At 25.8% G+C, this 72089-nt stretch overlaps 1 protein-coding gene across 1 annotated transcript; it reads left to right on the forward strand.

Moving 5' to 3' along the window:
- Window positions 1–27512: 27512 nt before the first annotated feature.
- On the forward strand, window positions 27513–46589 carry LOC145836935 (protein unc-93 homolog A-like). The gene is made up of 12 exons (XM_082944705.1): window positions 27513–27636; window positions 28873–29019; window positions 29567–29748; window positions 32203–32382; window positions 35447–35489; window positions 35741–35938; window positions 38529–38773; window positions 42997–43173; window positions 43783–43885; window positions 44488–44628; window positions 45383–45550; window positions 46381–46589. The coding sequence occupies exons 1-12, from the start codon at window positions 27513–27515 to the stop codon at window positions 46587–46589; spliced, it is 1917 nt and encodes a 638-aa protein (XP_082800831.1).
- Window positions 46590–72089: the final 25500 nt, after the last annotated feature.

A 72089-nucleotide genomic window follows, 5' to 3' on the forward strand; every position in this document is an offset into this window, starting at 1 on the left:
AATGCACGGAAAACATTTAGTTGGCGTCTTTACACGGGTTTAAACTTTTGTTTATACTTTTTGTACTATGCTTTTCACTATTGCCCCTTACCCTTTATGTTATTTTTTATTATTGTTACCTCTTACCCTTGAATGGTAAATATTTTTATTCGTTTTTACTTTTAACTGTTACCCTTCATGTAGAACTGTCGACTGTACAAAATTGACGACTCAAGTAAAAGTGATCAGTCTTATATACTCATATTTTTTGTAATTCATTTTTTTTAAAATCCTTTAAATCTACCAAATATAAGAATTGTGTTGCGTCCTTACTTTTTGTTGGCAATAAATAAAAGTTTTTTTTATTTTTTAGGATAAATTATATACTTGAGCTTGTCATTAGATCTGTCAACATTTTTGCCTAAGCGTTTTAACTTTGTATTAGTATCAGGGTTGCCACACTTTGAGGAAACTCAGGAAATATTCAAGTAATAGAAAATCTCCGGGAAACTCAGGGAATTTTAATTTTTTTTTTAACTCAGGGTAGTTTTGGTTTTTTCAAAAAATTTCATGGAAATTTTAAGACTTAAAAAAAAATCTCTGGGAAATTTTTTTTCTAGATCCAGAATGAAACTTAGTCAATCTAGTTTCAATATTTTGTTCAAAAAAGTTAATTAAATTTATTTTTTGTGGTTAATTAAGAAATTGTTTAGCCTTGCGGCTAGTTCTTTAATATTCTTAGAGTTAAAATTGTAATTTTCTAATAAAAAATGAAATTTTTAAGGATTTGAAAAACTCAGGGAAGTTTCTGGTCACTTAGGGAAGATTTTTGACTTAAAGAGTGGCTACCCTGTAGTATTACTGATATCAACTTGCATTATAAAATTTAAAATATTCTTCATTTCATTGAAATTTTTAAACGTTTAGTTTAAAAGATTTAGGTATGACTATGAAGTAATACTGCAACCTTACACGTTAAATTATGACGTCACTGACCGAAAAGCAAGTTCCCACCCTTCAATCTTTGGACGCCAAAACAAGGCAACCTAAAGTATCCACTTCTGACGACAGTGTGCGCGGACAAATGAGCGAACTATAATGAAATCGGAGATGTGAGATTGAATCCGTACGACCTTATGGAGAGTTTTAATTTACAAAGAATAAACTGTGTTTAGTTGTTTACTTTTGTACATTAGTTAACGATTTTTAGTGTGGTGTTTTAGATTCCAAAAATAGTTTCTGAAAATTAGTTTTTTGTATTGAAGATTTGAATTAATGCAAATATTTTTGAAGTTTATAACAACTCCAATTCTTTTTAACATAAAATATAACAATGAAAGATTACCTAAAAAAATTGATCTATCTCAAGTAATTCAAGTTTTAAAACTAAGTTATGTATTATTCTTAAAAAATTTTTGAACTATTAATACAATGAAATAACTATTTTATTTAAAAAAAATATTAGAGTGCCTTACACTTTAAGAGAGTATCTTTTTAGCTTACTTTTATAAAACTAACAAATGTTTAGTTCATAAAACATTAAATTATTATTTTTTGGCCAAATATGAAAAACTTTTATTAGTAGTGCTTCAAGTCAAATAAAAACTAAGCTATATTAAATCTTTTTAAATATCTTGGTTTTATACACTTTTCTTTAAGTGTGTTTTCTGAAAAGTAATAGTTTTTAGTTGTATTGAGTAAAATAATTCAGAGCCAATGAGAATATTAAGAACCTACAAATAAGAAAAAAGTTTCTTTTCATAAACATAACTTATCTTTGTTTATTTTTGAACCGTTTGTTAAAAAAAAACAGTTAAAAACAGTCTTTTATTCCTTGAAGTTCAGTTGACTTCAATTAGTTTTTTACAAGTGCTTTTTTAGTTCCAAATGCTCATATCTCTGATATTTTTGTTTTATTTAGTTACTTCTTATCTGAATAAAGTCTTTACTACTTTCTAAAAGATTCTTTAAAGTTTAGACAAATGGTAATTTTATAGCTTTAGATTGAAGTATTTAATGACTTAGAGTTCCCAAATGTTTTTTACTATAGTAGAACATCTTTGTTGAGCTGTCAAAATCTTTATTACACAAAAGCTGATATTTTTTCTTCTGGTATGCGCTTTATCGAATAGCATTTCAATCAGAAAAGTTATTCAATAAAGCTTTTAAAAAATTATTTCTATTATAAATAAATTTAATTTTGTATTTTATGTGTAAGGAAATGTCTAAAGAAGATTTGTTAAGAAAATTGTAGCAGTTGTGTTATATAGCTGTGTTTAATATGATTCAAACATTTTTAATTTTTAAAAACATAAATCTACCACAATTAACATTTTTGCAATGTTGTAGCTTCTACTATCAACAAATAAAAAGTATTTCTGTACTTATCTGATGACTTTTTTAGGGAAAAACATAAGTACTGTAGCACATCATTTAGTTTCTCAACATTTTCGCCCTGGAGTTTGACCTTTTAGTTTTGTTTTGATATGAAAAGTATTAACTTGACATTACAGATTAAATTTAAATTATTTAATTTAATTGGATTTTTCAATAGTTTAGTTTGACTTTTAAGATATGACTATTTAATTATAAAGAAATTTAAACACTGCAAGCATCGATTTTTGTCTTTAATTTACAGCGGGGTTTCCCAAAGTGATACCCTTTCGGCCCATATCTTGTTGTAAGGGGCCATAGCGTTTTTAGTTTCTTCATAGACTAAAAAAAATTGAAAAAATGGTCTTACAGTTTTCTACAATTAATCAACGGTCAGTTTATACAGTCTTTTGTCGTGTATGACTGTATTGACCATGTTTAAAAATTATGTTACCACAAGTTTTCATAAGTATTTTTACGGTGATAATGAGATAAATTTAATAAAAGTCTGAACTTAGCTTGTATTACTAATAGTTTTGAGTTACAAACTTTTTCAAATATATTTGTATTGAAGTATGAAGATCTTCAATGTAAATTGTTTCCTTTGTTAGATATTTTTCACCACCTATTTAAAGTTGACTTGCTTTCATGTTTTTATTATTCTACTCAACTATAAATTTTTAGTATTGTTTGAAAGCACAACAGAAGTTTATTTTTTTTTAATTTTGTGATCAAACAATTTTTCTGATTATAAAAGATCGATGATAGGGATTTTAAAATACTTATAAAGTTATTTTAGTCAGTAAAATTTGACAAAAAGTGATAGCCTAAAGTTTTTAATTTTAAATTTCTTACTTTTAAGGGTTTGTAAAATTAAATACAATTTTTTTCATAATATGTGATTTTATCTAACTAGATATTAAGGTAACTAAATAATAAACTAAAAACTATTTCAAAAGCTTAAACTTTTAACTTCATACACGAAAAAAAATATGCATAATAAATTTGATAAGTACTAACTAAACTTCAATTAAAAACTTAATATATACATAATTTTCTAAATCTAAGGTCTAACGAAAAAAAAAAACGTGTATATAATTGTAATTAAACTACTTAAACACCAATAAAATAAAAACTTAGACTTTAAAACTTATTTTCTACTTTGTTTATATTTTTGTCGCCTTAGAGATTTGTAATCTAATTTTTTTTTTGATCTTCATGATTCAACAACTGTATGTTACACTTGTGTTAAGTAAAAATAAACTTATTATCATTATAATTTATTCAACGACAAAAAAAAGCTCAAAATATTTGGTTCTAGGACCTGGTGCACCTTTTGGATATCGAGTCACATATTGCTTAAAACATCAATAATGTTATTGTAACTTCTGAATTACAATCTGTTTTAGCTAAAAATACTGGATTATAATTAGTATTATAGTATATTAAAAAGTTTTACTTGTACATACATTTTTCATCTAGTAGGTAGTACTTGTTCAAAACAGTAACTTTTAGTAAATGATGTAAACTAAAAGTATAAATCTTTATGGTTTATTAGTTTGTGCAAGGCCGTCTCAAAATACACTATAAAAAATGATGATCAAGAAAAATAAAAGCAGCTCTTTAGTTTTAAATATAGCTTAAAAAAATAATGATTATGCACAAAATTGACTTAAACAACAACAAGTGTAAAAAATTCATTTTTTGATTCAAAATGATAAAGTGTATCCTAATTGTTTCGGTAGGGTCAAGGTAGTAAATTTCAACCACTAAAAATATTATTAAAGTTATTTTGACGAAACTTAACAACAAATGTAACACATAGTGTAAAATTATTGAAAAAAAGATTACAAGTGAAACAAGTTGATTCTTTTCTTTTAAAGTTTTTCGTAGATCTTTCAAATGTAAGAATTATGTATTAGTTTTTGATTAGATATACTAAAAGTATCTTAGTTTTATTTATTGACTACAGTCTAGAACAGTTAACATCGAACTATAAAACGTCTCTAATGTATGTATAAAACAGCTTGATTTTGTTTTTACCTTTAACCTTTAAAATGTCATTATGATTAAAAAGTTTTTAAAAACGATAGTGCTGGCATCATGTTTTAAACTTTGTTTGCTATATTGAATAATTTAAATTTGAAGAGGGATATATAATGTTCAAAAAAACATCAACTAAGTATTTGTAGAAACAAATTTTTATAATTCTAGTTTATTTCCAAAAAAACGTAGATTATGAATAAGTTTTAACTGCATCTAATACTGGAAAAAAATTGTAAAATCCAAAATATTATTGTTGAAGTGATTTTTAAAGTTTCTACCTTGTTTGGCTTTTTTCTTGGTCAAAAATTACTAAAACTTTACATTTTTAATTTATTCAAAAACCTATGTTTTCTTCTATGTTTTGTAAACTCAGTTTGTTTATCATTTAATATGAAAAGAAAATCTACTTAAATTAATTTGTGAGTAAGTTAAAAACAAAACTTTGTAATTTAAAAAACAAATGATCAAGCTTTGCCCTAAACTATATAGTGTAAATGTCTTCAAAACCCGTATAAACTTAAACTTAATGAAATAAAAACTATTAGTAAGAAAAGTTTTTTAAAGCTTAGATTAAATGTTTAATTTTCGTTGTAAGCGTTGTAGTTAAACTTCTATGAAGTTTAAAAAAAATATATTATGGAAAACTTACAAGTTAGTTACAAAATTTTCGAATTATTTCGCTTTATTAAACCAAATACTTATAAAAAACATAACCATAATAACAGCAGTTAAGCTCTCTTCTCATCACTGCACATAACAGTAAGATTCAAAAGTAAAGTGTTTCATAAATTTATAGGCAAGACTCGACCAACAATAAAAACATTATATGAAATTTGCAAAGTTTTCTTTTATAAAACTATTAAATTTTATTAGGCGTGTTACTTAAGTGAATTTTTGTTAAACTTTTAACAAATTTTCTGAGTTAAGTTAAACTTCATTATTCGTTGTAAACTTTGTATGTTATTTGGAAACAGTTTTTATATACTATTAAAATTTGAAATTTATTATACAAGCTTTTTTTGTTAATTCAAACTTAGGAAAATCATTATTGCTACAACTTATTTTGATCTCTTATTGATGTTTATTTATAATATCGATGGGCAACGTTTTAGCCAGCGGACTAAATTTAGAAAAACAAAATTTCTTTACGGCCGCAGCTTTTTGTTCTATTTAATTTTTAAATATTATTACTCAAATTAATCAATTATATCATTTATTTTGACTAAACACTAGTTCTATGTGATCTTTTATTGACTACTGTATCTAGATTAAGTTTCAAACTTTCTGCAAATTTTACCTAAAAACCTTTCGTTTGTTCTTTGCTAATAATTTAAAAATCAGAACGTGTTAGTTTTAATTTTTTTTGCCAGCCTTATTTACATTGTTGCGGGTCGGATTCCACATAAATTTTGTAAACTTTGGCAGGCTGGTCATTATAACATTGCAGGACGTACATAAACTAGTAAATAAAACTCAAGTAAAAATGTATTTGTGTATTGCTACAATAAAGTTTACACTATCTTATAAGACCAAGGAAAAATTTTAAGTATAAATGTTAGTGAAATAAATTTGAACTTTAAACTAAGATACTACTGAAACATTTTTCAAAGTACAAGATACAATCTAAGTTTATGGAATTGTAGTTAAGGTTAAATTTTATTAACTGAGTTCAAACTTATACAGTATGTTGAAATACTAATTTTGACAAGTTATTTCAAGCAAATGTAAATTATCTCCATGTAAAAGCATAATAAATCATTTGTAGATTGACGACTTCAAGTTTTTCGGTTGTGACTGACTGATGAGTCCTAATACAGACGAAACCGGTCTCAGTCTACCGAAACTTGTGGTCTGATGATAGAATTGGCATGATCAACCCTTTTGTTGTGACAAGTATTTATCGAGATTAAATAATAAAATAACACTTCTAAATAGACCAAGGTTTCCCAAACTTTTTTTCAAATGGGTTCCTTTAAAGAAATAAAAAAAGCTATGGCCCCCTCCAACAAGATTCCTAAAAAAACTATAAACCACCTAAGACCTTTTTTTTTCTTGCTGTTCATCAAAAACTCCAGAATATCTAGTATAAGTTTCGTGGCTCCTTTACTGCTCATGCCCCCCTTTGGCCCTTTGCTACTATCTCATGTTTTTTCAAAGTATGTAATCAAGTTTGCATCTTTTTGCTGGTACATGTTGGTTTTGTTTAGACATGTTATTTTTCATTGTAACTACTTAAAGTCTACAAAAAGTTTGATAAAACTTGGATAATAAATTTGATGTGAAGTTTAAATAAACAACTTGGTTTACTCTGTCGAGTTTAAAAATTATTTGCTACTAAATTAATAATTATGATAACAAATGAAACTTAGGCTCAATAGTGCTTAAATTTTTTCGTTTCAGTTTGTTCTTTTTTTTAGTTCAGTTTTTAAAATTTAAGCTGCCCGGGATCTCTATAACAAGTCCGCTCCGTTTTTTTTTTCTGGTAAAATTATTTCGCTGAGTAAAGTTGTCCACCCTTTTTATGCAAGTATAGACCTAAACTATACATTTTGGTATTTAAAAAGTTATATTTAACAATAAAAAGTTATTTAAATTTGATAAAAATATTAAAAAAAGTTTTAAATAAACTCTTTAGAGTATTTTTTCAATAATGGAATAAAAATAAAAGGTATCAAACGTTACTACAAGTAAAAATCATTTTTAAGTTAACAATTTTTAAGTTTAGGTTTTTATTATAGTAGCTTTTGAACATAACTAATTTGAGGATTCCTGTTTAGTTCAAAAAATATGTTTAAAAAGAGTCATTTTTTAAATATAAGTAACTTATTACATGGTTTCTGTTGGTTCACGACAGCTCAAATTCTTAAACAAATTATATAAAGACCATATCTCAAAAAGTAGTTGATATTTGAAAACAATCAAAAAATGGGTTGCAACTTTATTAATTGTCTACAAGTAGCTTTTTTATTTCAAAAATATCAAATATTTTTTGAGATATGGATGTTCTTATTAATCAAATACAGTGTTTCTAGTATTTTTATATTAATAATTTTGTTAATTTTTAGTTTAAAATCATGATTTTATTAGTTTAATTCCCATTTTTATTTATAAAATGTGTGTTTATTTTTGATAAATAGTCTTTTAAATATGTATTTTAGAATTTCAACTGTCCGAACTTGAACTGTCATGTAACCGGTTATAGTAAAGTATATTAAATCACTAGAAGTCATCAAGTTATATTTTAACTTGTTTCAGTTCTAGATTATTATTGTCGTAGTTCACTAACAAGTAATCATGCAATTCTAACTATTTTTACCTCATAGATAATACTGTATTGGCATTATGATTATTCTTTAACAAACAATTTTGACATTCTTTAAACTTATATACCGTTTTTTAAGGCAGCAGTTGTAGTTTTAAGTTTAGGTTTCAATTTAAATAAATAAAGTTTGTATTATCACTCTGATATTTTTAGAATATTTTTAAACACAAAAAACATTAAATTTTGGTTAGATGGTAAACGTAAAGATAAATTTGAAATGTCATTACACTATGCAGTGATAAAATAGCTGAATTGACGTAATAGTTTATTGTGAACTGTAAGTTTAAATCATAAAGTAAATTAAACTCAATTAAGAAAACATCATGCCAAAAAGCGGTTATGGAGTCCGCTTTAATGTAACTCAATTACCAAATATTTAATTTCTCAATATTTAAAAGTGTGCAGATCATAATTCATTATTGCACAAATAAACATTAGTAATATAGCATACAGTTTTAGAAAAAAATGATCATGGTTTGCTCATTGTATTACTTTATTTACATCTACTCTTGTCCTGGACATGACGTTAAAAGGTGTCCAAGTGATGTACGACTCGATAACCAAAAATTTTTTTCGTGCACCAGATCCTAGGACCAAATATTCTGAGTTTGACTTACTTTGTTGTTCAATAAACATTACTCGCATTTCCAAATAAAATTTAAAGCAAATTTTTGCAATGTCTCAACTTTTATTTAGAGCAGGGTTTCCCAAACTCTTTTACTAAATCGCCCCCTTTTTAGAAATCTGAAAAATAATCGCCCCCCACGATTTTAAAAACTTTTTTTTCTCTTGTGTACAAACTTTTGAGCCTAAAAAATTGTGTTCGAAATGTAATTTAGTCTGGTATTTCTTATGCACGCACTTTTGGGCTGTGTTCAAAGCAGAGTACAGGGCTTAAGACAATAAGTTACTGTTTTTTCTTATAAGCCCAGTAAAGTGTATTAAAATACTTAAATATTAAAAAGCCTTGTGTAATCAGTAATCAATCCTGATGAAATATGAATTGTTTTAAAACTAATGAAACTTTTAGGGTAGTGGTGGATAACTGTTGTAGTCTGCAATTCATATTTACTAAAAAATCTTTTCTAGTTTCAACTCGTAAAAAATGTAATTGCAGGCTGCATAATTTAAAAAATAAAAAATATGAAAATTAAAAAACTCCAGCAAAATTGTAATAAAATGATTTACTATTATTGTGATCTAGGAAATACTAAAGTAACTGAAAACCAAATTGAAAGTGTATTTCAAAACCATAAGCATCATAAAACTAAATTTTGTTTACTTTGCACAAGTAGTTTTCAAGTTACTTAGCGGGTCGAAATTTGATTGTATCTGGACCTCACGTTACCCATCTGAAATCTTAACTGAAACCTGACCATATAACTATCTCTCATTTAACGAAATTCGGACATTTAGAAGTGATTACTAAGTAACTTATTTAAGCCGCACAAAATACTTAAATTATTTTATAAATAGGCATATTCTCAAACTAAATACCAGAGATTAAAAAACTACAAAAGAATGAACAGCTTTTTTTACACATAATGAAATAAATATTGAAACATCATTGCTTATATAGTTTTAGGAAGTTTGACCGACTGGTGTATTATCTCATGAATAAGGGTTATATCAATAGCTTCTGTTAATGTAGTAAAATTATTAATTTCAATGCTAAGATATATTATAAGCAAGTTAGTTGTAAAATAAAAAATATAATTTTGCTATTTTTAAAATATATGTTTTGTAGTAGAACACCATTAAATAGTATTTGACTCGAAATAACCTTTAGGAAACTAAACCTTAATTTTAATTTTTTTTTTATTTAAATTTAAAAAAATTCATATATTTTACAGTTAATTCTGTGAACAGAAATTAATCAATTAAAAAACTCTTTTATTTATGTTAAAACTTTGTTTTGTAACTGTAGCAGTCTTTTTGATGGAATATTTAATACTGTTTAATTTTATTTTTTCTCTGGTTATTAGCCTATAATAATTTACCAGAAGAAAATAGTGAAAAAATAAAAGCTAGGGTTGAACTATTAAAATAAACAACAATTATAAATCAAGCTAGAAAATAAATTTGAGTTTAATAATCTTTTAAATGAAAAATTTGAAGTCATTTCAAATAGAGACATCAAATCTATACTCTTTAAAAACCAAAAAATAATTTTTGAAATAAAAACTTTAATGGATATCAAGGTGTTTTTATTTATACAGATTAAACAAGTAATAACAAAAATATGTCAAATAAATTTCTTTCAAACAAATACTTTAACTACTATGCTATAAAAACTTTTAGTGTAATGTAATTCGAAAAATATAAACTACAAAAATAACCAGGTCAAAACAAAGCTATTAACATATTTAAAACATAAACCATTTTATAAATACAGTAGACTTCCTCTTCAGTTCGCACTTTGAACAAAATCAAAAAGTTTAAACTCAAAAATTATTACCATTTTTTTTACAAAATGTTAAATTTAAATATGTTATATGCAATAACGTTATGAATAAACATGAAATCAACTAAAACATAAAACAAACATTCATAAAAAAATGAAATCTATAAAAGCTATCAAATATTGTGCATTTCTTGTTTTATTAATAGTTAGTTAGTTATATACTTTATTAAAGTTAAATTTAAGAAAATATAAGTTTGCACTTTTTTTTTGGGTAAAAAGAGCGAACTCAAGAGGAAGTCTACAGTAATTAATATTTATTAGGCATTATGCAAACCTGTTATAGAATAACAAATTAAAAGAATTTTTAATATAAAAAGACTACTTAAATACAATACAAACAAGGTTAAATAAGAAGTATTTTAAAAGATCAAACAAATAAAAAAAAACTTTCATAAAATATTGTCTGCTACTGAATTCTAACTTAATGCAAAGGATGAGGTTTATGAATGCTTGCAAGTTTTTCTAATCTGATTCTAAATCAGTCAATAACGCTTCAAGTCACCTCCTTTACAAATATCTAGATTAGATATTTTGCTTAAGATGTTGATAACTAAACTGAAAGCTTTCTCAACAACATAGCTAGGAGGAAAAACTATACACAATAATCTAAATTCCTCTCAAATGGTTAAATACTTTTGCCTTAGTTTTTGTTGAGTCCAAAAGCTTTCATATCGTTCTTTGGAAAAAAATTCTTTAAGTTCAAGGTCAGTTTGTAAGTCTGAGAGGGTTTCCTGTGAGTCGTTTACTTCAAAAAGATCTGCCACGAAGGGATCCATATTTTTATCTATATGATAGCTTTTTTGTGTCAAACCGAAACTTTATTACTTAATATGTTGAAATTATTAAAAATTCCAATTTTTTTAGATTTTTTTTTGTCTAAATTGTCAAATTCCAGGTTTTTCTAGGTAAATTGGCAACCCTATATAGTTTTATTTCGAAGTCTAACTTAGTGACTTTTCAAAAAACAATTGGAAATATCATGAGGTGATAGTTAATATAGAAAACATAGATTTTTACAAACCATTTATGATCCTAAATAACATATATGTAAGTTTAAAAAATAGTGAGAGGAATTCCGATCGTCTATGATCTATGTAATTGTTAAATAAGAAAATATATGAATGAAAATATGTAATTAACTTAAAAGTAAGAGTCATAAGTACTTGACTTTTTTTTTTCTAGATTTTACATAAACACAATACACTTTTTTGTTTAAGTTTTACCTCAGGGTCAAATATTTAATAGCAAGCTAAAATTAGTAAAATAGCAAGATAAAAAGTAAAAATTTTATGACAACCACAAATTTTAAAATCGCCCCCTTTTCGCCCCCTTACTAGTTATCGCCCACCCTTTCGCCCCCTTACTAATTATCGCCCCCCAAATTACTAAAATCGCCCCCAGGGGGGCGATATCGCCCACTTTGGGAAACCCTGATTTAGAGTCTCATTAGTTCAAACTATTACTTGTAAAATATATTTAAACGTTTTAATCTTTTAATTATGCTACCTCACATATAAAATCTATAAAACTTCAAAATTCAACAAAATAATGAGAAAAAGTAAGAAAAAATTTTAAGAGTATCAACTCTTTCAGTAAAAGATATAAGCTTTCTTTTTTAAACTTAAAGATAGCACAGGCTTGAAAATAAAACAATTATAAAGCTAAAGCTGCAAAAGTTTGGTGGTACAAAACTTAAAAAAAGTTGTGGTTTTATTTTATAGCTTAAAAGAATACATTCCAGATTTCTATGAGAAAATTGCCATAAATTACTAGAGTTGACAATAAAAGTTTAGATCAACAAACTTTATACAGTTTTTAGGTCTCTTTATTTCTAGAATTTTGATTTTAAGTAAATATCTAATAAACTCTTTATTATCCTTATTATGAAATCTTTAGAAACCAAACTAATTAAGTTACCTTTATACTTATGAAAACACTTAAAACTATTTTAAAACTCTTACTTTTTACTTTTATATTGTAATTAGGTAAAGGTAAGTTATAAAATATAAAACATTATCATGACGTTAATTATCTTCTTCCTAAATTATATTCACAAAATTATAACACATTTAAAAACTCACAACGTTCTTACAAAATTTATTCATGACCATCCTATTCTTACGATAAGCCAGAAACAAGAAATGTAGCAAGTTTAATCTAGATTAGGTTTTCAGCAAGTGGGCGATGCGTGCGAGCAATAACTGGGACAAAACAGTAAATGGGTAATTATTTTAAAAAGAGAGCAACTTTTATATCTGACATGAGAGGTGAGTATGGAATTATTAATATTTGTAAGTGAACTAGTTAAAAAAACTGAGATAAAAACTCACATTACACCAAACTATAACAAAAGTTTTTTTCGTTTTAAATTCTAGTTGAAAACAAAACTATATAAATGTAGACTGCTAGTAGCAGAAAAGTTGCGGACATAAATAAAGCACGTAGAAAATATCCCGAAAAATATTTTGTTAACTCGGTTACATTACTTAATTATTCAGTGAAACTTTATTTGAAAATTGCTTGTTAATATTTAGTCCTGACTAGTATTATAAGATATATGAACTTTATAAGAAAGCGACGCTATTGGCTTCACCAATCAGTGTTGTGCTTACTGAACGGCAACCTTAAAATTAATTGGTGAATGGTTTATGATACCACGTAGATACATCACTGCACGGTTTACCCTTTTTTTAGTGGGTTGTCACGTTGGTTCATACTACTAACACAAACATATGTTTGAAACCACTTATAAGACAAGCAAACAACTAACAATAATTTTTAACATGAAACAAAACACATAAAATTTATCTTAACAAATAACTTTTGACAAAATAGCTTGGTTTTACTCAGTCACACTATACTTAGGAATTTGTTTCAAACTCCTGAGTATTAGCGCTGTAAAGAATTGTCTGACATTGTTCTTTTCGACACTTAACTTTTCTGGCGTCACTTGTCTACTTGAAAAGCGAACTTGATGCAAAAAATCTGTTTGCGTCTTGATTAGTTTTGTCTTCCGACTACCACTCATCAAGTTCCTATTGGATTCTAACTTTAACTTTCTCTCTGCTGTAATGGCAACTCTTCAACAAATCGAATATTTTATCATCCCCGCTTTAGACATACATTGGGTCCACAACTTGAAGACTCTGGTCCTTAAACTCAAGTTTACGAAAACCCAGTGGTTCCTGCCCAAGAATTTCACCGCCCTATAACCGTATTTATCGTCTTTCAAAGGAGTCGGCAACAGTTTTGCTAAAACAAGGGTTTTCGATGGACTCGAACACCCTTGTTTCAATGTACCCCACATTTTTGACAATTTTGCAGCGATTTCTGATCAACTCGTTTATGATGACGTCCCCGAGCCACGCGGAATCGTCTACCAGAGGTGCATGCATGGTTGCCATTGATCAAGCTAAGAACAATTTCCTGACTTTTTTTGACTTTTTACCAAAATTTTCCTGACTTTTCTAAATCAAACAAACTTATTCTTAAACACATAATCTAACACTTAAAACTATATAAAGCTTTCAATCTAATTTTAATACAGGTTAAAAACAACATGGTTCATACTATTAACACAGACTATGTAATAAAAACCACTTATGAGAAATATAAAAAACTAACAATCTTTTTTAACATCAAACAAAACACATGGAAGTTGTGCTGACAAAATAATTTTTTACAAAATAGATTGGTTATGTAACTTGTTTACTCAGTCACACTGTTTTTAGGAACTTGTTTTGAACTTCTGAGTATAAAGAATCGTCAGACATTGCTTACATTCTTCTTGACACTTAACTTTTTGGGCGTTTTAAAAAAAGACTTGAGTGCTTGAAAAGCGAACTTGATTCAAAACACGCCACAACTATAATAATCTGTTTATTTTGAACGCTTGATATGTTTTATCGTCCGACTACCACTCATTAAGTTCTATTTGGATTCTAACTTTAACTTTCTCTTTGCTGTAATGGCAAATGTTCAACAAATCGAATATTTTCTCATCCCCGCTTCAGACGTACTCCGGGTCCACAACGTAAAGAGACTGAAGTATACTAAAACCCAGTGGTTCCTGCCCAAGAATTTCACCGCCCCATAACCGCCTTTCAAAGGAGTATTTATCGTCATTCAAAGGAGTCGGCAACAGTTTCGCTAAAACAAGGGTTTTCGATGGACTTGAACACCCTTAATTCGATGTGCCCCACATTTTTGACAATTTTGCAGCGATTTCTGATCAACGTATTTATGATGACGTCCCCGAGCCACGCGGAATCGTCTACTATTGACCAGAGGCGCATGTAGGTTCGAGTGCTCGCTTTCGATCTCGAACGCGAAACAGTTGAGCATCTCAACCGCAAGTTTTGCTGCAGTTGAGCACGTCCAAGATGCTCAATCCAGTAAGATTTTTCCGCTTTCCTCAGAAACTTGTTTTCTTTTTACACAGAAAAAGTATCCCGAATATTATCACTTCCTCTTCTGGTAGGGCAATGCGACATTCCGCCTCACGATTTGTATTTGGAATATTTTTGGTCGCATCCGGAAATTATAAACAAATGTTGCCCGTTGCTGCAGGGCTGTCAACCGGGCAACACGGAATTTTCTCTTCAGTGACGTCATTTTTCATGTTTTTCTCCTTAGTGACGTCTTTGGTAAGCTTTATCTCTTCAATGACGTCATCACTCACTTTTTTTTATCCTCAGTGATGTCATCACTCGCTGTAGTTTTGATGACGTCACCACCTGGTTCTGACTCTTCGATGATGACGTCATGCTTTTGAAAATGGTTTTCAATCATGTTTGTGTCTTCTTCATCAGTAGATACTATTTGAGGATTGATACTTTCCATTATTTAATTATTTGTTATAAATTCTGTAAAACTAAGTTAGAGTACTAATGCAAGTAAAAGAAAGTTCTTTTTAATTCTAATCTTTTAATAATAAAGATAATTAAAGCCATTAAACTTATTCAATATTGGAAAGCACTTTAAAACGTTTAACAGTTATAAAAGTCCTTGAAAAATTTAAACTAGAACAATTAACTAAACAGTTAAAGGAGAAAAAATAATAGAACTAAAGTAAGAAGAAATATAGTAATTATAGTACTAAAGTAACTAGTAAAACCTTAAGTAGATGCCAGGTATGCTAACACAAAAGTTGTCACAAAACTAAGTCAATTACTTAATAAATCTTTTTGAAATATTTAACTATATTTAAAAATTACATAAAAAGCAAATTAAGCAAAATCAACTAAACGTTACTTTTATAAAAATAACTATAATTAAAAAATTTTATATCTAAAGTTCCAGCCTAAGAGCAAGAGTCTGCTCAAATTACTCCAGCGCGTCAAAATCAGTCACGTGGTATTTAGCAATTTTTTTCGAATTGCCGAGCACGAACACCAGAAACAGCTGCCTCGCTACGTCCAAGTTTCCAACCGGCAACTTTGTGGGCGTGCTCGGAAAACTCGCCACCACTTGAAACGCGAACTTGACGCAGAACATGCCGCAGCTGTGGTAGTCGGTCTGCTGCGTGCGATCGATCCGCTTCACCTTCCACTCGCCGCTCTTTAAGTTCCACTTGGTGGCGCTCTTCGAGTTCTCCTCGCTGTGGTGGCACCTCTTCAGCGAGTTGAAGATCGTCCTCATTCCCATTTCAGTCTGGTTGTATTTCGGGTCCACGACGTAAAGGGTTCGGTCTTTGAAGCTGAGGTACACGAAGACCCAGTGGGCCCCGCCCACGTTTTTGACAGCCACGTACCCGTCTTTGTCGTCTTTCAAAGGGGTCGGGACCGTTTCGACGAGGTAAGGGTTTTCAATTGACTCGAACACGCTTGTTTCAATGTAGCCCACATTCTTGCTGTGCTTGCAGCGAAAGTTCAGAACTGCGTTTATTGTGGCGTCTGATAACCAGCCGGCTTTGTCAACGAGCGACCAGAGATCCGCGTAGCTCATGTTCAAATACTCGCTTTCTTTTTCAAACACATGGCACTTAAGAATGTTGCTTTGCCATTTCAAGAGTTTACATTTTCCTTCAAAGTATTCTAGCCAGTCTAACTTTTCATCTTCACTCAGAAACTCGTTTTCTTTTATCGCGGAGAAAAGTCTTTCGAATTGAGGGATTTCCCCCCGAATGATGTTGTACTCCGGTTTACATTTTGTAGTCGGAAGATCTTCATCCTCGTTAAAAAGCAACGAGTTATTTATCGTGTCCATGATTTATATTGTAACTTTATATGTCTGTAACAGCATGCTTTTTTTATTAAAAAAACAAAAAATAGAAAATTATAAATTTAGGTAGAAAAGTCATTAACTTGTAAAAATATAAAATCATCTAAACTGTAAAATAAATCTTATTTTCATTTCTTTTTCAAGTTATAGAATCGTTCAGTGTAGGTCTTAATAACATTAAAATTATTTTATAATGAATTCTATTAACTCTTTATAAAATTTAAAAAGTTGCAATAGTTCTTCCCGTGCAATTTTATTGCGCGGAAAGAACTATTGAGAGAATATTCAGAATTAACAAAATAAGAGTTAAAAAAAAAAAAAAATAAAAAACACAAGAAATTTTCATCTACAAAATGTTTTTTATTACTACAGGGTGGCCACGCAAAATTTTCAAATTTAGCCTGAATTTTCAAGATTTTGCCAACTTAGCTTGACTTTTACCTTCCTCTTAAGTAGGTCTTTTAAGTACGCACTTTAAATAAAGTATGCATATCTTGATAACTATGTATTTTGAAAACACATATTTTGACAAGAACGCATTTTAGTACGCACTATACTACACGCACTCACTACACTTTTTTGAACCAAAGTAAGTACTTTTTGTCAGATCTATTTTTTTTAGGCAAGAATAAATTATTTAAATTTAATATTTCGTCATATCATCTAAAATAAATAAATATTTTGCGACTGTTACTTACTTTACAAACTTAATAATGGTCATTATAAGGTAAACCATTCATCTGTTTATAATGTACTCACTCATATCATTTGTTATGAAATCTATAAATACAAAACTTAATAACATAATCCGCCTTTACTTGTTTTCAAAAGTTGAAAAAAAAATTATTAAAACCGCACATATAAACTTGTTAAATAAGATATTAAACTAATTGCTTAATTAAAAAGATCTTAATAACTTACTAAAACAAAAAAACATTATTCTAAATTTTTGCAAAACATACTTTTCTGTATATATCAAAGTTTCACTATTGAATTTCCTTGCAACAGATAATCAATACTAAAGAGATTACATACAACAACTACTTGTTCAAATAGGGTAACAGTTCAACGTGTTTCTAGGAAAATTCTGAAATTTTAGTCTGACTTTAAAGGATTGTTGTTAATTTTTACCATTTAAAAGCTTTGAAAGTTTTGTAAATTAGAACTGACAAATTCTTATATTTTGCCATTTTGATCTAATAAAACTGACTTTTCACTATTTTAACCTAAACAAATTACTTTTGGTTATTTTAACCCCAAGAAAACTGACGTAACCTAATTTCAATATTTCGAAAAAAATGACTTGACCTGACGCGTGGCAGCCCTCTTACTAGTCTTTTCAAACGAAGCACAGTTAAACCAAACTTAAGTTTTGCCATTTATGTAAAATGTAAGTAATAAAGACATTTAAGTAATTGTGTCAACCATTTAAAACCTAAAAATAAAAAATAATCAACTAAAAGATTGACTTTAGAAATATTAAAAAAAAACAGACCCTTAGTTTTAAATGAGTATCCTTTTAACAACAACTAAAGCATACAAATAATATGCTTGCTTCTTCAAAAACGTTTTGTAGAATAGGATCGGTTAAAATTATTCCAGTTAATCAAACCCAATAAAGAACTGCAGCTCAAAAAGTTTAAAAGAGGATATAAAATTTTAAAATAGGCATCCATAACTGTTTTAAGTCAAATTTTTTATTAAATTTAGTAAAAAAAATATATAGCTAAGTAAGAGTTTGATCTTTATAGGGTTATTACTTTTTGAAAGAAGAATCCAACCTAAGTTTATGATACACTTTTAAAACTATTATTATATTAAAAAACTTTAAAAAAACATTTCACTAGTTTTGAACACTCGAGTTATAATTGTATAACTAAGAAAACTCAAGCAAACGTCATCAGTCAAAAGCTTGAATTTCATGAGCTGAGAGGTGCTCATAAATTATTAAAAGCATGTACTGATCATCTTACTTTGATCATCAGACCAAAACCCTCCGTAGATCTATGATCCAAGCGTCATTTTTATTGAAAATTGCCAATTTGCCTTAGTTTTATAAAACTTTATTCTTCTATCTGCAAACACTTGTCAAGTTTTACTGCAAAATTTTACGTTTCATGGCAATTAAACAACCTGAAATAACTGACCATATCATTAACAGTAACTTTGTGGTTAAAATTGATATTTTTTTGTAGATTTTTTATTATAGCTTTCTTTGGCTACGATTTATTATTAAAATATTATGAAGACAAAACCCGGGTTCTGATATATTGAGACTTTTGGTCAGATATTCGAGACAAAATAGTAAGCAAAAAATATGAGTACTCAGTATATGAATTTATTCTTTCAAAATTTTATTTTACAAACTAAATTTCGGTCAAACTTAGTATATAATAAAAATGTTCCAAGGTAAAAAATCTTCCTTATATTTGATTGTTATAGAAAAATGAGTTTAAAGTCATAACAAGTAGCCTGAGATTAAGAAAAATGACATTAACTAATAAAAATTTTGCATAAAACTGCTAAAGTTTCTAATCTGTTTTTTATATGCATGTATAAAAGGAATGCCTATATTTTGCATTTTAGTACTAGATAAATCATATTTTACAATGAACAGTTAAACTAATTTGATACAACTTTTTTAACAAAGTTTTTGATATACTGTTTAAAACTATTTAAGATTGTAAAATGAAAATAAAAATTGTAGAATAGTATGTTAAAAATATTTCCAAGTAAATAACTTTCAAACTGAGTTTTGAATGAAATACTTTTGCTAACAAAGCTAATTTTAGTGATCCTAGATAGTTTGAAAACAATCTGATCTAAAAAAATGAGTTTTTCATTCAAAATAACCTGATGTTACAAAGTTTTTGTAAAGCAAATCTACCCACAAGAAGAGGCTTCTGTAGTTACATGTAGTATTGTTCTTTTTGTGTTTAGTTATATATGCTAGATCTTCTCATAGTGTGCACAAAACTTAGCTTGCAGCCACACAATACAACATTATTTTGTTACGCTTACATATACTATTAAAATTGAGAACGGGTCAAAATTGTACGAAGAAAAATTGCACGAGTGCACAAAATTGCACGAATATACTTTTGCACAAAGACAAATTGCACGAGGAGACAAAATTGCACGAAGACAATTTTGCACCAAGGGTCAACTTTGCACGAGAGTAAAAAAAACAGAAAAATAAAAAATAATAATAAAAAAATATAAATTAGTTAATAAAACAGAAAAATAATAACTGACCGAGGGTAAGGCTAAGGGGTAACAGTGATAGTAAAAAAAAACTAATTAATAAAAAAAAGTTACCAACCGAGGGTAAGGGTTAGGGAAAAAGTGATAGTAAAAAAAAATTAAAATTGATTAAAAAAAATAACAATATTCAACCCGTGCAAAAATGTCTCCGTGCAAAAGTGTCTTAGTGCAATTTTGTACGCTCGTACAAACTTGACAGCTACTCAAATTAGCCTGCCACTATGCAAAAATTAAAACTTTATTCTATTGTTTTTATTTTGTAAAATAAAAAATTCACAGATTTATAATGTAGAGAAACCATGTAGAAAATTTACATACAAATAAAGCATTTTGTTTACAGAGTCTTTTTAACAAAAAATTCTTAATGACTAAATAATTTGTCCAAGTTAATAAAAAAAAACTAAAATAAAACTGTTACAATTATTAACTTAAGTTTACTTTTAATCAAGCTTAAACACCAAAGAATAAGATAACAGTAACAAAAGGATTTGGTGTTGAGAAGAACAAAAAATAAATTAAAACTTCAAGTCGAACAAATTCAAGCATATCTTAAAAAAATACAACTAAGTTAGCCTCAACTATATCAAAATATATTTAAAACAAGCCTGAGTTGTTTAAAAATGCCTCTGAAAATTCATACAACCCAAGTTGGCCAAAGATTTTACAATATTTCTAACAAACCTGAGAATTTTATTAATAATAATAATTAATTATAATAATATATCAAGAAACCTGAGTGGCCCAAGAAGCCTGAGTATATGGCAACCATGTTTGTAGTTAAAACAGTTAATAATGTTTATTGGAGCTTTAATTGTTTGTTGTATAAAATGCAATTTCAAAAATACAAATATAAGATTTATTTATTGCAGTCCCAGTTAATTTCTTTTACAGTTAACTAAAAACTAATAAAGTCATTTAAATTATTAAAAATTTATAGTGATACTGTAGTGACATTTTACAAACTTGAAATTATGATTTATTTTAACTTATATATCTTTAGCTAGTGATATATTTTAGTTTTAAGATTAACTTTTGATTTAATTAACTAAAGTAGAACTATCATTCTAACAGAAATTAAAACCTTATAGAATTTAAATGTTTATTAAAAACAAAAAACTGTAAAATTTAACTTAGATACTAAATTCAAATAAAAAGGTAAAATTGCACCATAGTAATTCCCTAGCCAAATACCTAAAATGTCATAGATTTTTTGACTGTAAGTTTTGACTATAAAAAACAAACATCAATCAAGAAAATATCATGCTAAAAGAAATCTGATTTTATACAGAAACCTGCTTTCATATAAACAGATGCTATATTTCTAAAATAGCTAAAAACTTGTATCAGATAAACTTATTAAAAAATAAATAAACCTAAACATTCAGTTTTTTGAAGTCAACTTGCAGTACCAAGTTCATGATTAAGAAATTATTTTATCTTATTTACATCTATGTACTACCATTTCCAATTGAAAAATTTAGCCAAAATAATGCAAAGTATTTTACTCCAAGTTAGACTTCCATTGATTCGGTTACATAACAATTCTTATTCAGAAAATTTAAATTGTGAAAATTCAAGATTATCAAAAAATATTCAAAAGACCATATCTCAAAAAATGAAGTGTACTAAAAAAAAATTAAAATAATAGGTATGTAATTCTTATTAATATCCACAAGCCATTTTTCCTTATTTGCAAAATTTAAATATTCAAAATAAAATTTACTAAAAATGTCTATATTTTAAAATTTACTTGAGCAATATCTCAAAAAATATTCAAAACTTTGCAAATAACAAAAAATGGCTTGGAGATATTAATAAGACCTGAATACCTATTTTTAGTTTTTTATATTTACATGACTTTTGTAGTTGTGGTGTCCCTTTAATTTTTTTTGAAGAATTTTTATTTCCCGAACTTGAATTTTCCAAATTTGAATTGTCTGCACCCCATTGGTTCTTATTATTACCAGTAACATGTGTTTTCATTTTTACTTATGGTGGAGCATATCTAACATTTACAAACGTTCAAAATTCAACAAAATTGTGAGAAGAAACAACCAAAAAAATTAGGAGTATTAATATTAACGCTTGTAGTAAATAATTAAAGCTTCATTTCATAATTTTAGGTTGGGAAGCCAATCTAGAGCCGACACTACAATATAAACAAAACTTGAAAAACGTTGTAGTTTTTTTTAGCTTAAAAACAAAGTTTATAGACTTATATGCCACAAAACTAGCCGAGTTTGATGTTTTAAGATGAACAGAAAATTTTTTAAGCTTAAAGTAGAAATTTACAGACTATAAAATGGTAACAGATTAGTCAACTACTATACGATAGACTTACAACAAAGCTTATAAAATGTAATATGAAAGTCTTTGTATCTGAATATTACACTTGTAACAATTTAACTTTTTTAATTTACTTGTGTGAAAATAATATTCTAGTTATCTTTATGACAACAACATAAAACTTTAATGTAATAAAAACAGCTCACTTTAAAAGTTCAACAAAGCATAATTTAAAAGAAAAAAAAAAGTAATCTAGTAAATCTTATTCTGTAAAAAAATTCGATTTAAGCAGGTTAATATGAAAAAAAATTCAAATAAGTGAAACATTTTAAAGTTAAAATAAGTTGAATTAAATTTTTATCAAAAGTTTATTTTAGTTAAAGCTATACAAACAATAAGTTTGTGTTAAGACATAGTAAACTATATTTTAAAATAAGAACAATTTTGTTAATATTAGTTTGGTTTCAAAGTCAACACTGATTAAAATAAATTTCAAAAACAAGATTTCTTTACTGATTGGGTTAAAAACACTCGGGTTAGAAATGATCAGGTTAGATATGAATGGATTAGAAGTGATCGGGTTGGAAATGATGGGGTCAGAAAATATCGGGTTAGATATGATCAGTTTAAAAACGATCGAGTTAGATATGATCTAGTTAGAAACGATCCGGTTAAAAGTGATCAGGTTAGAAACGATCGGGTTATAAGTGATCGGGTTAGAAGTGATTGGATTGGAATCGATCGGGTTATATATGATCAAGTTGGATATGATCGGGTTAGAAACTATCAGGTCAGAAGTGATCGGGATAGAAGTGATAAAGTAACGAGTTAGAAGTGATTCGGTTAGAAATAATCGATCTAGAAATGACCGAGGGTTAAAAATGATCGGGTTAGAAATGATAGTAAACCCAATTAGCCATGTCTAAGCAAAACATAAGTTTCGGTTCAAACACATAATTAAACTTTCATTTAAGGGACTTTTTAACATATTTAAAAGATTAACAAAACAAAACAAGCTATAAGTAACTTGATAATTGCACAATGCAGTCAGTATTACTGAGATGTTGTAACACTCTCTTGAAAATTACAATTTTATCTGTTTAGTAAAAACTACTTTCAATTTGAAGCATAATGAAGTATTTTTATAACTTAAATATTAAAGAAATACCCAGCTCATGATATGTTCATAAATCTTAGCCAATATTTATTTCAGCCATCATCAACAATGTTGAGATGTTTTATGCCATCGATAATAAACAATGAACTTTACCGCAAGATCAACAACAACAGCATCCGAGACAATCCTACGACCGGTTTCGTCCATATTAGGACTCATCAGGCAGGAATAGTCGCGAGAAACCGCTATTGTGATCTTAAACAAGCGGGCTTAAGTACTAAGTACTGAAACTAAGTACTGAGTTACTGGCATAAAACATCTCAACATTCTTGATGATGGCCGAAATAAATATTGGCTAAAACTGATCAAACGAGGGCAGACTAAATAAATTTTCATAAATCAAAAGTAATTTATGAAACTTATGAATTTGGCTTGATAGTGTAGGGTTCTAATGACAGCTTTGAAAGCTCACTGAGTTGAACATTGCAAGATCATAACCTATGGCCAACACAAGTTCAAAAAAACTAAAACTAATACAATAGACAACATAGTTTGGCATTGTATAGTAGAAGCTCTAATTATACAGACTTGTTATTAGAGGACATTTATGATTGAAACCTTATTTTAGGCAAAGTTACTGCACATATTGTAATTTTGACCTCATAACAAAAATTTTTCCTAGATAAGAACTTGAATATTTTGAAAGTTATTTAGGGTTGCCACTGATTTTTGAAAAAATTCTTCCAAGTTTTTGAATGTAAACATTTTTGGGTATATTTTTAGCTTACAACTCAGTTTAAGGTAAAATAATGTGTATAGTATAACAAATTGGAAAAGATACTGTAAAGCTATTTTAATGGTTTTTTAAATTAAAAATTAAAAAAGTTGATGATGACAAAATTTATATTTATTTTTCTCATTCAGATGTAGAAATTGTTTAAAACTCTAGGTTTTTCCTGTTTTTTTTTTCAAAGTTTCTCAAATTCCTCTCCAGGTTTTTTCAGGATTTCAGGTTTTGTGGCCACCTTGGTTGTTGCACACATAGTTATGAAATTTGTATACATACAACGTTTTGTTATAAGTTCATATTAATGTATTGACTTCAAGTTTTAGTGATACAACATTAAAATTAAACTTAATGCAATTTTCTTGACAGCAATTTTTTTTTAATAATAAATCTTGACAATTTTTTTGAATTAGAAATTGGTTAATGAACACAAATAATTTTTAAGAAAGTCTATATTGGTCGTAAGTTTTATTGTTTTATTATGATTTGTTTATTTTAAAAACAATAATTACTTTACTTTAGATTTTAAATATTGCTTTTATTGTTGTTATAGCTTTATAGGGTAATTAAAAGTAACTTAGGTAACTGCTTTTTAATTTTAAGTACACTTAAAAAACTTTTAAAGCTTTTTAAAAACTTTTAAATAGGTAGGAAAATTGATACTTAAATGATAATACCTACTGCCTTAAGATAATTAAGTTTTAGTATATATACTACGAGTATATATACTATATAATTAAATGACTATATAATTAAATTTTTACTATTAAGTTTCTAAAAAGAAACAGTATATATATATATTTAAAACAGAATAGGTTAATAAGCACAAAAAGTTTTTAGGAAAGTTTATATTAGTTGTTAGTTTTATTCTTTTATTGTGATTACTTTACTCTAACTTGTAAAAAATGTTTTTATTATTATAGCTTTATAGGATAATTAAGAGTAATTTAAGTAACTGATTTTTTATTTAGTACATTTTAAAAACTTTTAAATGTAATTGATAGGAAAATTGATACTTAAATGATAATACTTACTGCCTTTGATAATTAAGTTTTATTTGTTATAAAATTTTACTATATAATTACACTTTTACTATGAAGTTTCTAAAAAGAAACAGTATATATATTTTTTTATAAACTGTTCTTTAAAAAATTATAACTATTGTAAGTCATAACAAATACTTATAGGGTAAATATTAGATAGTTCTTGGATATATTGGATAATTCTTAATTTGAACCAGAACCTTTTTTTTTACAAAGTTACTACACACATAGTTATGGAAATTGTATACGTTTTTTTAATTACCATTATATTATATTGTTTAAACTTTATGTAAATCAATCAAAAGTAACTGATTTCATAACAATAAGAGATTAAAGTTTTAAAAATCAACATAATATTTTATTTTCCTTTTCAGCTTAAGATTAAAATATTTTCAGTAGTATTTATACAAACTTTCATAACTTTGTGTGCAGTAGTTTTAGAAATATAAAATTTCTTAACTAAAAAAAACTGTTTTGGTTTCATACTTACAGAATGGGTTGAAGATTAAATAGTTTAACATAATTGTCTTCTTTTAGCATGTCAACAAGTTTCATAAGTATACTAAGTGTTGCTTGATTACTCACTTTTAACAAAGCCCAAAAGAGCATACTCAACTAGCAGTCAGTACTCAACAAATCCTGAATTTATTTATCTGCTGCTGGTAACAAAACAGCTTTTAAAAGCTTAGAATATTTTTAAAAATAACTTGCAAGTAATAAAAAGTTCTGCTAGACATATCTACACAGTTACATGACAATTCAAAGTTCGAAATTTTAAAACAAAGTTTTTAGGGCCACACTAAAAAGGTAATACATATTTGAAAAAAAAATCAGTTGTAGGTCTAATTAGTTATTACAAAAAAAATATTAAAAAAAAAAAACAAAATATAATTTTTTTAAATTCTAAAAATTTCTTTATTTCAAAACTTGTTTTATTTGTTCAAATTATATATTTAAGTGTTTGCTAACGAAAGATCTTAGTTAAACATGTTCACTAGTTTATAAATAAAAATAAATTATACAGTAATCTTTCTTTATTGTACCAACATATGTTTCTATAAGTTAACAAATCATTACACTTCTGTAAAAAAAAAAAAAAAAAAAAGATAAATATTGTAATGAAAGAATATAAGCTAAAGTAGGTGTATACATGTGTTCATTAAAATTAAAATAAAGTAGTTTATACATATTTTTAGAGGTTAATAGTTAACAGTTGGATTTAACATTAAGTATTTTACCTATTATTAACTATTAAACTCTAAAAATATGTAGAAATTATTTTATTTTAGTTTTAATGAACACATTTATACACCTACTTTAGCTTCTATTCTTTCACTACAGTATATATTATTTAATTTTTTTTTACAGAACCCAGTTTTAAGTGTGTTGATTCGTTAACACACAGAAACATATGTTGGTACAATAAAGGAAGATTGCTGTATAAAAACTTGTTTTAGCCATATGTAAAAAATATTTTAAACTTTGCAAAAAAAAATAAATAAAGGTGTTTTTTAGACCTAAAATAGCCTTTTAGTTTTGATTGATGATTAATTTTTTTGAATTATAGCCCTTTAAACACTTTTAAAGAATATGAATAGTCTTGCACCCAATCTACACTAACATACATGTTCTAAGAGCATCTAGTTCTAAGTATGTTTCAATTGAACTATTAATTCTTTTGTTAAGGGCATAAGGGGGGTAAACACCCTTTTTTGGTTTTTGATCTTATCTTATATAGTTTTCACTAAGCTACAAGATGCTTTTTACAGATTTAAAAAGTTCAAAATAATTTTTGAGATATAGCCGGTCAAAGTCGGAGCCAACAATAGATTCCTTATAGGGAGGCGCAAACTAAAACAGCAAAAATAGACTATTTTACTAAAAATCTATCTTCTCCTACGTTTTTTGAGATAACTACCTCAAATTTTCAGGAAATGTTCCTTAATATATTTAGAAAATTCTGTCGGAAGAAATTAAAAAAAAAATAAAAAATGAAAATTTTATATAAAAAATAAACAAAAAAACAGTTTTTTTTTTGTTTTTTTGTTATAAAAATTTTATTTTTTAATTTTTCTCGACAGAATTTTCTAAATACTGCAAAGAACATTTCCTGAAAATTTGAGGTTGTTATCTCAAAAAACGTAGGAGGAGATAGATTTTTAGTGATTTCTAGTTATTTGCCGTTTTAGTTTGCGCCTCCCATAAGGATCCTATTGTTGCCTCCGACTTTGACCGGCTATATCTCAAAAATTATTTTGAATTTTTTAAATCTGTAAAAAGCATCTTGTAGCTTAGTGAAAACTATATAAGATAAGATCAAAAACCAAAAAAGGGTGTTTACTTTTGATGTTAACCATTTTGTCAAGTTTATTAAAATAACTGTTTAGTTTAAATGTGATGTTAAATAAAGTAATAATGAAGAAGCTCTTAATTTTACTAAAGTTAATGATTTAAGTATATTAATCATATGGACAAAAATATTAAATAACTTTTTAGAAAAGCTAAAACTGTTTTGGTAAAGCTTTTAAAATAACTTTTGAGAAAAGTCATTTATATTTATTAATAAAATTTTAGTTTTCTCAGATTTACTACATTGTATAATATAAAAAATGGGTTCTAATTGGAAGAGTCAGCTGCCGTTTTACGTGTACCTCTTGAGCTGCATGCTCATATTTGCTGGGGTTGACGCCGTTCTTTCACTTGTGTCCAGTGTCAATATTGAAGACGGAAAAGGTTTTAAATTTTACTTTATAATACAACTATTTTTAGTGCTAAAAGGATTTTGGGACAGAGCTTGTATAACTCCGGGTTTGCTCAAGGTTTCCTAAATTAACTTTTAAAATTGCCCCTTTCTATAAAAAATAGTTGCCTTCCCCTTTATTAGTTATTGCCCTCACTAGTTAGTTACCTACTTAGTTTTTTTTTCTCTTTACTAACTATTGTCCCATGATAATCAAAGTTTCCAAGGGAAAAATAAGACCCTTGTCCTAAGATCTAACATGGTTTCTACATTATACTTGAGCAAAATGGACTTTTTTGTAGAAATCTTACCTTAAAGTCTATTAGTAAACATCAAACTATAATTAGTAAAAAAGGAAGCTGAAAAGTGAAAACTTTATGACTGAAAGTTACCCCCTTTTGCCTCTGATTTGTTAATATTGCCCTTTATAGAAAACCTGGTCTAGCTGTTGCACTCTTTTCAGATTTTACAAATCTTTTAACACTATATTTAGCAGTTTTAAGTTTCAAACACTGAAAGTAAAAACTGTTTAATGTAATTATGAAGTAGTTGAAGTAGTATAACTAGTTTATGAGTTTGGTCAATTTTGCTCTTTGTTTATCTAAAAATAATTTTTTTACTCAAAAAAAAGTGTACCCACATAGTGGTATAATGTTATACTTTTGTTCAGGATAGTATTTAATAATTAATACATATAATTAAATGTTTTTGAAGTTGTTTGTAGTAAAATAAACACTATTATGATTAAGTTGAAAAAGTTAATTTTTTTAGTGTAACATTTTACAAACAAATATTCAAAATAATAGTTGGACGTCTTGTACTATAGTTTTTTAAATTTTATAATGTTTAAAAACATGACTTGTGTAATTAGCTTTTTTTACATTTTAGTTTTATTTATCTTGCTGTTAGTCAACTTATAAATATAATATTATTATTTATAAGTATATATATATATATATATATTTATTTTTATTATTAGATTATGTGTATTTATGTAATTAAAAAAAAAACTAGTATCTTTTAAAAACCTTCTTAAGTTTATGTGATTATAGTATTATTAAGATTTTCGCATCAGATTAAGTTTTAAATTGTTTTTAAAGTTGCATTAATAGTTAATTTTCAACTTAATCTCTTTTATACTTTTGTTTATACACAGATATTAGGTTTTTATACCTAATCTACCAGTAAAACAACACACAAGTCAAACAAATTTCAATCAAAATTTTCAGGAACCACAGCACTTGGAATATCATACGCGTTTTCAATCATTCCTGCTTTTATAACTCCAGGATTTGTGAAGCGCTTTGGAGTGAAGAATGTATTAATATTTGGAATGATCAGTTACATGGTGTTCATCATAGGAAACTTATTTACTTGTTAGTAAATTCTAAATATAATATTTCTCTACTTTTGTTCATGTAATTATTTTTCAAACTTTTTTAAAAATTGAAAAAGAATTTATTTGTAGAAAGGTTTAATAATTTTAGTTATTTAAATATGCACAAAACTGTAATAGATGTTGTAAATTTTTCACAATTACGTTAAAATTTTTGTTTATATTTATTTGAAGATAGTTTATTAAAGTAAACTTAGTTTTACATAAACATTCATAGTTATGAATAAGGTTGCATTAAAAGCTATAGTTTTACACAAATATTAAATTTAAAATTTTCCTCTTTTTTTGGTAGAGTTAAATTTAGTACTTTAAAAACAAATCTGTTATTTAAAGAACATGCTTGTTCAAGTCTAAAAACAAATTTAAACGCCCTAATAGAAAAAAAAAATACTTCAGAATAAAAGCTGTCTTAATATGATAAAGTAAAAATAATAACCTAGCCAGTTTGTCACTTTCAAACTTACAAAAAATATTTGATTAAAAGTAATAGATATCATCTTAATACATTAAAAAATTAAACATTTTAGCAAAGTGGTTGCTGATATTAGCTGGTATTGCCAACGGTATCGGTGAAATAGTTGTCATAACGACCAGTTCCCTTGTCAACCAGTACTTTGCCAGGAAACACTTTATGAAGGGGACCAAAGATGAAGCTGTGTACACCAAATATTACTTCGGGTATTACTGGACCGCCTCACCCATCGGATCGGTTTGTTTTCTTTGATTGTAATTAAATGAACTTGTTTACTTAAAATTTTGTAAATATTTACATTTTTATTCGGGTATAAGTATTTATAAAAAGAGACTTTTTGAAATGTTCTTGTTTTTTATAAAGGTAGTAGCTGACTTATGCTTGTTTTTATACTTATCAATTCTATTTACTTTATTAAATTTATTAAACTTTGTTTGTTGTGTTTTTCAATAATATTGTTTTAAGCCATTTCTTTTTTAATTAATATAAGGTCGTACACGTTTTGCAAAAATCGACACTGTTTTTATATGAAGTTTTAAACTATAATCTATAGGTCAGCCTTTAAAGAATACAACATATTTTATTGACATGTCGTTTTTGTAAAAAGTTTTCCACACAAACGTTTTACCCTCATTTTTCATTGTCAGTTTTCTCACAATATGAAAAATCGATAAAGATATATCTTTTATTTTTTGTGCTAAAGTCTGTTAAGTTTCAGCAAAATTTGATCCAATACTTAAAAAAGTCTGTCAGGACAGTTTACCAGTCAATTACCAAAAAAAAAAAACAGTCAATTATTTTTTTTTGTTTTGAAAAAAAAAAATTAAAGTTTATTTTTAAATTTCTTCTGACAGGTTTTAAAAATAATATAAAGATTAGACTTAGAAGTTTAAAAACAATTGATCAAAATTGTAGATATTTTTAATTTTTATTTGAATTTTAGTTTGTGCATTCTAGAAGGGCCTATGAAACTATAAAATTTTTATCCGTTATATTTATAAAATCATGTTATATAACAAAATTCTGTAGAAAACAGCTGGTAGCTTAATGTTTGTTGTAAAAGTAAGACTAAAAGTTATTTACTTCCCATGGCAATAACTAAAAGTTATTTTTTTCAAATTGTTCGATTATAAATAAAAAAAGCCTTTTAAATTATTAAATAAATTCATACTTCTGTCAATTTTGTTTTGAATAAACATAAAATCTATTATAGAATTTAGTTTATGTCATATTTTTAGGATTGTTATTTTAATTTTACTAGATAGCAGTAGTTTTTAGTTTGCGTTTTAAGCATATTGAAACTTGTTTTATTACCTGTGTCCTTGAAGCAGTTTAAATTTTTTATAAAATAAATAAACACATGTGTATGCAAAGAATAAGTTGATAACAATTCAACTTCACTGTATTTTTATGAACAAAAATACGCTTTTTTTCACTAGTACTTTCTTTTTTATGAATAAAAACATTTTTTTAATGTAAACGACTTTTTAAAGAAGAATATATGCATGTATGTAGTTCGATTATTGAAGCAGTTTGTCAAGTTTATTAAAATTTGTTGAAATTTAATTATATTTAAACCTGGTGTTTAAACAGCTTATTTGCAAAAACATATAAAATTTTTATAAACAATAAGCTGATTTATGCGATAATAATAAATGTGACACAATGTAAAAAAATTAATTTTTAATGTTGCAGATAATTTAAGAAAACAATTTAACCATGTTTAATGGTTATTAAAATTTCAATCCTGTTTTTCATTTGAAGTAAACTATATACGCATGGAATATTTTAAAATAATATTTTATATTTTGATTTAAGTTGATTGTAATGATTCAAGTCAAAATATAAAGTGGGTTTAAAGATTTTCCTTATGTATATTAGTAAAAATTCCAATCTTGTTATAATTAAATTTGTTGGAATACTTTGTTCAAGCTAAAAAACTAAAAGTCAATAAATTTTTTTTGCATAATTTTTATTTGTTTAAGTATATTTCTAAACACAAACGTTTTATTTGCTTATTTCAGGTTTTATTTGCTTATTTCAAAATACAAATATTTTATTTGCACGAACAAGTATGTAAACATGCACTGTTTGAAATTAGGTGCTTAAATTATGTAGGTTTCTTAATAAGTGGGTCATATTTACACGCAGAATTAAATACTAAAACATTATGCAAACAAAATTTGGTTGTAGTAAAAAGTAAAGATAACTAATGATAAAAATGTTTATAAAAAGTTTTTGTTCAATAACTTTTAAATGACAGTAAATTAGAGGGTTGCCACACACTCAGGATAGCTTAGGCTAGTTTGTTTTTTTTTAATTGAAAAACTGAGGCTAGTTTTGATATTTTTGTAAATCTCAGGCTAGGGTTTATGGTTTTAGTTATTTATATTTGTTGTAATTATGTTTTTATGAATTCAATTTGTTATTATTTTGAGTGGTTTTAGGTATTTAAGCTTCTTTAACAGTATACATTTCATTTTTTGGCTAGCATTGATTATTTTTATTAATTTTATCATAAACTCAGGCTGACTTAATGTAACTCATGCTATTCATTAACTCAGTCTTTTTTTTGATTCAAAGATTTTTTACCCTGTGAAAATTAGCTTGTTATTAAAAAAAAAAGTTGATTAAAACATTTTATTACAAACTAACTGATGCTAATTATTTGATATAAACCAAACTTTTTAGATGTTCGGAAACGCGGTGATATTTGCCATCCTGCACATGGACCGCAACAACAATGACGTCACGACACCTTCTAATATGACGTCACCGCACTCCAATGTTACGTCACAGTACATGCAGTGCGGCGCCATGGACTGTCAGGACGAAACGGCTGTGGAAGCTACACTTTCTCAATACCAACCAGTTCAAAATTCAACAAAATTTCTTGTTATTGGTTTGTTTTAATTATTATTTTTAGTTATATATTTTTCTCAATACCAACCAGTTCAAAATTCAACAATCTTCTAGTTATTGGTTTGTTTTAATTATTATTTTTAGTTATTTATGTTTCTCAATACCAACCGGTGCAAAATTCAACAAAATTTCTAGTTATTAGTTTGTTTTGATTATTATTTTTAGTTATTTATGTTTCTCAATACCAACCGGTGCAAAATTCAACAAAATATCTAGTTATTGGTTTGTTTTATTTTTTATATTTAGTTATTTTTCAATTTCTATTAGTCCATAATTACTAGTCTGTTATTAGTCCATAAAACTAGTGTTTCAATTTTAAACTGTTTATAACTAAAATAGTAAAAAAAAATACAAAAAAAAAACTGTAACTAAATTTTAATGAAGAAAAGTTTTATCACTGCCAGTTTTTTCTAAGTTTTGAAAAATGTCCCACTAGTATATATCCTCCTTTATTTTAGAAAACAACTATTGCACATTTTTAGGAAATGTACTTCTTAATGCTATGAAAAACTTTTACAAAGCAAATCGATTAAAAGAATTCCAATAAGGGTTGTATTTACATACTCAAAATTATGAATAATAATTAGGGTGTGAGGACTGCAAATCATGAAGTTGTAAAAAAGAGATAATGATATAAAATAAGGATGAAAGTTTGACTAAGGGGTTATTTGAAATAGTTTTAAAACATAAATTTAAAAGTTAGCTGTATTAATTATTACTGCTGATGTATTAGGTTTGAGGTTATATGTATAAAAGTGGCGATCCGTTTAAGTATTATATCTTAAAATAGGTATATTTAAACTCTTTACCGTAACTACAATAAATGTTACTTTATATATTTTGTTCTTTTTAAGGTTTTAACATAAAATTAGGTTTATAAGATAATATAAGTACCTATACTAGTCAGAAATTAATATTACTTGTACTTAAATAAAAACTATAAATAATTTAATTTATACAGCACTAACTTATTGATGCTGTTACGTTTTGTTATGTTTGGCAACTATGCGTTTATTAATATTTATTAAAACCATTACACTTTTGAATTTTTGAGTAATGATTTACAAAGTGGTTTTATAGTTTTTCACTTTATATGTTTTGTAATGGTGTAACAATATACTTGTTCGCAAACCACTTCAAAAATATTTAAAATTAGTTTTGAATATATTAAGATTATAGAAATTGTTAACGTCAAACTAGTTTTAGAGCACTTATTGATTTAACGGTGTTGAATTTTTTATCAAATTCAAGCAGTTATATATTTAGTGTTTTTTAATAAAAATTTTGGATGTTTTACTATACAGTACACTACCGCTTAACTACGCAAATTGAACCCGACCAAAAAGTGCGTACTTAGCACGGGTAGTGCGTACTTTTTGACGAGATAGTATAATATGAAATTTAGTTGTTTGTTTTCTTTCTTACAACTAGCCACCAAATAATTAAGCAAATTAAACAAGTCTTTTTATCTTAAATAACATTTAATACAAATTCTAATCTGGAAAATTTTTTAATAGATTTTAAAATGATTTATTTTTTCTATAAAAAGTTTCTACATAATTAACATTTACATTTAAAATAGAAAGTCAATGTCAGTCAATGATATAAAAAAGAATATTAAGCCATATTTTGTTTTGTTAGAGGGAAAGTACCAAACTACATTGTGTTTACCAAACAATTTCAAAACATCAATGTTTGTACATTTAAATTAAATTATAACTTAACTATGTTGTATTTGTAGGTTTTTTTAACTTTGTCACCAATATTTATTTTTTTATAGCATTACAGCTCAAATATCATTATTCTTTTCACTTTTCTGCAACCACTACATAAGTATTTAGTTTATTAACATTTAATAACAGGACTGTCACAATCTCAGGTTACTTTAGACTACTCAGGATTACTCACCCTAGTTTAAAAGTTGAGAAAGTCTCAGGCTAACTCAGCAGGTTGGCCATTCTACCTGGAAACATAAAATAATCTGGAAAAATTTTGTCTTTCTAAAGTAGTGCGTACTTAAGGCGGGGTGCGTACCAAAAAAGTGCGTACTTAAGCAGTAGTCTACTGTACTTGAATAATAAAACAGTATTTTAAAATTTAGACTTTAGACATAAGGTTAGAACAATGTAAGCTACCTAAAACAATATTTTTTTTAATTTTCAAATTAATTTTGTGCACAAAATTAGTTTTTACAAATTTTCCTTTACCGTATTTATCTAAAATTGCAAATGTTGATATCTCCATAAGCTTTTTTGTGCTAGTTTTTAATTAATATAGTTTTATTCATTCTGCTAATTAAACTAGTTTATGAATATCTTACGTACTAAATTGCATAAACTATTTGTTTTACTTTGAAATTTGAAAGTTCTATTCTTTTTAAATGCGTTTTTTAAATTAAAAGTTTTATGATAGTTATAATTTACGTTTTGTTACAAAAAATTAAAGTTCAAAACCACGACGTAATTGTAACGTCATACGTCGTAAACAATTTACACGAATATCAATGATGTGTGTTGTTGTTTGGAAAACTGATTATAACAAAGAGTATGTTTACAATTTTGAAATTAAAAAAGAACGAAAAATTAAAAAGATATGTAAAAGTTTTAATTTTCAGAAAGTTATTTTTTAACAAAAACGTGTTTATCCATAATAAACATTAAAAAAAAAAATTAAAAGTTAGAATATCAATATTTTTAAAAAGTTATGTCAAGTTTTATAGAAATAAGTATATCTACGGGAAAATTTTATGAAACAGATACAAATATATTTTCATCTTTGATTAGTTTGAGTTTATTTGAGTCCTATATTAAATAAACAATTATTTGTTTAAACTGTTTTCATAAACAAAGTCAAAAGTTCTTGTTTATTTTTGAGGCTTTTTAAAAAACCAATGTATGTATATAAGTGTTGTTTTTTTTGCTTGGTAATATTTACTTGCAAAAAATCTAAACATTGTTTTGTTAAATGATAAAAACTAACAAAAAGTTTTCTAAATTAAAAACAAAGTTAACAGAAATTTTCTCAAATATTCGTTAACTTCAAATTTCCTAAAAACGGTTGGTAAACAAAGCCTTTAACTGTTAAAAAACTTTTTCTTTTAATTAAGTTTTTCTTTTTAGTATTTATTAAAAAAAAAAAAAAATAACCAAAATTTATTTTAAAACATTATTATGAGGTCACGTTAAATAACTAATATTATTATTTCCTCTTTTCACTCAACCATAATGACATCATACCCGTCGCTTCTTAATTTTCCATCAATTAAAAAAGATAAGGAAATTAATTATTTCACATTATGACGTCACAGGGGTTTGCGCGCTGATGATCCTGATGGCGACCGTGTTGGACGCCATTTTCGTTCCCTCCGACATCGATCACGTGCTGAAAAATCCCCTCCCGTTGAAGCAAGAGCCGCTGGAGGGCGACGGTGAGGACAACGAGTATTATGACGACATAAAGGACGGCGAGGGGAAGATGAGCTCGAGCGAGAACAACATCGTTATCAGTTAGTTTGTTACGTCATAATAAGTAAAGCATTCAAAAAAAAAAATTAATACGTTTCTAATCATCGACATTAGTTAGTTTGTTTTAGATTTTAAGTTTTTTAATAAAAACTGATCACATTTCTGTTTGTAATATATTGTAATATATATGTGGTTAAGTATTGATGAAACATAAGGATTTGTGCAACTCTATCTCAATGTTCTGTTGATTAATAATTGAGCAGAAACAATATCGTCATCAGTTAGTTGTGACGTCATATATGTGTTAAGAAAATTTTGTGAATGCTCAGTGATATTATTCCCCGTTATTAAATTGCTCGTTTTTACAACTGTTGTTATTTTTTTGTCATCATATTGTTTGTTGTATTTGTTATTTTATCACTTTTATTGTCCGGTTTCAAAAACTTTTGTGTGCTAATTGTTCAGACAGAAAGTACTATTTTAACATATACTTTTATTGCAATTAAAACAACAATTATTCATATTACAAATTTAATGGTGCAATAAAAAGATACACAAGTACTTTAAAAGTTTTCCATCAAATTATTTTTTATTAAGATAAAGCAATAAATTGTGTAATTCAATTTCATTGTTATGAAAAAACATTTTATTAGAACAAGTGTTTTTCATTTCAAAATGTTTTTTGATAATCTAAAGTACTTGAGAAATAATTAGGTATTTGTTTTTCATAGACCGCAAAAATAAATTGTATGAAATACAATCAGTTTCTTTAGTTTCTAAAATTAAAAAGTTTAATTTTAAATTGTTAGCTATGTTTTCAATGATGTTATTCCTCATATTTATTTGAATCTAAAAAGTTTTTCTTCAGTGTAACTTAAGTAAAGTTTATTTAAGGATTATCTGTTATATTTGGTTGACCACCTCAATAAAATAAGTGTATTCTGAAATTTTTTGAAACTATAATTTTATGCCTAATGAGATTATACAATTTATTCTTGTAATGTGGGAATCGAACTCCATTAAAGTTAGTTATATTAACACATTAATTTCAAACTTTTACTTTGTTTGTAGTTTTATGCTCTGTAGCTTGTTAAGGCGCTAAATAAGAAATGTAAAATAAAAGTATAAGTAAATTAACATAATGCTAAAAAGTTAGTTTAGAATAAAATTTTAAGCGATTTTTTATTTTATATAGAAATATTAATTAAAAGTTTTTTACAATAAGTTTATTTAAATAGTTTTCTACAGGAAATTTACTTTTTAAGTGTTTTTTGTTACTATTTTATTTTTAAGTTGTTATATTTATTTGTCAGCAATTATAAAAGGTAAATGTTGTTAATTTAGTTAATAAAAAATAATTTTTTATAAGAAGTCCTTAGCATCCATTTGTACTTAAGTTAAGTTTAATTTTTAAATAACTTGAAGTATTTGTTAAATCGGTATAACCAAAATGAGTGGGTTAAATTCAAATATAACAACTCAAATATTAAACTTATGCGATTGCTTGAATGGTTATAATGTATATAACACACCCACAAAAAAGACCAACTTGTAAACAACTTATAAAGTATAAACTAGTTATGTATAAAGGTAACTGTTTCATTAAATATTAGGAATTAATCAAGATACTCAACTTGTTTTTATTTTTATATTTAAATGTTGTTTTAAATTTATTTGCATTCTACTATTAAAACTTGTTTTTCTTCAAAATTTTGTTGACTGAGGTAGTTAATCAGTAATTGTTATTTTCTGTGTTTTAATAAACTTCTAAAAAAAGAATGCAAAATAAATTGATGACCGTGATAGAGTAAATTTTCATGCTAATAAAAATTAAACTGCAACTTTTTTTGTCAACCTGTTGAAACAGAATTTTAGTTAAAAAATAATCAGAATTTCAAATTAACCTGCAGCAAGAAAAATCTAATTTGGAACAAGTCAAATCACCGGAATATTTTTTTCAATTTCTTTTCCCCCGCGGCCCGACTACGCCGCTAATTTAAATTCTTTTTGTCAGAAAAATCAAACGATAAAATCGATTTTATCAAAAGTTCGGTGGAAACATTTCGACAGCAATTTATTTTTTCAATCTCGACAATGACTGCCGGAATTTGGAGCCAAAAATGTGAATATAAATTCTAATTAAATTATTGTATGTAAATTTGACCAAAAAATAATTTTGAGCCAATTGGAAAAAGATAGTTAAAAGTTTACTTGATAAGATTGAAGTAAAGGGATTTGGATTAAAAGTGTGAATAAAAAAGTAAAGTAAAGTGATATATACAATTAAGAAGTTTTTTCAGAGTATAGAGGCATTTAAAAAGTAGTTTTCATTATTACTATATTGTAAGTTATTAAAAAAAATACTTTTTTAAAAGGAAATACATATATGCAGCTTAATAAAAATATGAAGTTACTTAAAATGATTTAAGCTTAAGTGGATTAAAAAATATAATAAAATATTTTTTTAGAAATAAGACTAAAAACAAATTCAGCAAAAATGCAATTTTTTTTAAAGAAAAATAAGTAACTTTTTTCTAAACAAAAATATGGAGCCATCAAAATAAGCTCATCACTAAAAGCTAAAAAAAAAAAGAAAAAATAATATTTTACAACTAATTTTTATTTTTTTAGAAAAATCGCAGCTGAGCAACTTTGTGACGTCACAAAACTACGTGACGTCATCGTCGTGCGAGCTGATGCTGTTCAGCGGAGCGGGACGGATGCTGCGTAATAACCGCGTCGCCATGGAAACCGTTCAGCTTCCCACGGTCGTTACGTCATCGGATGACGAAAGCAGCAAGTCTGACGTCATAGGGGGCTTGATGACGTCAGGTGAAGGCGGTGACGTGAGAAAGGCGAAGAAGAGCAGAAAATACGTGAGTTGTTGAATTAATAAAAATGATAAAATATTAGAAAAAAATTAAATTAAATATAAATACAAAAAAGTATATTTGCTTTTTAAATTCTGCGAGGTATTTAAAAGTTTAACTTTTATTTCGATATTATATATAACTTTTATTTCAATGTTATATATAACTTTTATTTTTGTTTACATTTCAGTTTTTTTGGTATAACAAAATATTTGTTAAATTTTGTGGAGTAAACCAGTAATTTTATTTATACAATTATTATTAACAGAGTAAAAAATTAAGTCAAAGATCAATAAAAATGAATTAAGTGTGTTGAGGCGCGACAATTCAAATTTTTATTAAAAAGTTTAAAGGACTACAAATCAAAAAACAACATATAATTGAAAAAAAAAGTGGTTTTAGATTTAGTTGATACCTACAAACATTTTTATTTTGGCAAAATTTTAAATATTTGATGAGATACGGCTAAGGTACGTTTTAAAACATAATAAGCTTTAGTAGTTTATAAATTTTTTACTTTATAGGTATCTATTTTTTACTGTTATAATCTTATTACTTAGACCTACAACCGCTTTTTGTATAACTTTTTGAGTTTGTGGCTCTTTATAAATTTTTTAAAGAATTTAGATTGAGCTAAATTTATTTATTATATGATTATAAATTTATATAATTTATTAAAATTTAAGCGAAATATTAAGGTAGTATTTTTATAATTAAGCTTCATATTTCTCAAACAAATGCACTTACTTTTTTAGATTAAAAAATCTTAAAAATAGTAATTTACTATTTTCTAAAAGTTTTTAAAACGTATAGTAAAACTGTTTTGTATAAATTTAAAGTGAAAATAAAAATATTAAAGTTTACAGTGTTGTTTGAAAAAACAGATTTTCACAGAGTTTAAAGGTGATGAAAATATTTAAGTTTTAAAAAATAATTTTATTTTTGTAAAAATATGTTTAATTAAGTTAATTTTAAATATTTTTTTTATTAAAAACCAATTTAAGTCGATATATATACTCATAGAGGTTAAAACAAACGCTTACGGTTTTTAGTCTTCAGTAATACTAATTAAATCAATAAGGTTTTTAACTCATGTGTTAACAAGTTCAATAAAAATCGTCAAATTACCTCACAAGTCAAAATTTGACGTAATAAAAACTTATGTCATGTAACATAAAGTTCAATGTCCGGTATAAACGTCATAATAAAGTTTAAAAATATATACTATATTGATTCAAGTTTTATTAAATACCTATACTTAAATACTTTCTTGTATTTATAATTAAGCTAATGTAAATAATAATTCAGGTAATTGATGTTTTATTTTTTTTTTAAGTTAACCTAAATTAGTATGATTTTAGTTAAGGCCATAGGGGGTAAAACATTTTTTTACAAAAAAAACCTTTGTACTTATATGAAAGCGTTCAGTATAAGCTACAGGTCAGTTTTTATAAAATTAGAAGTTTTATTAAATTTTGAGATAATGTAGTTTTTATAAAAGGTTTGATACAGACGTATGGACAGCAATTTTTTCAGGGTCAATTTTATCGGAAAATAAAAAAAACACACAAAATCTATCTTCTCCTTTGATTTTTGAGCTAGAGACCTCATACTTCCATAAAACATTCCTTTTTAAAATTAAAAGACTTTCAATGTTGGGGTTTGAATATATAGTTGGTTAATTAATAACATTTTTATTTTACAAAATCAAAATAATACATGCATTATATCGATTTTAATATTAGTAAAGAATTACTGTGAAAATTCAAAAAATATTGGTTAAAAAATGAAGGATAGGTTTTTAGTGAAATATTCTTTTTTTTTTGCGTTTTTGGTTTAAATAATACTAGTAGTAATAATTTTGTGCCTTCCATTAAAAACCTATTGAGCTCACCGACTTTGATCGCTTATATCTCAAAAGCTACTATAAACTTTTTAAGCCGTTAAAAATGTCTGAGAGCCAAGATCAAACTCTACAATAGTAGTAATATTTTCAGTACATTTATTAAATTAAACAAAAAAAAAAGCATGAGATTTTAAAGCATACTTTTTCCAGTTTTTTGTATGTTCTTAATTTATATGTATATACGTTTTAATTAATTATTTTATTTGTTTTTACTTACAATACCTTTCTTTTGATTATTTTGTTGAAAACAAATGTAAGTGTTGAGTTTCTAATCCTATATTCTAAATAAACACTTTTTTTAGTTTCCAGTGAAATAAATAACTTTAACTAGGTTATTGATTCATATTTTAAGAAGTTCAATAAAAATCGTCATATTACATCACAAGTCAATATTTGACGTAACAAAAACTTAAATAATCTATTTTGAAGTTCAATGTCCGGTATAAACGTCACAACAAAACTTTTAAAATATAGTTTATATTAATCACACTTTATATCGATCAAACTTTTATTACTTTTTGATTTTTATTTTATTTAAAAGTAGTTCATAACTAAGGTACTGTGAACTAAATTCTAATTGAAAGCTAACTTGCGGTTTACTTTAACCTTATTTTCATTTTGAGCTTGATTAGTTTAAATCCAATTAATCTGTAAGATCAAACAACAAATTAAGTTCAGAAGTTGAAAACAAGTTTATTGATGGCATATTTTATTTTGAATGCATAACTTTAACCGAACTTGTTAAATAAAACTTTTTAAACTGTTCAAAAAGTGATGACTTTTGTACAAAGAATATTTAAAATGTATAGTTTAAACTGATTCTTTGATTACAGTATATTTGAAACGTTTAACACTAGTAAAAACGATTGAAAAGATATGATAGTCTTATTTGAAAACTGTTCATAACAGTTTCAAGTTATTTTTACTTACTACCCACACAAGGTTTAATGAATATTAAGTTTACAATAAGATAATACATGAATAAATAAAATTCATTTCAAGTATTTTTAATAAACAGCGAATTCAGTAAATGTTTGTCTTAATCTATATATTAAAAAAACAATTCAATTGCACTTAAACTCATGAATACAGCTTTATTTTTATTTACGTTTACTTAGTTTTTAAAAACTGTTATTTTTACCAAAACTAATATTCTAATGATAGCTTTTAAGGAAACTAAGTCTTTGTGGTGTGATTAAAATTCATTTATCAAATAAAGTTTAAAGCTACTTGTTATAAATTTGAAATAAAATACTGGCCGGAGTTATAATTACTTGAAGAATTTTAATTATTTTCTTGTTACTGAAAGTTATTTAATTTTAATTTATCATTTGAACTCATTCAACCCTTTGTTAAACGAAGATAGTTTAATTGAAGTTTAACTTATCTATGTATATTAGTTAAAGTTTCTTTTTAGTCTGTATATCATGTTTAAAAATATCCAGAATAGTTTTTGTTTTTACTGTTTTTTATTTTAAAAGTGTTTTTATCCAGTGTTGTTGTATACTTAAATAATATTATTTAAACTAACTAAGGAAGCAATTTTTTATAAAGTTATACACAATTGTATGTTTCAAATATGTACAATATAAACTTAGTTGAAAGTATTTGTTAATCTTGTACTTTAAAAATAAAATTAGATTTTTAAGTTTAATTTGGGTCGAAATTTTTAAATCTAGTATTTTTTTTATATAATTAAAATATTCAAAACTAATTGTAAAAATAATTTCGATATCAAAGTTGTATATATTTTTCTACTATGTAAATTGTTTTTTATATTTTTCTTCTTTTTAGAAATAAAAATCTCTAGGGAAATCAATCCTTATATTGTGAGATGACTAGTACAAATTTTAATTATTTCATTTATTCACTTGTGAGACATAAATAATTCGATGTACTAGCATATAGTTTTTACTTAATTTACTTTTCTTAAATATAAATGTTTTTTAAAACAATTCAAAAGTCTATATTAGTTTCTAATAAGAGTTTCATTTATATAGTTCAAAACGCACTTTAAATTTTATTTAATAGTTTTTTATATAACTCATAGGGAAGTAAATAATTACAACGTGAGATATGAAATAACAATGTTTTTATTTAGAATAATTTTTATTACAAATTTTATAAAAACCTTAAATTTTTATATACACAAATGGTATTTAAAACAAGTTTTTCTTAATTCAAACGTTTAATTTAAACTTTTACTCTGATTAAAGTCAGTTTATTTCAGGGAAGTCAGTCATTATCACATTAGATGTTCGATACAATTTTATTTAATACATTCTTATTTTCATTTTGTTTTTAATCAAAATATTTACACCAGGGAAGCCAGTCATTATGGCGAGAGGTGTACGAGCGTGCAAAGAAGACGGGAAAGTTGATAATTATGACGAAACAGTTGCTGGTGATGTTGCTGCCACTGTACGACGGCATGCAAGTCTCGTTCATATTCGGCGAGATGACCAGAAGCTACTCGTCGTGCGTGCTCGGTCTTGATAAGGTTTGATTGTTTGAACTTTTAATTAATTTGCTTTATTTGCTTTGAAATTAATGAAAAGGTAAGGTCCTGTCCCTAGATATTGTTTTGTGCAATTTTAGTTTGAATTGAGTAAAAATGAGGCTTTTAGGACAGTATTTAGTTTAGCTTTAGATTCTTTTAACTCAGGGGTCAGCAAAATGCGGCCCGTGAGGTACTTTTTAGCTAAAAAATACTTTTTTAAAACAATTAAAGTTGTTGTCGTAAAAACTTACAATTAAGCTATTAATTTAATTGATACTCTTTACTAATGCTGTTTTATTGCTTACTTCATCTTTTTTTTGCTTGAAAAATAGTATTTATTTTTTTGATTAAAAACGATAGCGGCAAGCGAGAAACTTTTTCTTAGAAAATTGGCCAGCAACTTATAAAAGTTTGCCGATCCCTGCTCTAATTGATGACTCTTTTTTTTAGATTTTGATGAAAAGTAAAGTTAGTTAAGAATTTTGAAGATAAAAAATAAAAAACTCAGTTAAATCTTCAGAAAAAAAACAGTTTTTAATAAATCTAAACTGCCTAGTGATAACTATTGAAAATTAAACATTTAGGTTTTACCAAACCACTATAAAACAGGTAGGAATATCAATAATAATGTTTGGAGTAGGAAACGCAATTTCATCGATAATAGCTGGAAGGATGGCCGGAAGATTTGGAAGGAACTTACCTTATTTGATAGGTGAGAAGTTTTAATCAGTTATTGAAAGAAATACAATTTTTATTTGGTTGGTTTTAAAACTTTTTGTAGGTAGAAACCTAACTTATTTAATAGGTGATAAATATATATTTTTTTTTTATACAAACATGTTCAGTTGATTTATAAATGAGAAGTTTGTTTATATCAGTTGTATTATTAGCTGGTTTTTATTTACACTATTAGTGTTGTTAATAAATCCTTACTTAATAGGTAGATTTATTCGAAATGTTTTATTAAATATTGTTTAGTATAAAAAAATTGTTTAGTTGATATGATATAAGAAATAAACTGTAAGTATTCAAATTTGGTCGAATTAAAACTTCTTGATCTTTTTAATATTGAACATTTTTTATCAATTTCATCTTACTTTTTTAATTTACAGTTTATTAATTCAACAAAACAGTTTATTTATTAGGTTTTATTTTGGACATTGCCTTTTTTTTGTTTTTCATCATTGGATGTATTATAGTTTTTTTGTATTATTAAATAACAATATGTTTAGTTGATCAGATAAGTTTTAAATACCAACCCAATACAAGCTAAATAGTTGATACTTTTATCAACAAAATAATTTTATTTATCAGGTTTCATCTTGGACATCGCGCTGTATCTGGTGTGTCTCCGTTGGATACCGGACGGGGAATCACCTAACAACCAACTTTACGTTTACCTTCTTTTCTTCGGGTTTGGGTTCAGCGAGGCGCTATGGGCTACTCTCGTGAACGGTTTGTTTGAATGATATTTAACAGCTTTAGTATTTAACTGTAAATACTTTTCTTAAATATTTCTCATATACAAAATTAAATAGATATACCAAGGCTAACTAAACATCGCTTATTAATATTAAAAATTGTATTTAATTATTTTATTTGTTAAAATACAAATAAACTTTTACTTATGTAAACGATTATAAATTGCGCAAACACCTAAACAAACAAATAAAATTTGCAGAATTTTTTCTCCAATGCAGAAATATAAAGTTGCGTGCGATGTTTATAAAGTTTTTATTTTTTGAAACAAAAACGCTACCTATTAACAGAAAAATATTTTTATTTATAATCTCAACAAAATATGTATATATAAACCTTTTTTTGCAGAAATTGTAATTATATTGTAAAAGAGAAACATTTTGTTTATTTAAAAATCCCATCAAATCTTTTCTACATAAATGTGCTTTTATTTATTTTTTTACATAAATGTACTTTTTTTTATTTTTTGGCAGAAATTTACTTTTGTTTATTTTCTCACAGAAATGTACTTTTATTTATTTTTTTACAAAAATGAAATTTTAGTATTTATTTACAGAAACGTACTTTTAATAAATTTTTACAGAAATGTACTTTTATTTATTTTTTTACAAAAGTGTACTTTTATAATTTTTTTTTGGAAATGCACTTTTGTTTTTTTTATACAGAAATATAATTTTTTTTCACAGAAATGTACTTTTATTTTTACAGAAATGTACTTTTATTTTCACAGAAATGTACGGGGACATATTCAAGGACCAAACGGACATCGCTTACAACTTGTGGGGCCTTCTACTGAACATGGGCATGGCAGTGATGTTCTCAATTTCCACTTTTTTGTGCGTCTACCAGAAAGTCTACTTGATGATGGCAATCATATCCATCGCCTGCTCTTTATACGGTTGGTTATTTATATTTATGGTTTGTTTTAAAAATACTATTCGTACGGTAGTTTTTTTTAAATTATTTTTACAGTTTGTTATTTATATTTATGGTTTGTTTTAAAAATATTATTTGTATGGTAGCTTTTTTTTTAAATTATTTGTATGGTTTGTTTTAAAAATATTATTTATATGGTTTGTTTTTTTAAATTATTTGTATGGTTTGTTTTAAAAATATTATTTATATGGTTTGCAATGCAAATTATTTCTATGTTTGTTATTAAAAATAAACTATTCGTACAGCTGATTTATAAATGTACAGTCTTTATGGAGTTAAAAAAATCTGTATGGCCTTCATACTTGTAAGTTTTAAAAGGCAACTGCTAATTGATTCGTTGTTAAATCTTAGGGTTTGAAAAACTTTTACGGAAAGGAACTGTATCCGTTGAAAAATATAAATTAATTTTAGAGTAAACTGTAGTTAGTTAAGTACATGTTACAAAGCTTAAATAAACATTGTTATTTATTATGGACATTATATTTGAAAATTTTCTTTCTAATAATATTTTTAATAACGACTAGTGATAAAAAAAGGTTAATGTTTATGGTATATTGAAAATTCTCATTCAGTGTTTTAATTAGATGGAGATTAAAAAACATCTGTTCTTAATCTATACCTTACATTTTATTATTTTCATAAAAATTCTAATTAGCCTTATTTAAACTAATGCACAAAAAATTTTAAAAGAAAACTCCTACTTTTTAACTTTTTCAAAATATCTTAATTGTTGTCTAACGCAGCATAGATATTTAATTAGAAATTTTTATTACTTTAGTTTATTTATGACAGCCATGATGCACATCATCTACTATCCCCACCAAAAGTTTATACAAAGGCCGGTCACCATGGAAACAGAACTTAAGGCCACAAGCGCGCCACCTAGCAACGACTGTGACGTAACAACCACCGCGGAGGAGACAAAGTCGCTCATGCGGGAACATCACCAGAACGGGAAACTCCCTGAATCGAAAGAATTAAACGAAACAGTGAGGACTTGAGTTTTAATTTTTTTTTTAAATTTTACACAATTTTCAGGGTTTTCTTACTTTAAAAATCCAGATTGTATTTAGATACTGATTATTTAAATTTATATGCAGCAATTTAATTTGCGTCCAAGCACTATTTTTTTAATTAATTATACTAAATTAATTTTAGTTTGAGAAATATGCATCTACTACTACAAAAGTGCTTTGTTATTTAGCAATACGATTAACAACTGTTTAAATCATGTTTAGTTAAAAAAAAATCTTTGAAAAGGCAACAAATATTTAAATTTTTATTTGAAACTTTTAAACTTTCCACATCTTGCAGAAATAGAAATATAGTCTAATCAAATGAACTTTTTTTTAACTCTAATTATTTTTATACAAAACTCTTTTAAAGGTTTAACCAAAACAAAATTTAAAACTTAATGTTTAAAAGCAAACAGTTAATTTTTAAACGTTCGTTTTAAAGTAGCAAATTGCGTAAGATTATCTGGCCAAAGTTCATTAACCCAATGCTAAATAACATTTCAATTAAAGAATTTAATTTGTTAATTATAATAACAACTGAATTATAATTTAAATCACTTTTTTTTATAATGAAATTAGTCCGAGTCGAAAAACTAAAGCTATTAAAATATTTAGTTTCAAAGTTTTTAGAATACTACTAGTTTCTTATCACTGTTGGTTTTTAAAAGTAAAGTTACGAGATAATTTAAAATGTCATCATTAAAAAGCACTTATTCTCTTAATTTAGCTTAAACTTATAGTTTTGAAGTAATTTAATTTAACTTTGATTTTACACATTTTAAGTAACTTTATAAACACAGTACTTTTTGAATAATAATTATCCACCATTTAAACTTCAGTAATTTTAACTGTTTGAGTAGCACTATTTAAAATTATTCAATTTCCAATATAAATTTTACTGATTCAAAATTGTCTTTGTGATGCAAAAATTTAGTCGATATAGTTTTTACAAAATATTGTTACCACTGCCAGCTTAGATAAATATTTTTTACCTTTTGCAAAGTTCCTATGGTAAAGTGCCATTCGACTTTTTTTTATTATAATTTTTATACCTATATGCTGCAGTTTTTTAGAATTTTTATATGGCTTGTCAAATATATGCTTTTATTAGTATTTGCAAAATTTATTTTTTGTTGTTTTTATAATAACTGTTCGTGTTTAAACGTTCACCTCTGTTAGTTTTTTAATATGGTTTGAATAACTTTTACAGTCGTATAACTTAATCAAATAGTTAAGTATATCTTTCTACATTGATATATTAAAAAAAAACTTTTAGAAACAATTATACACTTTCTACCTTTTTTATAACTGTTTTTTTTAACTGCATAGACCAAGGCACTTGTTTCATTACACCAAGAATATAGTTTTTGCTTTCGTTTAAGCTATTGAAAAATGATTCATGAAAGTTACTATCAAAATGTTTAGCTATCCTTACAACATTTATTTGAAAATTAAAACTCGTTTTGTCATCGATGATATTAGCAAACGATTTTTTGAAGTAGTTATTTATTTTATACAAAACTTCTAGAATAGTAATTTGTTATGATCTAATTACAAACTTATTTAAATTTATTTTAAACTATTTTCGTATTGCAGTCCCGCTAAACTGAATGTTTAGAATTCAAGCATTAAAACTTAACAATAAAAAATGTCATTTTAACTACCTTGTGGATAATCTTGATGAACTGAGTAAAATGTCAGACAAGCACTAGATAGAAACTATTTTAATGAGTGATTTAGTAAGAGATAAAACTTTGATCAGAAAGCTGTAGTTAGCTCTGAGTTTCTCAGCAGTAACTTGTGAACATGGTATACTTCTGAAACTTTATTTTTCAAAAACTATATTTAATTCTTTAAGTAAGGTATATTCAAACTCGAATCAGACCTACTTTAGTGTGTGAGTTGAAATAATTACCACACAAGTTCATAATATTACTTGAAGAGATACAGAACCGGATTTCAATTTAATACTAAAGATACGTCACTGTCAATATACCGAAGCAAACTTTTATTAGTTCTCTAAAAGTATTTTAAAATGAAGTAAGGTGTCAAAGTAAAAATTTTATACGACTACAAAAGTTTTATTAAATTTGGGCTTAGTAAGGTAGTAATTGTATAGAGACATTAAAGTTTAACATTATTTATTTTATGAGTGATTGAACTAACTTGTATTTCTATTGATTGTGGTGAAATTTTTCAAACAGTTCATGTGAAACTTCTAATTTAGCAGAACAAATAAATTATTCTCTAAATTTTTTTAATAAACGAAAAACGTTCGCTAATAAAATAATTTTAAATCTGTATACTTCTGCGAACAAGCTTTGGTAAATGTTGCAAGTTTAAAATCTGAAAAGTGACAGGCTTTATTTTTCTTGTTTTCAATTAACTATTCTCATTCCAAATAATTATGCTTACAGACATCAATTATTGTAAAGCCTCATAAAAATTTAATATTTATATCAATAGTTGTGTGAAAATTTTAGATGTTTTATAACTGCTGTAAGTTTTATTATTTTGAAAGATCTGTAGGTTGTTTATGCAGCCATTACAAATATGATTGCTTACTAGATTAACATATATTTCTTTTTAATTGATGTCATATAAAATAAATTGTTTTTAAACAAATTTACTAGTTTCTGGATATTAATTATTAACTTAAATAAAGCATGAAAATAAACTGTACACATGATCGCCTTCCTAGAAATTTTAGTAAGAACTTGAGAGCACGTAATTTCACACACATTTTAAACTCCCGTACAACGGATGTAAAAAATTTGAAGTTGTACAAACTGTAAATTAAACACTATAAATATTGAGTGTTTTAATAGTTCATAAAAAAACTTAAAAAAGTCTCACATAAAAGTAGTAAGAAAGTCTCACAATAGAGTAATACATAATAACAGTAGATTATTTTCTTACATTAAAACGAATCCTTTACTAAAATCTATTCTTTATTTATTGAAATAAATTGAATTATATGTTAAATTAACTTTGGACGTAACTATTTTACTCTACTATAATAATATCCCCTAAACTTTCCATGGTAACCTTACAAGTACCTAAAATTGTTTATATATAGGAAAATATTCTATAAACAAATTAGAAAAGAAGGTTATTGTATTAAAATTTAGCTTTCGAGCTGTGACATTTGAATAGTAATCTTAACGATGCAGTCTAAACTAATATTATATATTTCAACTAAAGATTTTTACTATTTAAACACTTTCTTTCAAAAGTTTCGCTTTTAGAGCTCTAAATGCTCAACGAATGTAAATCTATAATAAAAATTATTTTGGTTAGATCTACTTCAGTGTTTCCCAAAGTTGACTTTTTAGGTGCGACTTTGGATATCAGTGGGTGTAAAAATTAAATAAGAAAGTGGCTATGAATTACAAGAATTATTTTAAATTTCTATCAACGCTTTATAAAAATGACTTTGACAAATTTTTATCTAAGTCAACGAGGTTAACTTTTTAATTGCAAGGCCGAATTTTTTCATAAAATATTTTATGCAGGCCATGTAATTTCTAAAAAATATATCTTTTGAAATAGCATAAAAACTGTATACTAAAAATTAGAGAAACATTTCATACTTGGTTCTTATGTTGGAGAATAATTCTATTTGCACAAGACCTAACAAAATAAAATTATATTGCGGACTCTATTCGGTCTGAAGCCCACCCTTAATCTACACCATTTAAAAACATCTAGACCAAAAAGTCCATTTGAAACTAAAACCATTAATATAATGTTTTTAACAGAAATTTATTTTACACAACCAGGTTTTTGAGCGCAATTATTGTTTTAACATCAGTTTCGCAAAGCCTAAAAAGCCCCAAAACAACCTGAAATTGATTAAAATAAAAACTCCTAAACACAGTTCAAACTGCATTGCTCAAAAAAAGCTTTGAGGAATTTTAATAAGGCTTGCTTCAAAATTAAGAAATTAGTTTTAAGATATATATTTTTTTTTACTTGATTTCTGTTTTTGAAATGTAAATACAATTCGTCGTTGCCAATTTACCTAAATAATTTTGTAAAGCTAAAATAACTATAATCAAACCACATCATTTGAAACATTAGGAAACTTTAAGAACTTATGATTATTTAAAGAGGCACTTAATAGTCACTTAGTAGAGTATGTTTAAATTTATAATTAAAATACCATACTTATAAAATGTAGTAGGGCAACTATTCATTTTATAAAAAATAAATAAACTGATCTCGCAAAACATATCTAAGTAACATGTTTAAGTTTCACAAAGAGGCTAATAGTACACACTTTAAGACCCTTTGTTACTTACAATAATTTTGATGTTTATAAATTAGAAAAACCTAAACTCTAAAATGCTAGTTTGGAGCTACTGAAACTTTTTTGTAAACCTTAAAGATGCATGCTACTTACAAATATTTTGCAAGATTATTTATTTGTCTTTTTTTGATTAATTAAAAATTAAAATAATCTACCTAACATATCTATACGAAAAACAACTAACCAGTACAACAAAAAATGTACAGAAAAAAAAGCGAAAGATAACCAAAAACAGCAAGAAGTAATAATTTTTAGATAACCTTTTAAAACCATACACTATTAAGTACAACACAAACTGCAAAAATTTGAAAAATAAAACACTCAAGTATAGTTTTTGGTTGAGCTTGAAATTTTTAGATCTAAATTGATCAGAAATTTAACAGTCATAATATTTATATAAAACTGCAGAATATCAAGACTTGTTCACAAAAAGTTCATGTACATTTTACAGTTTTAAACTTTAAGAATACAGGTAAATACATATTTATTAAAATAATTATTATAAGTGTACAATAAAACGTATGGAGTAATAATTATTTAAGAGTACTTACCTGTAACTTACATTATCAACCACAATATAAATTATCAGTACCTTTGTATTATTAGCATATACATAAGATCTTTTAAATAAAAATTGATATTATCTATACATATAGAATGATTGGTAGATTAACTTGATTTTACGACTTATAACTTTTGTAATGTAATGTTTTTGATACATTAATGATTATTAAGAGAGAAAACACGTGGGAATAATTTTGAAAGGGTTATAAACTTCTACTCATATGTTCTTGTCGTTCTAAGGCGCTCTTACTAACAGTCGCTTTTTACCAATTTAAAAAGTTTATATTAGTTTTTAAGATAGAAGGTACAAAGAAAGAATGTTTAAGAAATTTCTTGTAAATACAGAAGGACCAAGTTAAAACAGTGAAAAAATAATATATTATAATCTTCTCTTAACAGTTTTTATGAAATCGTTCTCATTTTTTTAGTTTCATCTTAGCATTATTTTAATTCTTTAAAACTATTTAAAATTGAGATTTTTTATTATTCCAATATATTTTTTCTTATAATGACATAACCTATAGTTTTAGAGTCAACTTCATAAAAAATAAAAGAGAATATAGACTTTTGATAGAATAGTTTTCTACATATTAGAAACTTTTAATTTAGAAAATGTGATATTTATGTTTATATTGAACATTTTTTACAAAATAAGACTATAAAATTTTTTATTTAGTTATACAATTTAAGCTTTCATACAAGAATAAATGTAAAATTTTGTAAAAGAAATCTTTGCCCCTTGTTCCTTTTAGTGAAAAATTATTAATACATTCAAGCTACTTTAATTTCGTAAAACTGCTATATATGTACAGAGATTCTATTACAAAATATTTAATTACTATACACGATTAAATTCGTAGAATAAAACATTTAAAACCTTAAAAATGGTTGCTTACTACTAAAGCTATCAATATTTTAGAATTAATTATATAGTCACTATAGGGATATAATATTATGGTACTTATGTATATTAAGGTGTTTATAAATAGCGACCAATAAGTCTTCAGATGTTTTTTTTTTGTAAATTGTACAAAAACACTCTGTGCAAATTTTTAAAACATTCGAAGAAACTCTAAGGATAGCACTTTTCGATTATCTAAAAACCACCCCAATACAAACTGTGTGGGACACAAAATGTGACCTTAAAGATTTTGGCTGGAAATTTTTACGTGTTGTAATTATCACAAAAACACATAGTGCAAAAATTAGGACAAATTAAAGAAAATTTTGTGAAGGTTATTGTTGATTTAATGTAATTTTATCACTTTTTGTAAGTTTTCTTGGATTTTCCTTTTTTATTTAAAAAAGAAGTGCCATCATAAAACTAGAATCGGGTCAGATACACACTGAGGGACACTTTTGCATGAGAGTATTAAAAAACAAGTTAACGACCGAGGGTAAGGTTTAGGGGTAACAGTGACAGAGTAACAAAAAACTAAGGTTATTAAAAAAATTAAATAACTGAATTCAACCTGTGCAAAAAGGTATTTGTGCAAAAGTGTCTTCGTGCAAAAGTGTCTTCGTGCAAAAGTGTCTTCGTGCATAAGTGTCCCTTTGTTCATATCTGACTCCTACACATAGAGACTATATAGTCAATTTTAAAATATTGATCGCTTTAATAGTAACAAACCATTTTTAAGGTTTAAAGTATTTAATAATACGAATTTAATCGTATTAACTTATAGTTTTTTAGAATTTTAAAAATACTTGACATATAAGCATAGTTGGTAAGAGTCAAATTTATCAACTGTTTCTGATCAAATTTAGTTATTTTCAAAAGGTGAAAAGTATTAGCTCAAAAGTTAACTTTAATAACAGTTATAATTTTTTGAATTTAAAATAAATAAAAAAACTTTCATTGATAACTTTAGATACAAAAAGCTTCTTACTGTAATAAACACAAACTATATTAAATATTGCTACTTTTAAATCTTCCCTATTAAAATTTCTCATCTTTAAATAAAGATGATTGGCTGAATATCCTCATATCCTACCACGAACCGCTAGATTTAAAGTAGTTATCGTTGTGGCAACTCAGTGATTTCATGAAACTCATTTGAAGTTGAAGTCCTGTTGCATGTCGAATCCTGACTAACTACAAAACAAATAGGATAAGTTTTTAATATAGATAGACAACTTAGGATCAAAAGTGTTGACATTTTAAATTCAAACTTTGAGCTTCCAAACTACAAGTTTTTAAAATAGAAAAAAAGTATATTTTAGAAGTTTAGTATGCATGATTAAAAAATAAAAAGTTTAAGTACAGTAAAATAAGGCTAAAACTTTCTAAAACTTGCTGTTCATTAAGAATTATTGAAAAAAAATACTGAGAAATGTGTTTTGAAAGCTTTAATATCAAAATATATACTACAATTTTTAAACATTTATCAAATAACTGTTTGAAATTTTTGTTAATTGTTTGAAAATATCAGATTTTTCTCATCAAAACCAGTCACAAACAAAATAACAAATTAGCACATGAATTATTTAAAATATTTAACAATTTTTTTTAATTATAGATCGTGTATCTCAAAAAAAAAACATTAAGTTGTGTTTAACTTACCGTATTTTGATGCCAACTCTACATTTTCTAGTCTAACTATCAAACTTGTAAAAATGTAACCAACATTTACACTCGCCATCCAAGTATAATCTATTAAAAACATTTATACTGTTTTGTACAACTTGGTATTAAAACAAAATTTTATGTCTGTAAATTCAAAAAAAAAGTTGCCAACATACAAACCTTGATTAGTAAAATATGTTTTAAGCTTAATGTAACACATGTATGAGTATAACAACTAATTATGTATAGTAAGGTTATTTAACAAAAAAAAACGCTAAAAATATTTGGTCCCAGGACCTGGTGCACGAAGAACCTTTTGGTTATCGAGTTGCTCACCACGGATACCTTTTAACGTCTTGTCAAGAACATTGTCTTACACAATTTCATACAAACTTTTTAGTTGAAGTTTTGCACTTTTTACTTTTGCTTCAAATAACATTAAACATGCAAGAATGTCTTCACTTTAAAGAATTTAAAAACTTAATTGTCAGCGTGTCTTTAGGTGTGTGAAAAACTAGAGAAATCTTAATTACCAGCACAACTTTATTAACACATTTATTTATTAATTTTATAAAAATTTGGCGTTAAGTCAGTTTCATAGCGTTCCAAACTTTGAAGCAACTTATGTCCATTAAAGTGGATAATATTAAATACATAGAACTCAATTCATTAACTTTATAAGTAAACAAAATATTACTGAAAAATAACAATAACTCGAATAATATATTATGATTTACATAAAACAAATTTTTTAAATATTTTTTATCAAAACTAGTCAAAAAAACTCATCAAAAAAATTAGTTTTCATAAGTTTATAACGTAAGAAAAGGATTTAAAAAGCTTAAGTTTTTTTGAAAACTGTATAAAATATTAGATATAAAACATAACTCAGCTTTTATAGAACATTAAAATTTTAATTGACTATTGATATGGAAACTTTTTTATAATTCTGATAAAAACTTATAAATTGAATCCTTAAAGCTTAAATTAACAATCTATTTACTTGTTTTAAGGTAGAAACTTAATAAATTTTTTGGAAACATTCCTTTAATGGTTTAAAAATTTAAATCGTTACAAACTTTTAAGTTGTAAAAAAGAATTCAAGACATAAAATAAACATAGTTGTTAATTTATAAGTTATCTAAGGAATAGCTATTAGTAAAATATTAAGAATACTGATTAAAAATGAAATAGAGTTTTTACTCAGCTTGCACTTCCTATAAAAACTTATTAAACTCACAAACTGTCTCTTTTATCTTAAATCTGATATCAAGAATAAAACTCTACAAGATATAAGATGAATTTTTAAAAACCAACGTGGACTTTTCAATACCCTTAACCCTGACTAGCTTTAGCTAAGAAGCAACTTTGTTTAGCAAAAGGAAGCACTTATGTACTTCATGTTAAACTTATTTGAACATTATGAAACTTCTACTACTAGTTTATTAAAATTGATAACTTTAGTATAATACAAAAAGTTATACCTGTTGTTAGTATTAGTTCCAAATGGTATCTATATAATTTAGACTATCATTACTACATATGTAAGAAAAAAAAATAATAAATTATTGTATTATTATAAAAATATTATTTAATGTAAGAAAAAAACATGTAAAAGACAAGTCTTTTTTGTTTTTCACATTAGTATCATGACATACCTTACAAGTTACTTTTTTCAAAAATAATTTTCAGCACCTTAAAAATAGTTTTTTTAATATTAAATCATAGCTACAAATTCTTATAATTCAATTTTTTTAAAAGCATTATTAGTAATACATGAGTATTTATAATAATTTGTTACACTTTTATTTAAAGCAACACATATAGATATTTAATTATAAGTTGATAATGTATGAATGTATACTTTTTTTACTAAAAAGATTGCCTAAGAATTACTTCAATATAAATTAGTTTAATAACTAACCTTTTCAAGAGATTTATATTTGTTGTAAGAACTTGTATAAAAAATCTTGGTGTACATGATTATAAGGTTTGTGAAAGGTAGGATGAAAATTGAATAATATGGTATATTATTTTAAAACTTCAAAATAACTTATTTTTCATAAGAATTACACTACTTAAATGCATGTTTATGATTTAAACTTAACATTTTGTTAATAATTTTGTATTTATAAAACAACATGGTAATGTATTCAAACAACTATTTATACTTTGTAACTTATTCATTTAATCTTTTTGAACATTTTAGTAAAGTTTTGATTAATATAATAATGTAAGTTATTATGTTAACAGCTTTAAGTTTTGTGTAAACAAAAGAGAACCTAAGGTATGCTTTATAGATTCATAATTTAGATTAGTAGTTTTCTGAATAAACATAGACACAATATTTTTGGCTAACCAGTGATTGAAGTTAGTAATTAAAAAAAGAAAGATAATATTGTGTTTGATACTGGTTACAGATGGTTTATATATAATTTCTATTTTTACAAACAAACTAAAAATGTTTAAGAAATAATAATAGTAGTGTAATTATTTCAGAAAAACATAAAAATTATGTAGAATAGTTTTATAAAAGTGGGCTAATAAATCTATGTTACTATAAGCTGGGAAAATACAAAGCACTGCTTTGGTTGAATTACAGTTTAACGATATTTCATTACACAAAAACAACTATAGCAAATTTGTTGATCTATTAAGACTTAAGATTATGATAATTTCTATGGCTGTTTTTATCAACTAACAAACTTTTGTTTAAATGGAGAAAAGTCTTTAAGTTCAATACTTTTTTTACATAAGAAAATTACAAACATGAGGCACTACTTTGGACATTTTCAAAATTAAATTGTTAGTGTTAAAATAATAGTTATAAACTACACTAGTTGTAATGATAACAAGATTTATAAAAAAAAAAGTTTTGTTTAGAAACAGATTAAAAATAAAAATTTAAAGTTTGCAGTTAGATTAAAAATATCAACATTTTAAAATTATTAGTTTTTTGTTCGATGAGTACATATTTCTAGTATAAACCATAAAAACTCATGGTTAACAATTCATTTTACTTTGAAATCCTAAATTTATTATGAAATAGTTAAATTCAGCAAACATACATGGTGGCCACTGGTTTTCCAGAAATTTTTTTCAGATTTTTAAGTGCAACTTTTTCTGCCACTTTAAAGGGGAAAACTTAATTCATTAAGTCACTGAAATAATACTGTATTGCTACTTTAGATAGTTTTAAAACAAAAAGAAACTCTAAACAGTGTAATTGTCTTCTATTGTACAAATTATTATTTTTGTTTAATAAATTTATTTTTTAATTAAAGTTTGTTAAAAACTACAAGTTTATATATGATTTTGTTTAAAATTCTTTTTGTTTTATAAATTACTAAATACCAGGTTTTTAAAAGTCTTTTTTGCTAATTTTTCCAACTTCAGGTTTCAACGTAAAGTTGCCACCCTGATACATACACTTAGCTAATTTGAAGTAGTGTGTTTTAAATAATTTAAAAACTTTCAAAATTTTGACAAAAAAACTAAACTATTTGTTCCTTGTTGTTTCCAACATATTCAAAAGCTGTCAAAAGTATATCTATAAAACTTTTCACTGTCTTTATTAGTAACTAACACATTACAACTTTCAATAACTATCGATAGCTAAGTTTGAAAATATTCTAACCAGAGCTTGTATTATTTTTAAAATGTTCACTCATTACAATAAAAACTTTTCATATACATTAAAATAGTTTTTAAGCTATTTTGTAGTAACTGCAGAGTTGAGAAACACTGATTTATTGAGTAGTACATAAGCTTTAAACTAGTGATGTACCGGACCCACAATTTCGGGTCCGGCCGGACCCGGATCCGGACTTTTTTTTCAAGTTAGAATCCGGCCGGAACCGGACCCGGACTTTTTTTTCAAATTAGTATCCGGCCGGAACCGGACCCGGACTTTTTTTTCAAATTAGAATCCGGCCGGAACCGGATCCGGACTTTTTTTTCAAATTAGAATCCGGCCGGATCCGGATATCAGACAAAAATGGCAATATCCGGCCGGACCCGGATAGTGAGTCCGGTAAATCACTAGTATAAACTAGCCTGAGTCAGAATGAGGTTTTTAAAAACTGAAAAAAAAAACGTTAATCTAGTAATAAGTAGAACAGCTACCCACAAGGTTTACAAATTTAGGTTTTATTTACAATTAAAAATCTGAAATCAAGTTCTTGAACCAAATACACTAGAAAATTACCAAATATTGATAACTGGATTAGCTCAAACTCATTCAAAATTTAAAAGAAAACTAGCCTGCGTTTTTCACAAAATCATAAAACTAGCCTGAGCTATTATAAAAAACTAAACTAGCCTGAGGCAGTTCAAGATTTTCTAACATTCCCAAAATTTTTTAAACTAGCAGGGTTGCCACTGTTTAAGTCAATAAAAATAGCTAGAGTGAGTATAAACAAGCCTAAGTCAGAATGAGGATTTTAAAAACTGAAAAAATTACTTTAATCTAACAATCAGTAGAACAGCTAGCAAAGGTTGACAATTTGGTAGTAAAGTTGTGGACTGATTGTGGTACACTTAACTTATTAGTACTACCCATCATAATTAAATCCTACCGTATTTAATTAATATCTAACAAATACTAAATTCTAACTGAGACTACTTTCTATAATCAGACACGACAGTTTTGAGTGATGAATCTTTTATATAAAACACAACAAGAAATACTAGCATATACAAAATTATTAATTACTTTGGTAACACTTTAAAAGCTGGAATCTATTTAAATCTATATCAAAAGACTTAAAACAATAAACTAAAAATTAAATAAAACTTTTAGTAAACAAGAAACTGTAAAATTTTTAATAAACTATTAAACTATAAACCTGGCTTAAATATTAAAACATTAAACTTTAGTTGAAATATTCACTTATCACAAAATTTCACAAAAAATTTAAGATATTTTGTTGCTTCAAGCTGTACACCAAACTAACTAACTGCTTACATATAAACTGCATGTCATGTTCTGATGTTTTGTTGCATCAGTATTTAGTTTGAAACATTTCGTAATATGATTCTCATTGGCTCGTACATTCAACCGTATTAACTCTAAATATTCTCTGAGCTCAATATTAAACAATAAATAATGCAAGTGTTCATTCTAAAGTTTTTAATTTTACAACAAACGTAAAGAGTTGCATTTCTTAAATGTTTATTTCATAGTTTAAATGTAAAAAAATGTAAATTAGTCACGTGTACAAAATGAGCCAATCACGGTAGATTTTTAATTTTAACTGACGAAAATGACTCTTATAAATTTACACAGGGTTTGTTTTTGAAAAATACTTTTCAGTATGCTCTTTTCTACTAACTAGATCCGGGTCCGGCCGGATCTCTGTTAGGATCCGGCCGGACCCGGATCCGGACTTTTTTTTCAAATTAGAATCCGGCCGGAACCGGACCCGGACTTTTTTTTCAAATTAGAATCCGGCCGGAACCGGATCCGGACTTTTTTTTCAAATTAGAGTCCGGCCGGATCCGGATATCAGACAAAAATGGCAATATCCGGCCGGACCCGGACCCGGATAGTGAGTCCGGTACATCACTACTTTAAACATAATTATTTTGAAAATCTTACAACTTCATATATATTAAAATTTAATTTTTGAAACAATGCCCGACTCAAAAAAGAAATTGTCAGTTAATAATAAAATCTTATTCAAATAGAATATTCTACTTGGATAAGATTTATTAATAACTGATGATCTCTTTTTTTGTGAAACATATTCAAAATAACATCTTAAATTTTTGAATTTTTATTATTCTCCTTATAAATAAGTGGAGATTGAGACCTATAGTTGTTATCTCTATAGATAAAACTATAAACAACTTTATAAAAAAAACACTTTATTATATATAATTGTTAAAAAAACAAAATATTATTTATGAGAAGTTAAACCATAAAGTAAATACTTACAGTTCATAATTGAGAATCTTGCTGTATGTCTGAATCCATTCTGCTGACCAATTCTTGCTGACAACAATTCAAAATTTGAATAAATTGATTGAAAAAGCGTTTTTCAAAACAATGATTCAAAGCACTGTTTTTTAACTACAGTAAAGTATGAGCTGTCAGAGACTAATTTTACCAAGGAGTTAACAACATTTCATTTACTCATTTTACTTAGATTTTCTTCACTTAGAGATTTTATAAGTTTAAAAGCATTGTAATTTTATAAATTTTTATTAGTCTTTATACTTGTTTTAGGTATTTTTGTTTTATTTATAAAATACTAAAAGGCAATATATATTATTTATTGAACGATAAAAAAAGCGCTCAAAAAGTTTGGTTACGAAGGAACTTTTGAGTTGTATTATATGTTTATAATAAAATAATATTTATTGTCCTGGACAAGACATTAAAAGGTATCCAAGTGGTGCGCGACTCGATAACCGAAAAGTTTTTCGTGCACTGGGTCTTTGGACTAACTATTTTTAGCGCTTTTTTTGTCTTTCAATAGACAGTAATAAATTACTAATATATTCAATACTATGTAGGCATAACAAAGTAAAAACAAATACATTACTTTTCGTTTTAGTAGTTAAATAAAAGCTATAAGATACCTTTTCTGCTAAAAAGTACTTAATCACTCTAAACTAAATTATACGCTTTTTTATCGAAAACATCAGCTTCCAAATAATACTAAATCTAAAATTTTTTGTAAGGAATGCAAGATAAGTTCATACTTTTTGACAATACACTAAGCTGTATCCGTGACGGACTTGATATAAATGGAAAATCACTAATTATAGGTGCTTTGTTTATACACACTCTTTATAAGCGCGCTTTAATAAAAAGAGATAAAGAGATAGAATTAGAAAAATAGAAGACAAAAAAAAAAAACATAGTACTTGAGTGCACTCGATTTGTTAGCATTGTTTAATGTTCTTGGCAAATCATTAAACTGCATCCGTGGAGTGTGATTTAAATCAAGTCCTTAGACCAAGTTTTTGAAAACTTTTTTCTGTCTTTTGATAAAAAATAGTATAAATTTAACAAAAGCTGTTGATCAAAAAAAGATACTATAAGCTCTGTAATTGCTAAAATAGATATATAATAAGTAAATATGCTTAAAAGTTTCTAGCTGGGCTATATTGATATAGTTTAATTGAGAAAATCCAGCTGAGAATGAATAGTTAAGTAACTTATATTATTAACTATTAAATATAACATTGAATATTAACGAAATAATATACTTGACAATAGCTTTTTGTCAACGTAAACTAACATTATATTTTATAAAGTTTTTGTTAACCTTTTAAGCCTTTCTAAAACAACTTTTTACAAACCCATACAATTTCTTCTTTTATCATAGCCAAAATTCAAAAAGCAGTCGTGCTTCAGTATAAAACAATTTAAAACATATAACAAAATACTTATTTCCAAACAATTTAAAATATGGTTTTTAATTAAAAACTTAAAAAAAACTTACCACCATTTTAAACATAAATCAATAAGTATACAACTATAAGTTTCTTATTAGGAAGCTATATTGGAAAACAGCTTAAATAAACTCCTTTTACCAGTATAAAAATGAATGTATAACACTACTTCAAATGTTAGAACAAGTAAAATAGCAAAAAAAAGATTTTTTTGTTTTTATTTATAAGAGTTCGATAAATTTAGATAAAGTTTTTGTCATAAAAAGGTTTGTTTATTTAAATAAACAGTATTTAGTTAAACAAACCGTTTTTAATTCGAGGTAAATCTTTTAAATAAAAAAAAGTGATTTTTAAATATTAGTTATAGTTAAACAATATAACTCAATCCAATTATAAAAAGAAGCTTAAAAAAATATCAATTAAGTTTTTGTAAATACAATAAATGTTTCATTAAACTTCTTTAATAGTTTCAAACATTTCAATATACTATAAAGTAAAAAGATTAAAAGTATATGCTATTATTATTACTTAAAACATTTAAAGAAACAGTTTTAACTATTGTAAATATGTGTTAATTAAGTTATAATTAAATGTCATTAAGCTAATCATAAACTAATAGTAAGATCAATGTTTATAAATAAGAGCACACAGAACAGACTCATATTAAGCTTAATAATATTTTTTATTGAACAACAAAAATTATTAAAAAACTATCTTGGTAAGTTAAAGTAGAGGTCTGATAACTTTTTACAAATAATTCAATTTGACAACAAGAAGATAACAAAGAAACTAAAACACACAGGGTACTAGAAATAGCTGACATGAAACATTAAAGTTTATTTTCTTTGCTCGATTGATATTTTACGACTCTGTTAACTCTGTCTAAAATATGTTGTGTTAAAATACGAATATCCATAGTAAGTACTTTATAGAATATAACAAGTTTATAATAAGTGCATTACTTTTTTATTAAAGACAAAATTCTAAAAATATAAACCAGGCACAAGTTTAATATCAAATCTAAAGTAAAATTTTTACAATATAGTGTTTGTAGTTTTATGACGTAATAATTAGAAATCAAAGTACAAAATTACATTGCTTGGTTTCTGCTACCATTTCATAGAAAATAGTCTTTGAATTATTTATTTTTTTGCAAGTGTAATAAATTGCATTAGTCAAACTTGATATAACTTAAATATAAAACTTTTTTGCAATACATTTCACAGGGCAAGAAAGAGGAAGAAAATAAAGGTTATGTAGTCATCTTACTTCCCTATAGATTGCTTAAACTACTTGTTTTATAAAGCATTAGTAAAATAAAGTTATGCATGTATAATTTCAAAAAGGAATATGTAAGGTTTTTAATCTAATCCTGATTTAATGAAAAAACAAGAAAATAAATTCTAACACCTCATATTTTAAGCATAATTTTACGGCTTTGAAAATAAGATGATTTTATTAGATACTAAAATGGATAAAAAAGTAAATTAAAACGAAAATGTTGTTAGGGATTAATAACTAAATTTAATGTGCAAGTAGTAACTGTAGAAGTAGTAGTAGAGTAATATTAAAAATAAAGTTGAGGTTTTTTAAATGTACATGTAACTTACAATAATTAATGTCTTAATGCTAGCAGTTTTAAAGTTAAAACCAATCAGATTTAAACATAAGTTTTTAATGAACTTTTATGTTTAAATTTGTGTACAAATCATTTTAGTTTTATATTGTGAGAGTTAAATTGAAAATTTTTCGCTATTAATGGAATAAGTTTGTTAAGCTGTGAGAAGATCCTAAAGCAAATGGAAATAAAAATAGTTGCCCTTAAAACTTCTGAGTGTAGCCTTAAAAGTTATCGGATTTAAAGGAATTATGTTATCACTTACAATTAACCTTCTGAAATGAATTTTGGGAAAAAAAAGTTCTCAAAAAAGTTAGTCTGAAACCATAAGTTTCCGTGCTATAGAAAATTGTTCTTTTTTGTTTTTCAAAGTGAGCCTTTGTCTGCTATACAGATTATTAAGTAAAAAAGTCAAAATTACAATTATTTTAAACGGTATTTAAACGGTAGTAAATAAAAAAGTTTTGTGCAGGTGCTTTTGTTATTTATCACGGCTTTCTATAGAATTAAATTAGCAAAATGTTTATGATAGAAAAGTGACAAATAAAAACTTTAGACATTTTAAAATAATTCTTTAAACGACTTTAGTAAGTTAACAGAAAACTTTTACAACATTGACAGAGAAACTAATTAAGTCTTATATAAAAAAGCAACGCATTTAATAAAAAAGTTTTCAAGTTTAAACGCAATTTAAATAAAAAATGCCTCACTCATCCAAACGAAGCTTGCAGCTTTCTTCAAAAGAGCACAAATTTAGAAGAAGGTCGAAAATTACGAAAAGTTTGTTTCAGCATATTAATGTGTTTAAGCATCAAAAATATTTACTACTCACATATGAATTTAATTGATAAAGACAAGTTATGCACTTGTAACAAGTTGTTCTACTAAAGTTATATTTAACTATTTTATTATTTAAGCAGGCTTTTGTGTCGTAATTTATTTAAATGTCTGCATAATCTTTTTATTTAAACATAAACAATGTTACCTCTTTGATTTTTTTAGCAATAATATTCAAAAACTTACACTATCTCTTAACTTTGATATCCCCCAAATTAATTTAGTGGTTTAGTAGTTTTAATTTATTATTTTTAAATTAATCAGATAAATCAAGCATTTCGGAATACAAAAAGTTTATTCGTCAAATGTGTGCAGCTGGCTGTAAGTTTAATTAATAAATTATTATTTATATTTAATCTTTTCAACAAACTTATAAACTAAGCAAGGTTTAAGTAAAGTTTTAGTACTTAGTTATAAAGGTATCACAAATCCAAAAAATGTTTAAAATTTTTGATGCACATACAAAAAAATTATATCAAAGTTATAGTGGTAAATTTCAATTGTTTTAGTTTTTAATAATTGGCTTATTTAATAGTAAACTCTATTGTTAACTTTATATTAAAGAAAAAAACTCCATAAACATATTAATAGTTAAGTAAGTAAATAATTTTCTATATATCTATTAATTGCGTTAAATTTTTTTTATTACTTACAAACAAACTAAAGAGGTTGGTTTGAGTTTTAAAATAGATTATAAAGCCATTAATTATAACAATTTTAAAAATTAAGGCCTTAAAAGTTCCTTAGTACTAAACATGTGCACGAACAGTAGTTTATCTAAATCCAGTTTTACTTACAAAAAACTCTTTAAACATTAATTGTTTAATCTTATAAAATAATTTTGTAACTTTATTTTACTTTTTTAAACATTCAAAGCAAACAATTGATTCATCATTTTATTAAATCACAAATCTATTTAAAACTTTTGTCTTTTTAGATCTTTCAAAAAGTTTGGATTGTTATCCAAAACCAAGCGGTTAGTTAATATTTGTTTTTATATAAAATTTAGTTGATTTAAAAAAAAACTACAAAATATTTATTTTCATATAGCGTATTTGATTTAATAATCTTTTATTTATATTTATTTGCTAAAATATTTTTTGTTTAAACTTTTATTTTGCTTTTCATAATTTGTTTGAGCTTAGAAATGTTTTCATATCTCCTATAACATAATAGTTTATGCTGTGTTTGTAAATTATTAACGAAAAATATTTCCATCAATGCTTCAACATAGATTATAAATATTAGGTTGATTTCAGGTTTGTGTTGGTTTTGAGATTATATAAATTGAAAGACAACATTTTTAATTAGGAGAACGAGTTTGTGAGATTTGTAACAAAACTGAAAGTCAGCTTCTAGAAATGATGAAAAACGAATTCGGTAAAGACTGGAGAAGCAAAATAAGAAAAATGTGCAAACCTAATAAGCCCGTGTTAGCTAACTATAGTGACAATGGGACATCAAAAAACACAAAAGTTATCCAGGTGGAAAATTACTGTAAGTGCTTTTAGTTGTTAGGTATTTTAGTATAAATTACGAAATTAACTATATGATTCTAAAAGCGGTTGTTGCTTTATTTATTGGACTGGTAGAAGTTATAGGTGAAGTTTTAAATTTTTAAAAATAAATTACCGAGGTTGAATATTGAAAAAAAATTTTATTATACAAACAAAATCATAAAACAAGTTTTAGTTTTTTATAAATACAAATATATGCTAGTTTAACGTTTATAAAGCCTAATAAGTCTGTGTACGTTTAGGTTATTGGAAAAAATATCGTACTCTTTTTATTTATTAAGTGTTTAAGAATGGTTTTGTTTTATTAATACTTGTTTTAGTGTTTTTATTTATTCTTTAATAACTTTTTAGTTGGAAATAAAGATAAAGAGACGATTTCCAAAACAATAAAAGACAATGACCGAAAAGTAAAGCTATTTTTAACAATTCTTAGTACTATCAGTTTTTATAGTTAAAAAATTTGATCAAGTCAAGATAAAACATTAAACTGGAGAAATTTAATTAAAGTTACAATCTTTTTGTACATCTTAAAACTCAATAAAGTTAACAAGTTTCTTTTTTACAATGTTCGTAGCTCTAACAGATACAATAATTTTTTAACTAACTTAAATTGCAAAAGTATAAATTCTTCAAAACTAACTTGTTTTGAAAATTTTTTGATCATCAGGTCAGCCACCAAATCAACATATTCAAAACGCTGCCAGAGCAGTTCGAACTGAGACGGACCGAAGACAAACACTTTTCGGTGGTCACTAAAGAAGACATCGGTAGTTCGACGAGGTTCGGTCCGTTTGAAGGTACTGGTGACCAAATAAGTAACTCAGATTCTTACTGGAAGGTCAGTACTGTAAAAAGATTGTTATACAATGTTCTGTTTAAAATAAATCACCAAAGAATATTAGTATAAGTAGACTGTATAAAAAAGAGTAAATACAAAAATATTTAATTACTGAATAAACTTTAAACGTAAATTACTTTTTATAAAACAAAGTGTATCAATAAACTCTAGTACTATAACTTTTATTTCTACGGGTTGTCCTGAAAATAAACAAATAAACATGTAAAAGAAAAACATACTAACAATAAACACTCTTTTAAATCGCAATCAGCTATAAGCATTACTTTAAATTTTATTTGAACCAAAATTTTGACTTTTCAGTTTATTAGATACTTCATTATAGTTCTAAAACCGATTTTTTTATACTATTTTGACAGTATACTGACTCGAATGGAAACCCTGCCACGATAAATGGTCAATCATGCATCAAAAGCAATTGGGTTTCTAGAATCAGAAAAAATGAGTTTGCTTTTTTGTTAACTTATTTAAGTAACAAATTCAAAAATAAGACAAGTACCCACACACTAACTAAAGTGATATTTATCACGTTTTTCCTTTAATGGTCAAGTCATTATTATTAAGTAATTCAAATAATTTGTTTTTTAAACTTAGGGTTCTTTGTTGTTCTAATAATGTAATATTTTTCGTAACACATCAGTAATTTTGTTTAAGTCAAGAAAAATAACAAAATGATTAATTAACAAAGCTTTGAAACAACTTTAAGGTACAGAGCTAATTGTGTTGCTTGGTTGGAAAATGATAAGATATACTACAAAACAATAAGAGAAATACCAAAAGAAAGTGAACTGATAGTCCATCCTCAACTGTATCAGAAACAAACTATTGGTTCGTTGAACAACACCTTAGTAAACTTTTGTTTCGTTACAAATTATTACAAATATAAGTCAGCTTTATATTTGAAAATTTGATAAGATAAACACCCAACACTTACACAATGCCTTTTTTTTTATATAATTAAGCTAATCTTTAAAGAAAATATCTAGATACAGGTCTTGCTGAACCAGACGCATCAGAACCAGAAGCATCAGGACCAGAAGCATCAGAACCAGAAGCATCAAAACCAGAATCATCAGAACCAGAATCATCAGAACCAGACGAATCAGAATCAGAAGGATCCGAAGTATTTGAATTAGAATATAATGAATCCGAAGTATTTGGATTAGAATATAGAGAAGTAAACAAAGCAAAATTGAGAGAAAAGGAAATAAAAGACTATTTAAAAATAGACATCGACACAATAGTAAATTAAATACAATATATGTTACTAAGTTACTTAAAGCATTCAGTAGCAATAGTAAACATGAAACTATTTTAAGTTTACTTGCTTGTAATTTATTTTATATTTCTAGAGTAGTTTGTTTAGCAAAAAGAAAACTGTAAAATATTTTATATTAAACAACTAAAATAACTAATTATACAAGTTATTTTTAAAGACTTTACAGTTGGCTAGTTAGTATTTGTTTTAAAATTACCTTTTTAACATCTATATTTTTCAAATACTTCAGTACAAATATTTTAGTAAAATTAACAGGGATACATACCAAAAGCTGATTGGATTAAACAATACAAAGAAAAGTTTAGTCCAGAAGTAAGATTTTTTATGTAATACAAAACTATCACCAATTACATTTAATTTGTTTTTTTTCAAACCAAGCTGTATCAGAAAATAGAGGTAGATTAACTAAATTGTATTGATTATAAAATCAAACATTGTTTGGAATTGAAAATAACATAGTTTAAGATAGTATGGATTAATTAAAATTTATTAATTTTTGAATACTTGAACAAATATTTTACAAACATGTCACTAAACAAAAAAGTTGCACCAGTAAAAAGTACAATTTTTATGTTTACTTAAAGAAATCAAAGCTGTTTTTTTAGCTTAAAATGCTCCTGAAAATCACTAAGCCTTTGGACGGTTACGAAGTTTACGAAGGACAAAAAGGAAAATTAAAAAATGAGGACTTGGAAAGTTTGAAAGACGGCCGGTTGAGCGAGAATTTTGTCGAGTATTACGTCCATAATATCCTATTTCATGAATACGATTATATACTGCCTACCAGTCAAGAAAAGTTAGAAGAGCTTATTGAAAAGATTGAGAAACCTGATAAGATATTTCTTTTTGGCGGATGTTTACGTACCAAAAAAGGAGAATGGTGCACCGTATATAGTGTCAGTAAAACTTTTACATTTTTTTTTTAACTTTTGTTGTTAAGTCTAGTGTTTTTATTTTATTGAAATGTTCTACTACCTAGGTGAAATAGAGTACGTTGAAAACTAAAATCTTTTTACTTTTTTTTTACTTGTAAGTTTCAACTTTTATCTGATTAGGTTTAATAGTTGTTAAACTAACCAGAAGCTTGTTCCAAAAAACTTTAAGTATATAAAACAACAAAACACAAAGTAGCTACATGATTGAAACTGTTTTATTTTATAAAAACTAACTAAGTATTAATAGTCTAAGAAAGAAGGTGAGAAGTTAAGAACAGTTTATTGTTTCTTTGCTGAAGAGATAGACGTAAAAGACGAAAACAACATAAGTAGAGAGGAGGTTTTATCATTTTTCTTTTAATTACTATAAAAAGGTTAAATAAATATCTTACAAACTAGTTTAAATTATTTTTATCTTTAGTGTTGTTTATACTAACTTTATGAACTGATCAGCACTAATTAAATTAAATTGAAATTTTATAGAAAATATTAACAAAAAATTATGAGATGTAAAATTTAAAAAAATAGCTTTAAGCTTTTTGCTTGTTTCTAAAGGTTTTTATCTGTTAAAATTGATAATGCTTACATATGTATCAAAACACTAAACTTAGGAAGCAAATTTTGTATTTAAAGAAATTACTTATCTAGTTTGGTAAAATCAGTAAGTTTCGCTAGAACTAGTTATAGCTATGATAAAATTATTGAATTTATTATACTGATTTTAAAGCTTTTAATGTTGTAATAAAAGAGACGGTTATAAACTACCTTTAATAGATTATATAAAATTTACTTTCTGAAACTACAATCTAAAATAGAAAACTATATTTCATTTAAAAATTCTAATCTTTGTGTCATAACTTTACTTTAAACTATTACATGTTTGAAAAGTATGATTCAAAAGTATTTTTCTGTAACACTTATGGAAGCATTCAACAAAAATCAAGGTTTTATTGTCAACAGACAGCTGTTTGAAATAGTTTAACTTGCTAAAACAACTATTAAGAAAATTTTTTATAACTACGACTAAACGCCATAGATTTACTTAACATATTGAGTTTACATAGCGGGTTACTTCGACCTAATAGATTTAACTTAATATTTTAAAACGCATATACATTTATGAATATAAATTAGATCTGCTTTTTTATTTGCACAGTTTCACCGTAAACAGATTTTTAAAACGTTAAAACTTAGAAAAATTAAACTATTGAAGTTTTTATAAAATGATCTACGGTAAACATGAAAAAAAAAACAAAGCTTTTGTAATACAACTTCATAGATCTAGCAACATTGCAATATTAGCTTGTAATTTGTTTTAAAATCTGACAAAAAGTTTACTAGTAATGAGAAACCTTATTGGTGAATTTTTCAGCTTTATGTTGCGTTGCAAAGGCTTTTTGGTACAAATGGTCAGAAAATTGAACTAATAACTAGAACATACAGAGTATGGGACTATAAAAAAGTAAAATTACAAGTGATAAAAAACTCTGAAATTTATGCTTTGGAAGTAAGTTTACATTTGAATGTTAACCACACTGTAATTACTAGAAATCTGCATAATACATTAATAGTCGATCTTTTAAATGTCTTTTTACACTTGTTATGCAGTATAAAAAAAACTTTTAAAATGCTAGTTTGATACACAAATGTCTTCGAATCTTTCAAATGTGAGACATCGTTTTTTATTAATTTTATATAAAATACAAATAGGTGCTGCAAAATATGGTAGATGATTATTATGGTAATCCAATTGAAAGTTCTGTTTATACAAAGTTTGATGTGCTCACATGGTTTTATGCTGAGAAAATTGCAAAATGTATGTTTGATAACAAAATTTTAACAAGTTTGTTCTGTAATATTAAATGGCAATTAACTCAAGCTGTTACTTGTTTTGGCATTTCGATAGTTATTTATAAATTTCAATTTTTATACAAAATTATTCGCAAATTCAGTTAAAGGTAAGTTTCGTTCTTCTTGAGTCCATATGAGAAGTAAAAAAAAATATTTCTGGTCAAGTTTAAACTTTTTTTATTATTTTAATATTAGCTGACTAGTTTTGTTGTTAACTAGCAACTACAGTGAATAAAATTAGATAACTTAATGTTTATCAACTAGAGAAGAGTTTTTTCTTTCTAACTTTTAACATGTTTAAAAATTTAACAGGGATCTACTGCAAAAGTTAGTTTTTTTTTGTATTTTAAGATCTGCTTTTATTTTAAATCTTATTTGTTCAAAAGTTTTTATCAAAATAAATAATCTTTTTGAAACTAACTCAGTTTTAGACATGATTTATAATACTTATATCTATTTTTCAATTTCATAAAACTACTAGATTTTAAAATATGATGCAAACTATAACTAAAATATATTACAACAGAAACAGAAAATAAAACGGAAAAAAGTTAGTTTATTGAGTTTAATTTAATAAATATTAAACTAATACTTAAATTTACAAAAAGTTAAGTTCTCCGTAAGTGTTATTAAAATGTTATTTTTTTAGTAGAACCAACTTCTGGACTTTGTAAGTTTCACTCACTATGTCATGTTTCACAACTTTACTTGATATATATCTTGTTAATTAACATTCAGATAAAACCATGAACGAAACGTTAAAGATGGTAAGATCGAGTGAAATTTCAGCTAATTACAAGAGTGTTTTTGAAGACGTCGAGAACAGAATCGACAAGGGCGATTTGCAAAATATAGTTTGTTAAGTTCTTTTGAGACGTAAAAGTTTAAAAACTTTCTTAAAACTTTTTTTATTGCAGATAAATTCAAGTTGGGAAAGTGTTTCGGAAAAATCCAAATGGGAGACTCATTTTGGAGAACATTTAAGTACAGATGTAAGTTTGTTCACCTTTACAAACTAAACCATTGCTTAAATGTATGTGACAGACCGAAGCAATAGTTGTCTTTAAATATTTTGTTTATGATTTCATGTTTTGCTGTTTAAAAGTTAAACAAAACTTAAAACTTTGTTTGTTTGCAAATCAACACTGGTATTTTTAAACAATTTTTTTAAAGGTTTTAACACCTTTAAAATGAATTAGTTTAGTTAAATAGTTTTAAAACTTAACTAAATACTTTATTAAGGTTTAAGTAAAACTAATACAACATATGTAAAGTAGATTAAGTATGTTATATTCATATAATACTTAGATTTCATAACTTTGTCATTGAAAACATTTACTTTTATAAATCATAAATTAATACCTAAGCTTACTTTTTTAAAATAAAACTATAAAATAAATATTAGTAACTTGAAAACCGTTGTGCTTTTAATTAAAAATAGATCAGAGTGTTAATTTACTTTTTTTTTTCTTCAATATATTTGTTAAGTAACTTATGAAAATTGTTTAAGTATCCTAGAGCATTGTTTCGCAAAGTGTGCAACTGGGCATTTAACTTATTTTGATGAAATTATATCAGTAGTAAAAATAATCCAAGTGCGTAGTGTGTGTTAGCTTGTTTTCAAACACTAATTTTTGACAGTTTTAAAGTAATTTTAAATAGTACTAACATAATCATATGAAAATTAGTTCAAATCTTAAAGGGCCTTTACTCAGAACATTTTCTTAAGCAACAAAGCAACTTTAA

Source organism: Thalia democratica, chromosome 5 (assembly GCF_965202585.1).
Source record: "Thalia democratica chromosome 5, ktThaDemo2.hap1.1, whole genome shotgun sequence".
NCBI lineage: Eukaryota > Metazoa > Chordata > Thaliacea > Salpida > Salpidae > Thalia > Thalia democratica.

Bases quoted from the DNA above. Each gene is read 5' to 3' on its own strand.
- LOC145836935 (XM_082944705.1), top strand. From the start codon at position 27,513: ATGGGTTCTAATTGGAAGAGTCAGCTGCCGTTTTACGTGTACCTCTTG. The intron at 35,939-38,528 runs GTTAGTTTGTTA...TTATTTTTTTAG, and splicing joins CGAGAACAACATCGTTATCA to AAAAATCGCAGCTGAGCAAC. The intron at 43,886-44,487 runs GTGAGAAGTTTT...TTTATTTATCAG, and splicing joins GAACTTACCTTATTTGATAG to GTTTCATCTTGGACATCGCG.